The sequence below is a fragment of the Aegilops tauschii genome, chromosome 6 (genome assembly GCF_002575655.3).
Source record: "Aegilops tauschii subsp. strangulata cultivar AL8/78 chromosome 6, Aet v6.0, whole genome shotgun sequence".
Taxonomy (NCBI): domain Eukaryota; kingdom Viridiplantae; phylum Streptophyta; class Magnoliopsida; order Poales; family Poaceae; genus Aegilops; species Aegilops tauschii.
The window spans coordinates 118,429,513-118,501,601 of record NC_053040.3 but is presented as its reverse complement, the minus strand read 5'-3'; the positions used below and the strand labels follow the sequence as shown (position 1 = coordinate 118,501,601).

The window sequence follows — 72,089 nt, the reverse complement described above, 5'->3', positions numbered from 1 at the left end:
CCTCCATATACGGAGCCACCAACGCGGAATTCTGTAGAACTGTGTAGTGTGCTTGAGTGAGAGAATGCCCATCCATACATATTATTTGATCCCCTCCTAGTGTGCCTTTTTCACCCAGTCTGCCCTTATGCCGCGATTCAGGAACACCAATCGGCTTAAGGTCAGGAATAAAGTCAATACAAAACTCAATGACCTCCTCATTTTCATGGCCCTTGGAGATGCTTCCTTCTGGCCTAGCACGGTTATGAAGATATTTCTTTAAAACTCCCATGAACCTCTCAAAGGGGAACATATTGTGTAGAAATACAGGACCCAGGATGTTAATCTCTTCGCATAGGTGAACTAGGACTTGCGTCATGATGTTGAAGAAGGATGGTGGGAACACCAACTCGAAACTGACAAGACATTGCACCAAATCATTCTCTAACCTTGGTATGATTTCTGGATCGATTACCTTCTGAGAGATTGCATTGAGGAATGCACATAGCTTCACAATGGCTAAACGAACGTTTTCCGGTAGAAGCCCCCTCAATGCAACCGGAAGCAGTTGCGTCATAATCACGTGACAGTCATGAGACTTTAGGTTCTGGAACTTTTTCTCTGCCATATTTATTATTCCCTTTATATTCGACGAGAAGCCAGACGATACCTTCATACTGAGTAGGCATTCAAAGAAGATTTCCTTCTCTTCTTTGGTAAGAGCATAGCTGGCATGTGTTGGGGAACGTAGTAATTTCAAAAAAAATCCTATGAACACGCAAGATCATGGTGATGCATAGCAACGAGAGGGGAGAGTGTGTCCACGTACCCTCGTAGACCGAAAGCGGAAGCGTTAGAACAACGCGGTTGATGTAGTCGTATGTCTTGACGATCCGACCGATCCAAGTACCGAACGCATGGCACCTCCAAGTTCAGCACACGTTCAGCTCGATGACGTTCCACGAACTCCAATCCAGCAGAGCTTCGAGGGAGAGTTCCGTCAGCACGACGGCATGATGACGGTGATGATGATGCTACCGACGCAGGGCTTCGCCTAAGCACCACTACGATATGACCGAGGTGGATTATGGTGGAGGGGGGCACCGCACACGGCTAAAAGATCAATGATCAATTGTTGTGTCTATGGGGTGCCCCCTCCCCCGTATATAAAGGAGTGGAGGAGGGGGAGGGTCGGCCCTCTCTATGGCGCACCCTAGGGGAGTCCTACTCCCTCCGGGAGTAGGATTCCCCCTTTCCTAATAGAACTAGGAGCCCTTCCAAGTAGTAGGAGTAGGAGAGAAGGAAAGGGAAAAAAGAAGAGAAGGAAGGAGGGGGCGCCGCCTCCCTCTAGTCCAATTCAGACTAAGCCTTGGGGGCGCGCAGCCTCCCCTCTCTCTTTCCCCTAAAGCCCAATAAGGCCCATATACTCCCCGGCGAATTCCCGTAACTCTCCGGTACTCCGAAAAATACCCGAATCACTCGGAACCTTTCCGATGTCCAAATATAGTCGTCCAATATATCGATATTTATGTTTCGACCATTTCAAGACTCCTCGTCATATCCCCGATCTCATCCGGGACTCCAAACTACCTTCGGTACATTAAAACACATAAACTCATATTATCGATCGTCACCGAACGTTAAGCGTGCGGACCCTATGGGTTCGAGAACTATGTAGACATGACCGAGACACGTCTTCGGTCAATAACCAATAGCGGAACCTGGATGCTCATAGTGGCTTCTACATATTCTACGAAGATCTTTATCGGTCAAACCGCATAACCACATACGTTGTTCCCTTTGTCATCGGTATGTTACTTGCCCGAGATTTGATCGTCGGTATCCTCATACCTAGCTCAATCTCGTTATCGGAAAGTCTCTTTACTCGTTCCATAATACATCATCCCGCAACTAACTCATTAGTTGCATTGCTTGCAAGGCTTATAATGATGTGCATTACCGAGAGGGCCCAGAGATACCTCTCCGACAATCGGAGTGACAAATCCTAATCTTGATCTATGCCAACTCAATATGTACCATCGGAGACACCTGTAGAGCACCTTTATAATCACCCAGTTACGTTGTGACGTTTGGTAGCACACAAAGTGTTCCTCCGGTATTCGGGAGTTGCATAATCTCATAGTCGTAGGAACATGTATAAGTCATGAAGAAAGCAGCAACATACTAAACGATCAAGTGCTAAGCTAACGGAATGGGTCAAGTCAATCACATCATTCTCCTAATGATGTGATCCTGTTAATCAAATGACAACTCATGTCTATGGCTAGGGAACTCAACCATCTTTGATCGACGAGCTAGTCAAGTAGAGGCATACTAGTGACACTATGTTTTTCTATGTATTCACACATGTATTATGTTTCTGGTTAATACAATTCTAGCATGAATAATAAACATTTATCATGAAATAAGGAAATAAATAATAATTTTATTATTGCCTCTAGGGCATATTTCCTTTAGCATGGCCCTAATGTATGCCGTCTTTTCCGTGCATACGTTGCTGGTCCTCCCGTGCCTCCAGTGTATCTTTTGTCTTGCCATACACACCCAAGAAGCCAAGCAGGGTCACGCAAAGATTCTTCATCACGTGCATCACGTCGATTGCAGAGTGGAGCTCTAGGTCTTTCCAATAGGGCAGGTCCCAAAATATAGATTTCTTCTTCCACATGGGTGCGCGTCCGTAATCGTCATTCGGAACAGGTTGTCCGCCAGGACCCTTTCCAAAGATTACCTTCAAATCCTTGACCATATCATGTACATCAGCACCAGTACGGTGGCGAGGCTTCGTCCGGTGATCCGCCTCACCTTTGAAATGCTTGCCTTTCTTTCTTACGGGATGCCTGCTCGGGAGAAATCGACGATGTCCCAGGTACACATTCTTCTTACAATTATTCAAATATATACTATCGGTATCATCCAAATAGTGCGTGCATGCGCGGTATCCCTTGTTTGTCTGTCCTGAAAGGTTACTGAGAGTCGGCCAATCATTGATGGACACGAACAGCAATGCCTTTAGGTTAAATTCTTCCCCCATGTGCTCATCCCACGCACGTACACCTTTTCCATTCCACAGCTGTAAGAGTTCTTCAACTAATGGCCTTAGGTACACATCAATGTCGTTGTCGGGTTGCTTAGGGCCTTGGATGAGCACTGGCATCATAATGAACTTCCTCTTCATGCACAACCAAGGAGGAAGGTTATACATACATAGAGTCACAGGCCAGGTGCTATGGTTGCTGCTCTGCTCCCCAAAAGGATTAATGCCATCTACGCTTAGACCAAACCATACGTTCCTTGCGTCACCTGCAAAGTTCTCCCTGTACTTTCTCTCGATTTTTCTCCACTGCGACCCGTCAGCAGGTACTCTCAACTTCCCGTCTTTTTTACGGTCTTCTCTGTGCCATCTCATCACCTGGGCATGCTCTTTGTTTTAGAACAAACGTTTCAACCGTGGTATTATAGGAGCATACCACATCACCTTGGCAGGAATCTTCTTCCTGGGGCGCTCGCCCTCGACATCACCAGGGTCATCGCGGCTGATCTTATAGCGCAATGCACCGCATACCGGGCACGCATTCAAATCCGCATACTCATCGTGGTAGAGGATGCAGTCATTAGGGCATGCATGTATCTTATGCACCTCTAACCCTAGAGGGTAGCCAGCCTTTTTTGCTTTGTACGTACTCTCGGGCAATTCGTTGTCCTTTGGAAGCATCTTCTTTAACATTACCAGCAACTTTCCAAATCCCTTGTCAGATACACCATTCTCTGTCTTCCATTGCAGCAATTCCATTGTGGTGCCCAGCTTTTTCTTGTCAGCTTCGCAATTCGGGTACAATAACTTCTTGTGATCCTCTAACATGCGCTGCAACTTCTTCTTCTCCTTTTCACTTGCGCAGTTTCTCTCTGCATCGGCAATGGCCCGACCTAGATCATCAGCTGGCTCATCTGATGCCTCTTCTTCAGCTTCTTCCCGCATTGCCGGCTCAGCTTCTTCCCCCATTGTTGTATCATCGTATTCAGGGAACCGATGGCCAGGATAGCTATCGTCGTCTTCTTCTTCTTCATTGTCTTCCATCATAACCCCTCTTTCTCCGTGCTTGGTCCAAACATTATAGTGGGGCATGAAACCGGACTCAAACAGGTGGACGTGAATGGTTCTTGAGTTAGAGTAATTGTGATCATTCTTACAGCCAGCACATGGACAAGGCATAAAACCATCCGCCCGCTTCTTTGCCTCAGCCGCAATCAGAAAAGTATGCACGCCATCAACGAACTGGGGAGAGCATCGGTCATCGTAGATCCATTGTCGGTTCATCTTGATTACACAGCACCGAATAGACCAAATTAATACAAGTTCATACAACACTTATTCTCATAAAACAAACATATAAATAACTCTCGAGCTAAAGCATTTAAATGCAACAACAAATGCGATCAAGATAGCAACTAAGGTAACAATTGATCCAACAGCATAATGATACCAAGCCTCACTATCAATGGCATATTTTCTAATCTTTCTAATCTTCAAGCGCATTTTCTCCATCTTGATCTTGTGATCATCGACGACATCGGCAACATGCAACTCCAATTCCATCTTCTCCCCCTCAATTCTTTTCAATTTTTCTTTCAAATACTCGTTTTCTCTTTCAACTAAATTTAACCTCTCGACAATAGGGTCGGTTGGAATTTTCGGTTCACATACCTCCTAGATAAAAATATCTATGTCAACTTGATGGGCATAATTTTTCATTAACACAAAATGCAACAAATAGTTATAAAAGAGAATATACCACATCTGAATCATAACCCGGACGAGGGCCGACGGGGACGGATATCAAAACCATGGCACTATGAATAACAAACGACGTACGGGTAAGGTAATTATACTAGTAACTATATATCTAAATCACACAAACATGATTTTTTTTATGTAAAAAATATAAGAACAAGAGGCTAACCACAAGGTGGTGCCGGCGGCGGGACGGTGCGGACGATCGACGGTGGTTAGGACGGAGACGGGAAGGCACTAAGTAAACCACACCTACATATGCAAACTAAGAGTTATTTTGAGCTCAAATTGCATATAAATCAAATAAACTACCACATATAATTGCTCCCAAATTACTAAAACCCACAAATTAATCATTATATAAAGCATTGCAAGAGCTAATCTAGCAATGAGAGATGAAAGGACAAAGTTGCTTACCTTTGTGATCACTTGAATGGATGGGGACCTTCAAATCTTGACAAAATTTGGGCAAAATGTGTGATGAGCTCGAGAAAGAGGGGAAGAACAGAGAGGAGAGGGGAAAGGGGAAAACAGAGCGAGCTCGATCGCGGGTGGACGAAGGGTTTATATAGGACGACCTTTAGTACTGGTCCGTGCCATGAACCGGTACTAAAGGTGTTGGAGGGGCCCCGGACTGACAACATCCTGCCACCACTCTCTTTAGCACCGGTTCGTGGCACGAACCGGTACTAATGAGAGCGGCCCGCCTAGCCATTGGAACCGGCACTAATGGTCACATTAGTGCCGGCTCAAATACAAACCGGGACTAATGAGCTCAACATTAGGACCTTTTTATACTAGTGCTACCTTGATAAAAAGAAAGAAACATATTATAGATATAGAGATGCAATTAACAGAGTCCTAATAAGCTCTAGTTGGCTGGCAGAACACCCCTCCTTGTTTTTCTCTCCTCCAAAAAAACTAAGGAGAATAGGGTTTTCTCCTCCCCCCGATAAAACCAATGTGCCCCCACCCCACCCACTCTACAGTTTGTATATAAGAGGGAAGACGGAGAGGGGGCTAGTTGTTCGTCCGATGTGTAGTCTTGTTTCGTGCAGCAGTGTAGGTCTTCATTCTCGTGTCTTAGAGGCGATGTTGAGGTGGGTGGCGTTCTAGGGTTGGAATAAGTACGTTTTGCCTCCTCCCCGTGTGATGGTGTTCACTCCAACATTGGTGGCAGACTAGGGAGAGCACGGTGCCATGGATCTGGGCAGTCATATCTACTGAGCAACGTGTCAAAAGTTTGGTTTCTTCTGGTGCTTTGGCCTCTACTAGGAGTGACAACTGGAGTTTGAATAATCTTCTTCTGGTGGCTTTGTCAGGCTAACGGATTTCATATGTATGTGTAGACGTTCTAGAAGAGTGGCCAGCACCGACAGCTACATCATAGGTCAATGATGATGGGGATGAACATTCATTTCTCTTGGCATGCATGTTGGTTGGTCCGGAGTCATCATGCACACTCTTCAAGAGGGGTGGCGCCAAGCCAGAGCTTTGACAAGCTTGGGGCACGACCCCACGGACGTTCTATCTGCATCGTCCTTGTCCCATTCTTAAAGACAGGTTTCAATTGTGATTGCCAAAAGCTTAGGCGATCAGAGTTTAGGTGCTTAATTTGTACGTTGGTTCTTTTTCCTCTTTTTTCATGTACATACAGTATTTAAAATATATATAAATATGTTGTGGGAAGGAACTCCCATAGTTTCGAGTCAAGAAAAATGAACCTACCTATCATAGTCCTCGCCTATGGCGGGCAGCCTTATTTGATCCGTCCCATCAACAACTGTTATTTACACATGTAATTTTCTGTGGGAGCCACCAAAGGTAATATCCATGGTTGGGCTCTTGTGCAACGACATTTATTACTATTATAGGAGCATGGGAAATGCTTGAATCGTGGACATATTTTGTGCACAAAATAAATGTACATAAATATCGTAGGCATCTATACACAACAAACACAACAATATACATAAAAGGAACTAACCCAATAAACTGACATGAACACATTGTGTACATTGATAATTTACAAGAATGATGATTTTTAGATATTCTGTACAACACGTCTCACTTTCTTTCTTATGTTGTTGCCTTCGCGTGTACTTCGTTACAAGAGTACCGTTCATCATAGCCTTCATGTCTTGCCCGCTTAACATGAATTAGACATAAGTGTTCTCTAAAGACACTCTCATACATCTCTTTTCCAGGTTAAAGACAATCCAAACTTGCCAAATTCTCACCTACGGCGGGTTTGGATTGTCTTTAACATAAAGGAAGGTTTTATATGGTTTTTCCTATTCCGCCAACGATTGATCAAACAAAATTGTTCTATTTAATACCACACATGGCACGTCTTATAAGTATCATTTCTCGTACGAAAATGCTAGACATACAGGTGGTTGGCTTACAGGCTAGATTTGCATGCGTACACGTCCATCTTCCAATTACATATTTCTATTGCGCACCAAGAAAATATATGTTACTTTAGTTTTAGTGGCCACTATTAATGCATGTACATATTACTGTTTGTACTTGATATGGTACCATTCCCTTGAAAAAATGTAAAAGATAGTTCATTGGTTAAGTTTCCCATTGTAGAACCTACCTACCATGGTTCAGGTGCTCCCTTCGTCTAGGTGTGTAAGTCATCTTATGTTGTGCACCGCGACCAAGGCGGAGAGGAAAACGAGAAAACTTAATGTCTTTTTGCTAATTAATAGCATTGCATGCAATGAACTAACCACTGCATGTCATGTTTGTTAGTCTCAAGTCATTGAAAGCATGCATGGCCCACATCTCTTATTGGTTGATATGTCACAGAACAAGAAACGAGGAGGGAGTTAATGTACCGTGCCTAAGTGTTTTGGGATTATTTGGTTTTCGTAAGGTGACTTACACACCTAGACAGAGGGAGTACTACACTTAGCATGAATGTTTGTTTCTTTTGAATTTATTCATACTTTTCCTATTCTTTGAATTGTATGGCATCCACGCCAACTACGAGGTGCATGTGGCGACTCTGGCTCGGTCCCTCGTGTACTCATAAGGGTACATTATGCACATGTGCTTGTGAGTGTCTGTGTCTATATTAAGTTACTTAGAAAGACCACTAAAGCTGGTTGGGCAGGTTAAAGGGAAGCCCCAAAAAATTCTCATGTAGTCCAATCTATTAAGATACCAAGTTCTCTTGATTGGAGCCTCCTAGTGCATCAGGAGCTGTGGGAGTCGCTATTGGCCCCAATTATATGGGTGTATGTTCCTAGTTGACAGTGACACACACCTATGGAGATCGGTTTTTCAGTTTTGAGACGGTTCAAGAAGGTATTCCCTAGTGTTTCTTGTTTTTTTCATTTTCTTTGTTTTATCTAACGGTTTTAATACTTTCTCTTTTGGGTTTTCCCTATTTTTCCTGTTTCTTTTTCTTTCTTCTCTTTTTATTTCTCCCTTTTTATGTTTTAATTCATGAACATTTAATAAGATTTGTGAACTATTTAAAGGAATTATGAACATTTTTTAGAACCCATGAATATTTTTTGATTCATGAATATTTTTTATTTTTTGTTAAGATACTAAGCTCCCTGGATTTGGATCCTCCTGGTGGGTCATGGGCTACAGCGGTTGCTATAGGTTACAGTTGTAAGGGTGTGTGTCCCATCTTAAGAGTGGTGCAAACGGCAAACCAATACATCGCTAATGCATCGGCCAATTTTTCTGATATTAGGAAGGTTCTAGAAGCCTAGAAGGTATTACTTGATTTTTAGTTTTTATTTCTTGAATGTTTTTATCTATCAGTTTTAATATATTTTCTTTTGGTTTATTACTGTTTTCCTTCTCTTTTTTGGTTATTTTTCCCCTTTTTCCTTTCTCCATGCCCCTTCTTTCTTTTTCACATTTTAGTTTACGAACATTTAATAATATTTATGAACTATTTTTAAAAATCATGGACATTTTTAATTCATTATTATTCTTAAAGTTTGTGAACATTTTTTAATTTGTGAACCTCTTTTCAAATTCACGAACACGGTTCGATATCACTAAATATGCCAACAATTTTGTATTTTTTTTAATTCAAAACATTTTTAAATCCAAATTTCAAAAAAGAGTAAATTTATCAAAGCTTTCCAAATAAAAATGATACTTAGTTTTTTCTAAGCTAGAAGTGGAGCGAGCGGAGCTAGGAGACGAGCTAAGCGAGCGAGAGCTTCAAGGGCCGGTCCATGTGAGTTTTATAGTAGTAATTTCTTAATTTTAGCTTAGAATAGGAGCTCCAAAGAGGCTCACACAACCATCACCGGTGAAGCTGCTGGGAGTATGCTCTAGAGGCGGTAATATTGTATTATTATATTTCCATGTTCATGATTAAGAGTTTATGTTATATGTTGTAACTGATATGATCCTGGAATATGCGATTCAGTGAAAAACTCATATGCATGTGTAGAACAATCAACGGTAAAATAAGATTCCTAGTCTCACCTCTAAGACTAGCTCAAGTGTTGTTCATGATCATATTTTCCGGATCTTGAGATATCGTTAAGAGTAACGATAGTCTCAAAACAACATTGAGAGTACGACATTAGAAGAGCGGTCATATTGAATTGACCCAAACTCGTTTGTTATACTTTGAGATAATGTCATCATAACTCAATTGTTATAACACAGAGTGTTAACTTGTGTTTTAGTTTCTTAGGCCATGAGAGTATCGTAGTCACTTCTTACCGTACGATGAGTTTTGGGGTTACTCAAACGTCATCTGTAACACAGTGATCATAACGACAACTTACAGGTTCATCGGAAAGTTTGATAAGGGACACGATAGAAAGAGGGTGGAATTTGCTCCTCCGACGATGGAGAGATATTCTTAGGGCCCTCTCGATGTGACGGCATCCATCATCGTATGGCCAGACACAGGTGACAATGTCACGGGGATGACGGAACATATCAACAAGAAAGAAGAAGAAAACCGGCAACGAGAATACCGGCATAGTGAGCATGTGTATGACTCGAGAGGATACCGATATATCTCACCTCGTGTTTTGTAAAGTATCTCAAAGAAAAGGGAACATCACATGATTGTTGGAAATATGCCCTAGAGGCAATAATAAATTGGTTATTATTATATTTCCTTGTTCATGATAATCGTTTATTATCCATGCTAGAATTGTGTTGATAGGAAACTCAGATACATGTGTGGATACATAGACAACACCATGTCCCTAGTAAGTCTCTAGGAGACTAGCTCGTTGATCAATAGATGGTTACGGTTTCCTGACCATGGACATTGCATGTCGTTGATAACGGGATCACATCATTAGGAGAATGATGTGATGGACAAGACCCAATCCTAAGCCTAGCACAAGATCGTGTAGTTCGTTTGCAAAGAGCTTTTCTAATGTCAAGTATCATTTCCTTAGACCATGAGATTGTGCAAGTCCCGGATACCGTAGGAATGCTTTGGGTGTACCAAACGTCACAACGTAACTGGGTGGCTATAAAGGTGCACTACAGGTATCTCCGAAAGTGTCTATTGGGTTGGCACGAATCGAGACTGGGATTTGTCACTCCGTGTAAACGGAGAGGTATATCTGGGCCCACTCGGTAGGACATCATCATAATGTGCACAATGTGACCAAGGAGTTGATCGCGGGATGATGTGTTACGGAACGAGTAAAGAGACTTGCCGGTAACGAGATTGAACAAGGTATCGGGATACCGACGATCGAATCTCGGGCAAGTAACATACCGATTGACAAAGGGAATTGTATACAGGATTGATTGAATCCCCGACATCGTGGTTCATCCGATGAGATCATCGTGGAACATGTGGGAGCCAACATGGGTATCCAGATCCCGCTGTTGGTTATTGGCCGGAGAACGTCTCGGTCATGTCTGCATGGTTCCCGAACCCGTAGGTGTTGGAAATATGCCCTAGAGGCAATAATAAATTGGTTATTATTATATTTCCTTGTTCATGATAATCGTTTATTATCCATGCTAGAATTGTATTGATAGGAAACTCAGATACATGTGTGGATACATAGACAACACCATGTCCCTAGTAAGCCTCTAGTTGACTAGCTCGTTGATCAATAGATGGTTACGGTTTCCTGACCATGGACATTGGATGTCGTTGATAATGGGATCACATCATTAGGAGAATGATGTGATGGACAAGACCCAATCCTAAGCCTAGCACAAGATCGTGTGGTTCGTTTGCTAAGAGCTTTTCTAATGTCAAGTATCATTTCCTCAGACCATGAGATTGTGCAACTCCCGGATACCATAGGAATGCTTTGGGTGTACCAAACGTCACAACGCAACTGGGTGGCTATAAAGGTGCACTACAGGTATCTCCGAAAGTGTCTGTTGGGTTGGCACGAATCGAGACTGGGATTTGTCACTCCGTGTAAACGGAGAGGTATCTCTGGGCCCACTCGGTAGGACATCATCATAATGTGCACAATGTGACCAAGGAGTTGATCACGGGATGATGTGTTACGGAACGAGTAAAGAGACTTGCCGGTAACGAGATTGCACAAGGTATCGGGATACCGACGATCGAATCTCGGGCAAGTAACATACCGATTGACAAAGGGAATTGTATACGGGATTGATTGAATCCTCGACATCGTGGTTCATCCGATGAGATCATCGAGGAGCATGTGGGAGCCAACATGGGTATCCAGATCCCGCTGTTGGTTATTGACCGGAGAGTCATCTCGTTCATGTCTGCATGGTTCCCGAACCCGTAGGGTCTACACACTTAAGGTTCGGTGACGCTAGGGTTGTAGAGATATTAGTATGCGGTAACCCGAAAGTTGTTCGGAGTCCCGGATGAGATCCCGGACGTCACGAGGAGTTCCGGAATGGTCCGGAGGTAAAGATTTATATATGGGAAGTCTTGTTTTGGTCGCCGGAAAAGTTTCGCGCATTATCGGTATTGTACCGGGAGTGCCGAAAGGGGTCCGGGGGTCCACCAAAGGAGTCCACATGCCCCGGGGGGGCCACATGGGCCGTGGAGTGTGCGCCTTGGCCTATATGGGCCAAGGGAACCAGCCCCAAGAGGCCCATGCGCCAAGAGATAAGATAAAGGGAGAGTCCTAAAGGGGGAAGGCACCTCCGAGGTGCCTTGGGGAGGATGGACTCCTCCCTGGCCGCACCCTTCCTTGGAGGAAGGGCCAAGGCTGCGCCCCCCCTCTCCCTTGGCCCTATATATAGTGGGGGGAGGGAGGGCAGCAACACCTAAGCCCTGGCGCCTCCCTCTCCCTCCCGTGACACATCTCCCTCCTCCCGCAGCGCTTGGCGAAGCCCTGTTGGAATCCCGCTACTTCCACCACCACGTCGTCGTGCTGCTGGATCTCCATCAACCTCTCCTCCCCCCTTGCTGGATCAAGAAGGAGGAGACGTTGCTGCTCCGTACGTGTGTTGAATGCGGAGGTGCCTTCCGTTCGGCGCTAGGATCATCGGTGATTTGGATCACGACGAGTACGACTCCATCAACCCCGTTCTCTCGAACGCTTCCGCTCGCGATCTACAAGGGTATGTAGATGCACTCCTTCCCTCTAGTTGCTAGTAAACTCCATAGATTGATCTTGGTGATGCGTAGAAAATTTTGAATTTCTGCTACGTTCCCCAACAGTGGCATCATGAGCTAGGTCTATGCGTAGTTTCTATGCACGAGTAGAACACAAAGTAGTTGTGGGCGTCGATTTTGTCAATTTACTTGCCGTTACTAGTCTTATCTTGATTCGGCGGCATCGTGGGATGAAGCGGCGCGGACCGACCTTACACGTACTCTTACGTGAGACAGGTTCCACCGACTGACATGCACTAGTTGCATAAGGTGGCTAGCGGGTGTCTGTCTCTCCCACTTTAGTCGGATCGGATTCGATGAAAAGGGTCCTTATGAAGAGTAAATAGAAATTGGCATATCACGTTGTGGCTTTTGCGTAGGTAAGAAACGTTCTTGCTAGAATCCCATAGCAGCCACGTAAAACATGCAACGACAATTAGAGGACGTCTAACTTGTTTTTGCAGGGTATGCTATGTGATGTGATATGGCCAAAAGGATGTGATGAATGATATATGTGATGTATGAGATTGATCATGTTCTTGTAATAGGAATCACGACTTGCATGTCGATGAGTATGACAACCGGCAGGAGCCATAGGAGTTGTCTTAATTTATTGTATGACCTGCGTGTCAATGAAAAACGCCATGTAATTACTTCACTTTATTGCTAATCGTTAGCCATAGTAGTAGAAGTAATAGTTGGCGAGACAACTTCATGAAGACACGATGATGGAGATCATGGTGTCATGCCGGTGACGAAGGTGATCATGTCGCGCCTCGAAGATGGAGATCAAAAGGCGCAAGATGATATTGGCCATATCATGTCACTTTATGATTTGCATGTGATGTTTATCATGTTTACATCTTATTTTCTTAGAACGACGGTAGCATAAATAAGATGATCCCTCACTAAAATCTCAAGAGACGTGTTCCCCCTAACTGTGCACCGTTGCGAAGGTTCGTTGTTTCAAAGCACCACGTGATGATCGGGTGTGATAGATTCTAATGTTCGAATACAACGGGTGTTGACGAGCCTAGCATGTACAGACATGGCCTCGAAACACATGCGAAACACTTAGGTTGACTTGACGAGCCTAGCATGTACAGACATGGCCTCGGAACACAAGAGATCGAAAGGTCGAACATGAGTCGTATAGTACATACGATCAACATGGAGATGTTCACCGATGATGACTAGTCCGTCTCACGTGATGATCGGACACGGCCTAGTTTGACTCGGATCATGTATCACTTAGATGACTAGAGGGATGTCTATCTGAGTGGGAGTTCATTAAATAATCAGATGAACTTAATTATCATGAACATAGTCAAAAGGTCTTTGCAAATTATGTCATAGCTTACGCTTTAGTTTGACTCGGATCATGTATCACTTAGATGACTAGAGGGATGTCTATCTGAGTGGGAGTTCATTAAATAATCAGATGAACTTAATTATCATGAACATAGTCAAAAGGTCTTTGCAAATTATGTCATAGCTTACGCTTTAGTTCTATTTCTGCTACATTCCCCAACAGTGGCATCATGAGCTAGGTCTATGCGTAGTTTCTATGCACGAGTAGAACACAAAGTAGTTGTGGGCGTTGATTTTGTCAATTACTTGCCGTTACTAGTCTTATCTTGATTCGGCGGCATCGTGGGATGAAGCGGCGCGGACCGACCTTACACGTACTCTTACGTGAGACAGGTTCCACCGACTGACATGCACTAGTTGCATAAGGTGGCTAGCGGGTGTCTGTCTCTCCCACTTTAGTCGGATCGGATTCGATGAAAAGGGTCCTTATGAAGAGTAAATAGAAATTGGTATATCACGTTGTGGCTTTTGCGTAGGTAAGAAACATTCTTGCTAGAATCCCATAGCAGCCACGTAAAACATGCAACGACAATTAGAGGACGTCTAACTTGTTTTTGCAGGGTATGTTATGTGATGTGATATGGCCAAAAGGATGTGATGAATGATATACGTGATGTATGAGATTGATCATGTTCTTGTAATAGGAATCACGACTTGCATGTCGATGAGTATGACAACCGACAGGAGCCATAGGAGTTGTCTTAATTTATTGTATGACCTGCGTGTCAATGAAAAACGCCATGTAATTACTTCACTTTATTGCTAATCGTTAGCCATAGTAGTAGAAGTAATAGTTGGCGAGACAACTTCATGAAGACACGATGATGGAGATCATGATGATGGAGATCATGGTGTCATGCCGGTGACGAAGGTGATCATGTCGCGCCTCGAAGATGAAGATCAAAAGGCGCAAGATGATATTGGCCATATCATGTCACTTTATAATTTGCATGTGATGTTTATCATGTTTACATCTTATTTGCTTAGAACAACGGTAGCATAAATAAGATGATCCCTCACTAAAATTTCAAGAGACGTGTTCCCCCTAACTGTGCACCGTTGCGAAGGTTCGTTGTTTCGAAGCACCACGTGATGATCGGGTGTGATAGATTCTAATGTTCGAATACAACGGGTGTTGACGAGCCTAGCATGTACAGACATGGCCTCGAAACACATGCGAAACACTTAGGTTGACTTGACGAGCCTAGCATGTACAGACATGGCCTCGGAACACAAGAGATCGAAAGGTCGAACATGAGTCGTATAGTACATACGATCAACATGGAGATGTTCACCGATGATGACTAGTCCGTCTCACGTGATGATCGGACACGGCCTAGTTTGACTCGGATCATGTATCACTTAGATGACTAGAGGGATGTCTATCTGAGTGGGAGTTCATTAAATAATCAGATGAACTTAATTATCATGAACATAGTCAAAAGGTCTTTGCAAATTATGTCATAGCTTACGCTTTAGTTCTACTGTTTAAGATATGTTCCTAGAGAAAATTTAGTTGAAAGTTGATAGTAGCAATTATGCGGACTGGGTCCGTAAACTGAGGATTGTCCTCATTGCTGCACAGAAGGCTTATGTCCTTAATGCACCGCTCAGTGTGCTGAACCTCAGCGTCGTCTGTAGATGTTGCGAAACATCTGACATACATGTTTTGATGACTACGTGATAGTTCAGTGCGTAATGCTAACGGTTTAGAATTGTGGCACCAAAGACGGTTTTGAAACGTCGCAAAACATATGAGATGTTCCGAAGACTGAAATTGGGATTTCAGACTAGTGCCCACGTCAAGAGGTATGAGACCTCTGACAAGTTTCTTAAGCCTGCAAACTAAGGGAGAAAAGCTCAATCGTTGAGCATGTGCTCAAATTGTCTGAGTACTACAATCGCTTGAATCGAGTGGGAGTTAATCTTCCAGATGAGATAGTGATGGTTCTCCACAGTCACTGCCACCAAGCTATTAGAGCTTCGTGATGAACTATAACATATCAGGGATAGACATGATGATCCTTGAGCAACTCGCGATGTTTGACACCGCGAAAGTAGAAATCAAGAAGGAGCATCAATTGTTGATGGTTAGTAAAACCACTAGTTTCTAGAAGGGCAAGGGCAAAAGGGATACTTCATGAAACAGCAAATCATTTGCTGCTCTAGTGAAGAATCCCAAGGTTGAACCCAAACCCGAGACTAAGTGCTTTTGTAATGAGGGGAATGGTCACTGAAGCAGAACTACCCTAGATACTTGGTAGATGAGAAGGCAGGCAAGGTCGACAGAAGTATATTGGATATACATTATATGAATGTGTACTTTACTAGTACTCCTAGCAGCACCAGGGTATTAGATACCGGTTCGGTTGCTAAGTGTTAGTAACTCGAAATAAAAGTTGCGGAATAAACGGAGACTAGCTAAAGGTGAGATGACGATATGTGTTGGAAGTGTTTCCAAGGTTGATGTGATCAAGCATCGCATGCTCCCTCCACCATCGAGATTTGGTGTTTGCGTTGAGCATGATTGGATTATGTTTATTGCAATACGGTTATTCATTTAAGGAGAATAATGGTTACTCTATTTATTTGAATAATACCTTCAATGGTCTTGCACCTAAAATGAATCTCGATCGCAATGATACACATGTTCGTGCCAAAAGATATAAAATAGTAATGATAGTACCACATACTTGTGGCACTGCCATTTGAGTCATATTGGTATAGAACGCATGAAGAAGCTCCATGTAGATGGATCTTTGGACTCACTCGTTTTTGAAAAGATTGAGACATGCGAACCATGTCTATTGGTATATATGCATGAAGAAACTCCATGCAGATGGATCGTTTGGACTCACTTGATTTTGAATCACTTGAGACATGCAAATCATACCACATGGGAAAGATGACTGAAAGGCCTCGTTTTCAGTAAGATGGAACAAGAAAGCAACTTGTTGGAAGTAATACATTTTGATGTGCGCAGTCCAATGAGTGCTGAGGCATGCAGTGGATATCGTTATGTTCTTACTTCACAGATGATTTGAGTAGATGATGAGTATATTTACTTGATGAAACACAAGTCTGAATTATTGAAAGGTTCAAGTAATTTCAGAGTGAAGTTGAAGATCGTCGTGACAAGAGGATAAAATGTCTGTGATATGATCACAGAGATGAATATCTGAGTTACGAGGTTGGCACACAATTAAGAAATTGTGGAAATTGTTTCACGACTAATACCACCTGGAACACTATAGTGTGATGGTGTGTCCGAACATCATAACTGCACCCTATTGGATATAGTGCATACCATGATGTCTCTTATCGAATTACATTGTCGTTTATGGGTTAGGCATTAGAGACAACCGCATTCACTTTAAATAGGGCACCACACAATTCCGTTGAGACGACACCGTTTAGAGAAACCTAAGTTGTCGTTTCTTAAAAGTTTGGGGCTGCGACGCTTATGTGAAAAAGTTTCAGGCTGATAAGCTCGAACCCAAAGCGGATAAATGCATCTTCATAGAATACCCAAAACAGTTGGGTATACCTCCTATTTCAGATCTGGAAGCAAAAGTAATTGCTTCTAGAAACGGTTCCTTTCTCGAGGAAAAGTTTCTCTCGAAAGAATTGAGTGGGAAGATGGTGGAGACTTGATGAGGTTATCGAACCATGACTTCAACTAGTGTGTAGCAGGGCACAGGAAGTTGTTCCTGTGGCACCTACACCAATTGAAGTGGAAGCTTATGATAGTGATCATGAAACTTCGGATCAAGTCACAACCAAACCTCGTAGGTCGAGACATGTACTACTCCTGAGTGGTACGGTAATCCTGTCTTAGATATCATGTTGTTAGACAATACTGAACCTACGAGCTATGGAGAAGCGATGGTGGGCCCATATTCCGACAAATGGTTAGAAGCCATGAAATCCGAGATAGGATCCATGTATTAGAACAAAGCATGGACTTTGGTGAACTTGCCCGATGATCGGCAAGCCATAGAGATAAATGGATCTTTAAGAAGAAGACGGACATGGACGGTTATGTTACCGTCTATGAAGCTCGACTTGTGGCAAAGAGTATTTTCACAAGTTCAAGGAGTTGACTACGATGAGATTTTCTCATCCGTAGCGATGCTTAAGTCCGTCGGAATCATGTTAGCATTAGCTGCATTTATGAAATCTGGCAGATGGATGTCAAAACAAGTTTCCTTACCAGTTTTCGTAAGGAAAGGTTGTATGTGATACAATCAGAAAGGTTTTGTCGATCCTAAGGATGCTAAAAGGTATGCTAGCTCCAGCGATCCTTCCATGGACTAGAGCAAGCATCTCGGAGTCAGAATATACGCTTTGATGGAGTGATCAAAGTTTTTGGGTTTATACAAAGTTTGTTAGAAACTTGTATTTACAATAAAGTGAGTGGGAGCGCTACAACATTTCTGATAAGTATATGTGAATGACATATTGTTGATCCGAAATGATGTAGAATTTCTGGAAAGCATAAAGGGTTGTTTGAAAGGAGTTTTTCAAAGGAAGACCTGGATAAAGCTGCTTACATATTGGGCATCAAGATCTATAGAGATAGATCAAGACGCCGGATGATACATTCAAAGAACGCACACCTTGACATGATTTTGAAAGAGTTCAAAATAGATCAGTCAAAGAAGGAGTTCTTACCTGAGTTACAAGGTGTGAGTATTGAGTAAGACTCAAGACCTGAACACAGCAGAAGAGAGAGAAAGGACGAAGGTCGTCCCCTATGCTTTAGACATAGGCTCTACAGTATGCTATGTTGTGTACCGCACATGAAGGGTGCCTTGCCATGAGTTGGTCAAGGGGTACAATAGTAATCCGGGAATGGATCACATGACAGCGGTCGAACTTATCCTTAGTATCTAGTGGACTAAGGAATTTTCTCGATTATGGAGGTGAAAAGGAGTTCGTCGTAAAGGGTTACGTCGATGCGAACTTTGACACTAATCCGGATGACTCTGAGTAGTAAACCGGATTCGTATAGTAGAGCAGTTATTTGAAATGGCTCCAAGTAGCGCGTGGTAGCATCCACAAGATGACATAGATATTTGTAAAGCACACACGGATCTGAAAGGTTCAGACCCGTTGACTAATAACCTCTCTCACAAGCATAACATGATCAAATCAGAACTCATTGAGTGTTAATCACATAGTGATGTGAACTAGATTGTTGACTCTAGTAAACTCTTTGGATGTTGGTCACATGGTGATGTGACCTGTGAGTGTTAATCACATGGTGATGTGAACTAGATTATTGACTCTAGTGCAAGTGGGAGACTGTTGGAAATATGCCCTAGAGGCAATAATAAATTGGTTATTATTATATTTCCTTGTTCATGATAATCGTTTATTATCCATGCTAGAATTGTGTTGATAGGAAACTCAGATACATGTGTGGATACATAGACAACACCATGTCCCTAGTAAGCCTCTAGGAGACTAGCTCGTTGATCAATAGATGGTTACGGTTTCCTGGCCATGGACATTGGATGTCGTTGATAACGGGATCACATCATTAGGAGAATGATGTGATGGACAAGATCCAATCCTAAGCCTAGCACAAGATCGTGTAGTTCGTTTGCTAAGAGCTTTTCTAATGTCAAGTATCATTTCCTTAGACCATGAGATTGTGCAAGTCCCGGATACCGTAGGAATGCTTTGGGTGTACCAAACGTCACAACGTAACTGGGTGGCTATAAAGGTGCACTACAGGTATCTCCGAAAGTGTCTGTTGGGTTGGCACAAATCGAGACTGGGATTTGTCACTCCGTGTAAACGGAGAGGTATCTCTGGGCCCACTCGGTAGGACATCATCATAATGTGCACAATGTGACCAAGGAGTTGACGCGGGATGATGTGTTACGGAACGAGTAAAGAGACTTGCTGGTAACGAGATTGAACAAGGTATCGGGATACCGACGATCGAATCTCGGGCAAGTAACATACCGATTGACAAAGGGAATTGTATACAGGATTGATTGAATCCCCGACATCATGGTTCATCCGATGAGATCATCGTGGAACATGTGGGAGCCAACATGGGTATCCAGATCCCGTTGTTGGTTATTGGCCGGAGAACGTCTCGGTCATGTCTGCATGGTTCCCGAACCCGTAGGGTCTACACACTTAAGGTTCGATGACGCTGGGGTTATAGGGAATAGATATACGTGGTTACCGAATGTTGTTCGGAGTCCCGGATGAGATCCCGGACGTCACGAGGAGTTCCGGAATGGTCCGGAGGTAAATATTTATATATGGGAAGTCCTGTTTTGGTCACCGGAAGAGTTTCGGGCGTCACCGGTAATGTACCGGGACCACCGGAGGGTTCCGGGGGTCCACCGGGAGGGGCCACCAGCCCCGGAGGGCCCTATGGGCTGTATGTGGAGAGGGACCAGCCCCTTAGTGGGCTGGGCGCCTTCCCTCCCAGGGCCCATGCGCCTGGGGGTTTGGGGGAACCCTAAGGGGAGGCGCCCCCCTTGCCTTGGGGGGCAAGGCATCCCCCTGGCCGCCGCCCCCTCCTCAGATTGGATCTGAGGGGGCCGGCCCCCCTCTCCCTTGCCTCTATATATATGTGGGGGTGGGAGGGCAGCAGCAACCCAAGTTATGGCGCAGCCCTCCCCCTCTTCCATGTCCTCCTCCTCTCCTGCGGTGCTTGGCGAAGCCCTGCAGGATTGCCACGCTCCTCCATCACCACCACGTCGTCGTGCTGCTGCTGGACGGAGTCCTCCCCAACCTCTCCCTCTCTCCTTGCTGGATCAAGGCGTGGGAGACGTCACCGGGCTGCACGTGTGTTGAACGCGGAGGCGCTGTGGTTCGGCGCTTGGATCGGAATCAACCGCGATCTGAATCGCTACGAGTACGACTCCTTCATCCGCGTTCTTGCAACGCTTCCGCTTAGCGATCTACAATGGTATGTAGATGCACTCCCCTTCCCCTCGGTGCTAGATTACTCCATAGATTGATCTTGGTGATGCGTAGAAAATTTTGAATTTCTGCTACGTTCCCCAACAATGATAACCAAAGGTTCACTCGACTGTCATTCGTGTAATCATAGGGATTATATGGACGTTCACGGTTCCGCTATCGGTCATTGAACGAAGGGGTTTCATTCATGTGTATATTTTACCGAACCTACGGGGTCATAAGCTTACGGTAATCACGATCTGCTGAGTGTTAGTCGGATGAGAGTATCGAAGATTTATTTATGGAATTGTTTCATTGATATTGGGGATAGTTTCGAGAGGATCCAGAAGCCTTTCTGGGTCACCGGATGGGTTTCGGAGTTTATCGGGCAATACCGGGTATTAACAACAAATAATATATAGGTGAAAAATATTTTTGAAGGTGTTAAGTTTATAATAAAAGGCTCTAGTAATTGTTAGTGGACTTTTATATTTAATTTAATGTCAACATGCCTTAAAAGACCAAGTAGTGGAAGACAACTTGGGCCACAAGGGTCCATGTAGAGAGGCCGAATTGGAGGGGGGATGATTCCTCCTCTCCCCTAGGCCGGCGCACCAAGGAGGGAAACCTTCCCTCCTTCTGTGGCGCCCCTTCCTCTCCCTCCAACCTATATATACTAGAGGTTTTTGCACTATTGAGACAAAAGTTTTGGAGCCTCCTCTAGTTCATTTAGTTCTAGTTCTAATTAATCCTAGTATATATAATTAGAGCTAGACCTAGTTCCTTTGATCCTCATAATTAGAAGTCCGGTGTGGTTCTAATCTCCTCCCTATAATTCTCCGTCGACGATTAGCTCTGGACGGCGAAGCGCCGCCGAATCATGAAGACCGTACACTTGCAATCAAATAGATAGGTCGCGATTTTGGTCGTTCGTTCGTGGACGGTTCGCGGGATCATTCATCTATGGTTCGAGGGACTCCAGCTACGATCTACATCGACTCGTCTACTTCAGGTGCACTCCAAAGTTGGTAATGATCGTGATCCAAACCTTCTATGCATCTTCATATTGTTCCTGGGTGATCGTATGGCGAATTGTTTTGTTTTCCACTACGTTTTCCAACAGAAGCAAACGTTTGCCTCTAGTACTCTCTCATACTCCATTGATTTCCTTCAATGCTTTTTACTCCCCACATTAATTTTGTCTTTAGTCAAAAAAATTCAACTTTAATCAAATTTATTTTATACTGAGAATGTTGATATTTTTCTATAATTTTGGTCAAACTTTATAAAATTTGACTTAAGGTAAAGTTAATATGTGAAGTAAAGAGAAATGAAAGGATTCTCACACTCCATTGACTTAAGGTAAAGCTTGTTTTACTTGTACGTAGTCACTGCTTGCATAAACATTACGAGCCTCTTACCTACCAAGAGGTAATAATATTGCTAATTCTTTTGTGTGATGGGTATGATGTTGCCAGTTGTTTGATCATTTCGAATGAATCATACTCAAAGGTAAGAACATCTTATTTACAGTTTAACGCAAGACACCACATGCACAACACGTGCCTTCAACTAGTTAACTATTAGTATAAATTAAAATAATGTACTATCTTCGTCCTGGTTTACTAGTCTCATCGTATTTTGGGTCGTATTTTGACCATGTGATTTACTAATAAATATAAGTTATATGTAGCAAAAATAATATTATCAAAAACTATAGTCAAATACGAATACAACAATATTTTTTTCACATGCATTACACTTTGCTAGTCAAGTACGTATGTGATCAAATTTTGGCTCAAAATACAGTGGAGACTAATAAACTCATATGGAGGTAGTATTCCTTTCATTTACTTATACAAGGTCATTATGAAATATACATTTTGCATCTATATAAGGCCATCAGCAGTAATCGAGGCAAAAAATTAATGATGTTTTCTCGTACTATCAACTTGTTTAATACTTGCATGCATGCAGCCATAATGACCCTTATCTACTTCTTCCATTCCGTTTTTTTTTGCATGCATGCAGTGTATTAATGATCCCAGTAAACGAGAAAAAAGTTAGGTTATAAAACATGTATTAAATTTTACCTTGGTACCTGTAATTTGAATTTGTTGCCTTGTAAAAATGGAGGGGTATCAAGGTGAGTACCTTACGAAAACCAAATAATTCCAAAACACTTAGGCGCGATGCATTAACTCTCACCTCGTCTATTGGTTTTTGGCATGAATAAAGCAATCAACCAATAAGAGATGTGGTGCGTGTGTGCTTTCAATGACTTGAGACTACCAAATACGATATGCAGTGGTCAGTTCATTGCATGCAATGCTATTAATTAACAAATAAACATTAAGTTCTCTCGTTTTTCCCTCCGCCTTGGTTGCGGCGCACATCCTAGACGGAGGGAGTACTTCATATGTATAGATAATTAAATATCAATCCAAAATATTTGTGACTGAAGTGAAAAAGCTTGGCAATCGTACGTTGGCCTTAAATGTGGTGTACATGCGCATACTACAATGACCTCACGGCACATGCATGCTATTCATGTTGTCTTGCTTTAAAATGAGTTGCTGGTGGAGGGTGAGCATGCATGACTTTGGGGTTTGAAGAACACTAACTTGGCACATGGAGCTTTTAAGTTGAAGCTAGCTACCAACCATGCCACAACGCTTGGTCCGCGTTATTACAGCGGAGAAAAGTTGAAGAGGCAAACCAAATCCAACAGTCTTGCCCATACTCTTTCTCTTCAAGTATATATATATTTATTTTTGAAACTGTTCAAGTATATATTTGGATGGAGTACAACAACGACTTTTTTTGTTAGATTTGATTTGATGATCTAAATCTGATCAACCAAATTAGGTAGTCCACAAATGCGTTGTGTCCATTAAGTTGTTGTCTCAAATTGTAGGCAGTACCTTCGCACGTGCCGCTTTGATTAAATTGACCGGCTGTTCAGTACCTTTGCTCCTGAAAAATGAAAGAAAAGGAAATTTTGATGAAAGAAAGATGGAAAACAGGACTGTTTTTTTACAAGGGCGACTAAGATAGCGTAATTATCCGGTTTCACAGATGTGAGAGCCCGCCATCCGATCCACTGTCCGGTATCCCCTTTCCATCGGACGCAATCATGAAGCTAATGGGGGCGAGGAGGCATGGCCCTCTCCATAATCGAGAAAATTTTGTATATATCCTTCAAAAAAACAACAATTAGCCCCCCCCCCTCCGCCCCCCTAATGCTTGGCAATTAGTGCCCCTCCTCCTCCATTCATTCCTAGCTCGGTCCTTGATCAAACGGCCTGCTGCATTAGAAACTGGCTTGGACTATCAAGCACGCCGATAGCTGGTGCTGCAGGATCAAGCTTTCTAGCTAAACTCTGCCTAATTGTTGAACACCCACACCCTATTCGCTCCTAATTCTAAACCTTATAGCTCTTGTATGGCCTTCATCCTTAACTCTGCCTCATCCCCAACGCAGTCCCTTATAATAGCCAGATTGAGGTGACAACGAATTGATTCGTGCACGAAACTTCTTTAGAGCACAGTAGTTTGTATCTTTTTGTGAGGAGCAAGGAACTCATCTGTCGCACCCTTTTTGCATTGTGACGCTGCAAGTTTTCACAAGCTTCCTCATCAGCCCGGGCCACACCTAGCAGCTGTTTTGCTGCCATGTTTGCAGCACCGCAACAACTGCTTGGAACGATCTAGCCTTCCTAGGGTAGGTCAAGTGATGTTGGATTTTCTATGTGCCGAGGCGAAGGCTTCTACCGACTTGTTTGCTGGACTCCGACAACGAAAACGCTTGCGCGGCATCTCCTTCCGGAAGAAGTTGTCGCACGACTGTTGCACCTTTTTGAAGACGTTGTTTTGGTACATTCCACTGCAACATAGGATGATCGATTGAGACGACGCGTGATTGCTGCATCTTTTTGAAGTTGCTTTGGTGTCCAACTGCAACATCGCATGATTAATGGGGGGCTGCTGTAAGATTTGCGGTCGCCATGATGCGCCGGCCAATTAATGAGGAAACACGCTGGCCAGCCCCATATAACTACAAACACACCGATCGAACAGCAACTTTGTGTCCACTGCATTATTATTATTTTTAGGTTAAGATTATTGTATTGTTTTCCCCATCATGAGAGTAGACGTTTTTCCTCCTACTTTCAAAATAACAGCAAAAGACCCATAAAAACTCTGGTCATCGAGAGAGTACAATGCACAGCGCGTGACGAGCATCCAGGAGAGTACAATGCACAGTGCATCAGCCATGCCGAGGGCTATTAATTCACGCCCGGCCATGTAGCCAGCCACACTGCTCCATGTACCAGCTCCGATCGATTGGGCCTCCGATCCGAGCCTAGAGGCTATCAGCTACACGTCGTGCGTCATGGCCGCCTCGTCGCCGCTGCCGCGGTGGGCGCCCACGCCGAGCCCGTCGCGGCCGCTCTGGCGCTGGGGCGGCGGCACGCCCGACGCGCGAACCGGCTCCGGCGGCGGGGGCGGCGCGGGCTGGTCGCTGGGCAGGATATTCCCGTGGGCGAGCGCCTGGCAACGCCGTGCTCCCGCGGGCGTGGACGGCCGCGGGCCGGCGGGTTTCGACGGCGTGGAAGTAGCGCCGAGGACAGCAGCGGTGGCGCCTGCGCCGGCCCGGTGGGCGGGCACGGACGAGGACCCCGGGGTGTTCCTGACGTGGGAGGACGTGTGCGTCATGGTGGCCGGCGCCGCCTACGGGGCCCAGCCGGTGAGCATCCTGAGCGGGATCACTGGGCATGCCGGGCCGGGGGAGGTGCTCGCCATCATGGGGCCGTCCGGCTGCGGCAAGACCACGCTTCTCGATACTCTCGCAGGTTCGTCGTCTCCAGTTCACCACCCATGCATGCAAATTGCAAATGCAACGAAATCCTTCTTCTTTTGCTACGTTGTTTTTGCCAAGCGTGTGGGTGATGTCGCATACTGCATGAGATGTGAACTATTGCATGGGCCACAGAGTGGAGACCGGAGAGGAACTAGAGGCAGCACGTCCATATATGGAAGTAAAGGAAGAAATAAATCCTAAAAAAAAAAGAACTGTAGTAAATCCCAATTTCAGGACTCCTCCACGGTGGTTTATGGTGGGCATTATAGAATCACTTTTGAAGATCTTATAGAGTGTTTTTTCTTTTCTTTTGTGCAAGTAGATTATCCTTCATCTTCCTCCTCCGGTCATCTTCCTTCTCCAACATGCTTCTTCTTCCTCCCCAGTCCCCACCGTACGCCTCGTAGTCCCCGCCTCCGACGAGGGCTAATGTCTAATCCGAGCAGCGTCTAAATAAAAGGGGCTCCCATTTACACCAGTTGACCTTCTTCCCAACTATCAAGATCAACTTGCACCCATAAAAGTTTCAGGAACTTATGAGTAGCCCACTCGTTGAAATATACCATTTCCATCTTGGGAGCACATTTGCACACTTCCTTTTAGAAGATTCAAAACCATGCTTGAAAAATAAAAATAAAATCTAGAAGCAATCTGGTCCGTAGATATTAGAGTGAGTCATATAACATCATGTTTAAAAAAATGGTTTGTAGTGTGGACACAAAAATGAAAATTTGAGTTTCAGTTGTGGACAAAGACTTCTTTTCCAGAGCCGGCAACATAGTTATGATCTCCGTGAAACTTTATTTTAGAGAGGAGGCGCTTGCCCAACCTTAAGAATGAGGCTCTTACAAAGTTAAACATGAGTCACGAGGAAACTTGGAATCTGGGTACGAGTATTAGTTTATTGTGACTCTAGAATCTAGATCAGGGGTCGGGCTTAGAGCAACTCGAACAACTCCCTTAAAATCTCCCCGTAAAAGTGCTTTCTGGACTTCTCCTAAAACTGGGGAAGTTTCTTGAAAGCAACTTTTGTCAGTTCCCTAATCTTCTTTTCCTAAATGCATTTTCATTTCATTTTTAATTAAAAAAAGATAATTACTGGCAACCGCCAGTCAGTGACACCGGTGGGTGGTGCGCTAGATGTCGGCGAGGGCGCTGTGTGGGCGTGTGGCGGCGGGAGCGAGCGGCGGAGGCATCCCGGTGGCACGGGCGCGGCGGCGGCGGGCGCGAGGGGCTTCACGGGCATGTTGGCAAGACGGTGTTCCGACGCGGGCAGCGGCGTGGTGGCATTCCGGCAAAATTCTGGCGAGGCGGCTACGTTCCGGCAGGCCGCGGGTGGAAGTGTCGGGCGGTTACAATCCCGCAAAAAAGATACGAGAAGGCCATGTTCCCATAAATCAGCGGGAGAAAGGACTTTTTTACGGGATCCTCTAAAAATAAAGTCAATTTACAAGATAGGGAAACCGTTGAAGTTGCTATTAGCCCTTAAGGGCATGTACAGTGGGAGTGCTAAGGACGGGCGTCAGGGCATCTGAATCCAGGATTCCGGCTGGCGTGGATGCAAAAAGAGTCCCCAAACGCCTCAGCTTTTTTGCTCACATTCTATCTATTCTTTTCTTTTTTTATTTACTCTGCGTAACGCCTCCAGCATTCGAAGAGGTGACTCTAACACGGACGCTACACTAAACTTCGCACATTTATTTTCCGCTAAGCGCCTATGCAAGCTATTAGCGTTGTCGATGGCCTAAGCGTGTGCCATATGCTCCCTCTGTTTCAGAATATAATTTGCATTCAACCTAAAAAATGTTTACATGTTTGATCAATCGTGTACAATGCGAAGTAAATAAAATATATTTCAAGATCCCTAATAAATATAATGATACTAATTTGGTATTGTAGATATTGACACCTTTCTGCGAACTTGGATCAAACAGAAACAAAATTGAGTTTCTAAAATAAACTGAGCCACCTTATATATTTTTTGTCCATTACATTACACTCTATTATTAATGTAAATACAGACTACAGTGCCATTGAATTGTACCTTGGTGACAGAGAGATTTCTGTCTGCGCACCTGCATCACTGCAGATCTTTTTTGTCGAAATAAAAGCACTATACATAGGGCATAGCCCTCCTCTACAATACAATAATGGACGACGATGCAACATCAAATTTAATGATGACACCAACGCAGCGATCGGACCGCCCTGCGCATAAGAGACGGCCGTACTGTTAGCCCCCATGTTGCTAGTCCATTCCTCTCTTGATGCTATCACTGTGTGTGTCGTCTGCCGCATGAATGAAACGGCCCTACCCGAAGGTTCGAGAGAGGTGGATGTATGGGACTGGGAGCGACGCGACTCGATCGGGTCACGCCACGTCAAAGCTTTCTTTCCAAGATACGTGCTTTATTGCTCTGTCGGTTTGTTTTTCTTCTTTGTCCCGGAGACATGATAAAGCCTCATTCAGCCAAGGAGTTAACGCAATCAACAAACGACTCAGACGTGGAGAGAGTACTATAAAAATTCAGACGTGGTAGTAGTAACATGCGCATGTGCAGCATCGCAGAATGTTTGATTCAGAGTTAACTTCCTGAGCTACCAGTCTACCACATGTACCTGGTTTTAACCACCGAAGCTGATTTCTTTTTTTCCTTCCGTCGCAGGAAGGTTGGGGCCCGGGATCACCGAGACCGGGTCGATCTTGATCAATGGCCGCCGGGAGAAGCTCGCCTTCGGAACCTCGGTACGTAGTAGTACTAGCAGAGCTCCAACGTCAGAAAAATGGCTTTGGTGTTCTCTCTTTTTTTTCGGCAAAAGAGGGGCCGGCCTCCCCTTCCGATTTCCGTTACAAGAAACGACGGTTCAACACGAACCACAACCCAAGAAATGGAAACAATCTAGAGCAACATAATACAGGCCCAAAATAAGTGTCGTGGCTAAGCAGAGGGAGTACGTGATCAGTAGTGCAAATTATAGCAGTGTCTTTTTACTAAACCTGGAGCGTTTTGCACAACACAAGGATGGATTCAACGGGTAACAACACAACACATCATCAATCTGCAGCCTCAGCATCTGGCCAAGAAGAAACCAATGCAGCATCAGCCACTTGTCAGCAGCCTCGGTATCCATCCCAATCCCGGGTTGCCATCCTTTGGGAGAACCCGGTACCCCCAGCGTAACACACTTTGGTTTCCCTACTTCCTATGCGGAATGGACCGAAAACTGGTCCGAAAATAGATCAGATGAAGCAATGCAAATGGGCCATCGATCCTCTTTGTCATCAAAACAGACATCATTTCTGCATCTCCAAACAGCCTAAGAACAAACACAGATGTGATTCCAGCAGTAACTAAAAATGTACGTATGCTTCTTTGAAAAGCTCCTTGGCCAAGCTCCAAAGCAAATGATTCAGATCAACAGGAACACAAGTACTTAATGATCTAAAAGATCTTATAAAACTTTACAAAGGGAGTAAGATTCAAAGCGCACTGCAATAAACTCAAGATAAAAGTCCAGCAATAGAGCAACTAAAGAATAAGTGATCTACACTTCCATCTTGACCACAAAATGTGCAAGCCTTGCTACCTATCCATCCCCTCCTCAGCAGGCTATCTTTGGTCGGAATACTGTTTCTAGCCATCGGCCAAAGGAAAACCTTGATTTTGGGAGGGGCCTTAAGAGATGTTCAATATCATTTTCTGATAAAGAGATTTGACTGTGAATTACCACTAGTGGTAAGCATCCACCTCGCAGTGTCCCTTTGATCATTTAAAACAACATCCTCACAATCATCTATAATACTTCCCCAAAGCATCCAAGAATCACCCGCAAAGAGTTCTTCCAAAATTGACACCATCCCAGCAGCAACAGAGATGTTCTTATCAAAACAGGCATTGTATAACCTTCATTGAGATTTGGCAAAAGGTTTAGAACCTATCCACCAATACTCCCAAAACCTGGTATTTATACCATTCCCCATAATCTTCTTGCAATTTGTATAGAACAAATGTTTAACACTTCTCAGGCTGGACCAGATAGGGAATGCCTAACTGTGTGATGAACTCCAGACACATGCATTCTTGGCATATTTGTCAAGTAGAACAGTTTGCCACAGACATGCATACAAAATTTAAAACACCAAGGCCTCCTTGCTTTTTAGATATACAAACAGTCGCCCGATTAGCTAAGTGGTATTTCTTTTTATTGTCACCATCTTGCCATATACTCCCTCCGTCCCAAAATAAGTGTCTCACGGAGGGAGTACCATTTTAGCTCCAAAGAAGCCACATCTGTTCCTAACACCCACATAAATAGGGTAGAAGGACATCACGTACAGTGGCATGTTACCAAGGCATGCTTGTACCAAGGTCAATCTACCCTACCAGTAATATTAAGCATTTTGCCCTGCCAGCAAGCACATCTGCTTTCTATCTTGTTTCATGCTTCCAATGCTTGTTTTCAATATTAGCAATTTGTTGAGTAGTGGTAGCGTACGATACGATCAATGTGTAGTCCAAGTTAACGACTGGGTGCTGTGAACTGAACTTGAAGGCCTACGTGACCCAAGACAGTGTGCTGATGTCGACAATGTCGGTGCGGGAGGCCATCTACTACTCGGCACAGCTGCAGCTACCGGGGACCATGCCGGCAGCGGAGAAGCGGGCGCACGCGGACGCCGTGATCCGGGAGATGGGGCTGGGGGACGCCATGGACACGCGCATCGGCGGGCGGATGACCAAGGGCATTAGCGGCGGGCAACGGAAGCGGGTCACCATCTGCGTCGAGATGCTCACCCGCCCGCGGCTGCTCTTCCTCGACGAGCCCACCAGCGGGCTCGACAGCGCCGCCTCCTACCACGTCATGAGCCACATCGCCAGGGTCGCCGCGAGGGAGGGCATGACTGTCGTCGCCGCCGTGCACCAGCCCTGCGGCGACGTCTTCGACCTCTTCCACCGCCTCTGCCTCCTCGCCTACGGCAGGACCATCTTCTTCGGACCAGCCTCCGGCGCCACCCAGGTGATCATACTACATTTTAAAAATGACAAATCCCTCTTTTCTCCATGGAAATGTTGAGTTTACGAGTTGTTTTGTTGTCCATTTCCTGTAACAGTTCTTCACTGAAAGTGGTTTCCCATGCCCACCCCTGAGGAATCCCTCTGACCATTTCCTGAGGACAATTAACAAAGATTTTGACGAGGTACCTCCTAATTTTCTTTGTCATTTCTTTATATATATGATATTCCGAATAAAAAGTACGGTATGTGTTTGCTTTAGCTTTATGATCCAATATGCATGCAGGAAATTGTTGAAAGTTCCAAAGCCAGGAGAAAAACGGCAGCTGAAGCAATAGAGATCCTGACAGATGCTTACCAGTCCCCCGCTTATTCAGAGAAAACAATGGACCGGATAGCTGAGATGAAAGGGATAGTAAGTTGCTTACAAGCCCCATTTTAATATATTTTTTCTCAAGAATAAAGATTGTATTGTTTTGGCTGTACCAAAATGTGTGGTTACAAAAAAGGGACCATCCAAATGTGGACTAACCTGTACTCCCTTCATTTCACAATGTAGTGCGCCCGCACTTCCCGAGATCTAAGTTTGACTAGGCCGACTGGTATAATTTTTGCTCCCGCCGCAGTCGGCCTCGTTGGTTGAATGTACGGTCAAACTTAGATCTCAGGAAGTGCGAGCGCACTACATTGTGGAATGGAGGGAGTATATAGTAACTGTTAATTGATTATTAAGATAAATTCAGTAAGTGAAATGCTCCCTCTAGTTCATCAAAAAGTAGCGTTTAGACATTTACACGGCCTTCAAAATGTAACTTTGGCCACTTGTTTCTGTTGTAGTATAATATATACTCCCTCCGATACAAAATAAATTTGAACTAAAACCACGACACTTATTTTGGATCGGAGGGAGTATATAATACCCAGTAAAATTATAGCATGTCGGAAATATTTTTCAACAAATGCATATGAATCCAATCTGAATATTCAAAAGATACTGGTGGTCAAAGTTTTCAAAGTTCAGCTGAAGGGAGTAACATATTAATTCAGAACCTGTATAAGATCATGTCAATTTTCATTTCAATGAACCGGCAACAAACTTCTTGCCATGGAGTATATGGTGCTGACCTAGCAATGTTTACACATTCAAGATCAAATTCGTGTTCTAATATTTGAGCTATATTCCAGGGTGGAGCTCCATTTAGGAAGAGGGAACAAGCCAGCTTCTCAACAAAGCTCTTTGTGCTCACCAGAAGGTCATTTGTGAATATGCACAGGGACATAGGATACTACTGGATGCGTTTGGGTGTTTACCTGGGCATTGGCATTTGTCTTGGCACCATATTCTACCAAGTTGGCCACAGTTACAGTTCCATCCAGGTAAATTCAATAAGACATGATGTATTAGGCAACAGAAATATTTATATATCAACAACATTGGTGTGTCCCCCCTGATTTTTCAGGCTAGATGTGAAGTAATAATGTATACGACAGCACTTCTTACCTTCATGGCGATTGGAGGATTCCCTTCTTTCGTAGAGGACGTAAAGGTTGCTTTCTCCCTGCCTTCAGACTAACATTTTCATAAGAGCACTTATATGTCCATGCATTCACTGTATACTGAAAGTCTGAAATAAATAAAAAAGTCTGGCTGCACACTTTATTTCTAGGTATTCAGAAGGGAGAGGCTGAGTGGCCATTACGGCGTGGCAGAGTTTGTGATCTCAAACACACTGTCGGCCACACCATACCTGGCCGTCATCGCTGTGATCCCCGGCGCAATGCTGTACTACCTTACCGGGCTAACAAAAGGGCCTGACCGCTTCGCCTACTTCGTCGTCAACCTGTGCATGTGCACACTGCTGGTGGAGAGCATGATGATGATCATCGCCGTCATCGTCCCAGACTTCCTGATGGGGATCATTGTTGGGGCCGGGGTGCAAGGGGTGATGATGCTCAATGGCGGCTTCTTCCGCCTCCCCAACGAACTCCCGAAGCCGGTGTGGAAGTACCCTTGCTACTACATCTCCTTCCACAAGTACGCTGTGCAGGGGTTTTACAAGAACGAGTTCATAGGGCAGACGTTCCCAAGCGACCAGCTGGTCGAGAAGAATGTCACCATCAGTGGCCTTCGGGTGCTGCAAGAGAAGCTGCAGGTGGAGATGGGGTACTCCAAGTGGGTCAACATCGCCATCCTTTGTGGGATGATGGTGTTGTACAGGGTCATGTTCTTTGCAATTGTCAAGATTGCTGAGGAAGTCAGGCCAAAACTAAGGGGGATGAGATGCAAATTGTGTAAATAGATGATGGTGGAGATCTCATTTCTCTTCTTTTATTAAACTGTCATTGTGTATAAGAACACAGTATAGTCTATGGCTTGCTTTATGGGTTTACATAGACATACGAGAGGCTATGGCCCTGTTTGTTTGGACTGGAGCTTCCTGGCAAAGAGCTGGAGGCATGAGGAAGATACACTAAGAATTCAACATGCATGTATGCAAGTGGAGAACGAATACAGTTCATAGTACTAGTCTGCAGATAGGAATGTTGCATGTGTTGGTCACACTTTCTTGACTGGATTCTCTTGAGGTGCATGTCTGCCAGTTCTTAGTCAGGAATATAACACACATGCTCTTTATTTGGAAAATAATGTGCCAATTTATATATCCAATAACCAGATGATAGCTTACAGTCTGCTACTGACAATGTCGGACAAATTAGACGGAGACAAAAAAAACTAGATTTTACAATTTCTTTTACTAGAAATCTTCCCTTTTTAAAAAAATTGTGCAAACAAAATAGAGATTAAAAACACATGAGATTATATTACAGGCAAACCTTGCAAAAGTGAACAGGACAGAAATAAATGATCACTGGTCTCATCCTGACAAAAATCTGACGATGCATATCAACCTTCCATCCTATTCTTAAAAGGGGGGATGTGATCATATGTCCTGTTTTGCTTTAGCTATTGATCATATGCCCTACTTATAAAGATGGCATCCCACCCTTCATTTATCACTTCAAAAACAGAAATGTCGAGACTAAGACAGATATCATATAGCATATGAAAGGAGAGATGAGGTTAGTGGTTCTTTCCAGAATATGGTGGTTCCATCCCCGACAATTCTTCTGTTATGCTTATAGAATGAATCTTTCATGTCAGGGAAACCTGACCAAAATTGAGAATCTCCATTTATTTGTTTAATACCAGTGATGCAATGGTTTTGCGCCGTATTTCTCTTATAAAAGTTTCTGCCAGAGGTGATCCTAGGTCTTAAGTTCACAGAGCCATTTTGCTAGTAAGACCTTATTCATCATTTGAAGATCCAAAAACCCCCAAGTCACCTTGTTCTTTGGGTCTACAAATATAGGCCAGCCTACTAAATGATACTTCCTCCGTCCCTTACTACTTGACGCTCAAACAGATATATCTAGACGTAGATACATCCGTTTGAGCATCAAGTAATAAGGGACGGAGGGAGTATTTCCTAATATGTTGGTCTTCGTACCATAGGAACTATGCTCTGAAAAAATCTGTTCCCTTTCTGACCCCTAGATGTAAAAGAGCATGTTGCTAAGGCATGATTTAACCAGAGCAAGTCAACCACGAATTGTCAATATCATCCTTTGCCTCCAGCTAACCTATTTTCTGCCCTATTCTTAGTGGGTTTCAAAACCGAATTTCTTATTTTAATCTTATCAACAGGATTTCAAAGTGTAAACTACTTCATGGGAAGAGTCCCAAATTGGAAGTGAATATTATTTTCAAGTAGATGGATAGGTATCTCATTTCAAATAACCAAGGTGAATGAAAGGGAAAACAACAACAGAGTGATTAGGAGAAAATAAAAAGACCAAGTGGAACCTCTTACAAGCATTTACATATGAACAGTCCAAATTCTGTCCAACGGACAACACAACATAAATATAGGATCAAAATGACAACGATACCGATTAAAAGGTGGAATCTCCGCCTCAAAGGAGACGGAATGCCATATGTGAACCAGTTCAGAAATGCAGCCAGTCATATAAAGTCATAGACTTGCGCTGAATGGCACAGTGGTAAGTGAAGGGACTTAACATTTATACTAGATGAGATCCAGCAGTACTACCAAACTTAGTACTGCTGGACCTTGGCATGATACATACAAATAAGTATCAAATGAAAAATAAAAACATAAGCAAGCATTTGGCGAATGCTACAAAATATATATATTCCAATTTACCCGTGTCTCAAATAAAAATGCCCATTTTTTTATTGTCACCCTGGAGATATCATTACTAGATAATACCATCTGGTGGCCAAACGAAGGAAATGTCAGGGTACCTTGTCCACATTTTGTCAAGCACCTTCGAGTTGAGGGTTCACCTTGTTGTCTATCAAAGAAGGAGGCCATGCCATGATGTAGGGGTAGGCATGGCCGTCAAATCTCCTCCGAAAGAGCGTGCCCAGCTCCCCTGTCTCCATGCATAGAGACAGGAACCAACAAGGATAAATAGCATCACGCAACATATCCATGGTACAGAAGTACACAAATCCACCAATGATGGCCAAAACCTTCAGTTCACAATGTTCCTCAAATGTGCCCTCAGTGACCTCGACAATCGTCTCCAAGGGAAACTTCTTGTCGAATATCCATGTCTCAATTCCATCCTGACCGGCTCGCCAGACCCAAGCATGAAGTTCAAAATCAATCGGGCAGACAATGCAAGGCCTTCCATCCTTGGTCTCACCAACCTTAAACATTAAATCTTGATCCACCAAATTTGGCGGCACATCCATCTGGGAGAATTGCAGTGTCACAGTGTTCAGCACAAGGATGTAGGCTTGATTTTTGTGTATCCAGTAGACGAGCTCATTCACCATTGAGCCAACCTTAAGCCAGTGTTCGTCCTCAGGCAGTGGCGTCACAGGCTCCGACCACGGGAGGATCTGCCACTCCCTGCTTTCTGATGAGAAGACCGCGGCACGCGCCCGCGACTCGACGTGACAGGTGTAGACCAGGCGCAGCGGTTCGCCGCCCTCTTGGGAGGAGAGTATGTAGCACCCAAGACAGGAGGCGTCGCCATTCTGGTCGTCGAAGATCTCGTCGGGCGGCTGGGGGATGAGATCCAGGGCCCGTGTGAGGGGGTTGTAGACGGCGTACTGCTCCAGGCTTCCGTGTTCGAGGAGGATGTAGCCGTCGCGGCAGTCGTATATGACCCACTCCGGTAAGGCGGCGGCGTCGTCGTCGTCGTCGGGGAGGTGGGTGAGGAAGAAATCGGCGCCGCGGACGACGGCGGCGAGGTCAGGGTCGGAGCGGCGGCGGAGGGGTGCGAAGGCGGGGATGGAGGGCCCGTCGGGGTCGAAGAAGAGGCCGAGGAGAGGTGGTGGGCGGGCCTCCCGGAAGCTGCGGCGGAAGGCGGGGGACGACCGGACGGCGTGGAAAAAGGTGCGGCAGCTGAGGGCGGCACGGACAAGGGTCGGTAGGGAGTGGAGGCGGAGGAAGATCTCGCGGAGGAGATCATCGTCGAGGGCGATTACGGTGGTGGGTGCGGGTGGTCGCGGTGACTTCGCCTCCGCCGGCGACGGTGACTGCTGCGAGGTCATGGCTTAGACTAAACTGGAGGTTGGAATGGCGCTCTTGTTTGGAGGATGGAGAATGGAGTAGTAATTTTTTCTAGAAATTGGGAGCTTTACTTTTAAAATTTTCTTTTGCGTGGGAAATTGAGAGCTTTATAACGTAAATGGGATTACGATCGAGCCGTGCTCACTGTCAGATTTTGATGATTTTTTTTTTGGAATCAGATTTTGATGATCAATGACAAGACAATACAATTAAAATGACCAACTCAGACATGTTTTTGAGTTGAAACATCATTGGTGACTAGAAGCTAACGCGTGCTTCGCTGCGCCGATTTTCGCTGAGGCATGTAACTTTTTAGTCATTTTGTATAGTCGGAACATAAAACGCAAGCTAACTCAAAGAGACCACCAGAAATAAACTTAACATTAGTTCCATATATAAGATTAACATTATTGGAGCGATACAATCATAAGTTACAATCAGGAGAAATAAAGGAATTCTTTCTGTTACATCACTATAATAACTATATGAAGATGCAAAGTTTTCTACCTTCACTACTTTGAAGGTCCACCGCCATTGTTCTCATAAAAGAACTGCAACCACATAACTTCTTGTAACGCTGCATTACTCTGAGAACAACCTGCAAGATATAACAGAAAAGATGGAAGCAACCTTCTATTCATCACATTTACTTTTTTTAGGAATTCATCACAATTACTTGGACATATATAGTTACAAAGCAAAATCTTGATGGTTCGTCAGGTCTTCCCAATTGTCATGTGAACAAAAACAGCACACCTCAAAACTCTAGAACTCAATTGGATACACTTTGTAGCAAAAATTTCCTCCACATGCCTGAACGAAAAAAAAAACAAAAGATCCTGAACAGGTAGATGTTTTAAGCATAGGGAGACCCGGAGGATCTCATTGATGTGGAGACATCATGTTGAGATACTGTTTGGTCCATTTTTACCAGAAGGCAACAATAACTATCGGTAAAACTGGGAACAACTATTTCTTGAAAATAATACTCTGCGGAACAATAATCTAGACAAACAATCAAACACTTGATGCAGAAACCCAATACATATATTTACAGAGACGCAAAGGTCCTGAAGATTATGCGAACTGAAGATTGTAAATAAGCTGAGTCACAAGTACTGGGAATTTAATGATTAGCAGTATCTCAATCAGACTGAGTATGCACATGGCTAAAAAGACACGACTGTCACATAAGTAGTGTCATATAAGTAGCGAACAACTAAGAAGAAAAATTTCTTAAAGGGTAGCGGATGGTGTTTCCTAATGCTGAAATTAAAATGCTCCAGTCCAACCCATGTATGATTCAAAGTTAACAGAATTGTGATCTGGCACATGAATTCTCTTACTGTATGAGTGCCGCCCAAATTCCCCACATCGACGTGGTCTCCCTCGCCGCCGCCGCCAGCCTCTCCCTCCCTCCCTACCTCCCTCCAGTGCGCTCCCTGCCCCAACTCCTCCCGACCTCCGCCTCGCAACCGCTTCCTCCTCCGGTTACCAAAACCGGCCTCCCATGTGCCTGCCCTAGTGAGCTTGCCCGCAACCAGCGCCGGCCTCCATCGTGCTTCACCAGGCGGTCTCGCACACGAAAATTGTACCTCCGCATCTGGCGTGACACAGCGGACAAGCAAACGTAAAGGGGGGCGAGGCTGACGACGGTTACAGAATCGATGAGAGGGGCCGAGGGGAACCTGTAAGGGGCGGAATCCAACGGTAGGAGGAGGTGACAATGGGAGGTGGCCGACGGCAAGGGAACTATGTGTCCGAGAGGGAGGGCGGCAGCGGAGATAGGAACCCTAGTCTATCACGCTTGGCACCGGGGCAGTGCGAGGGGAAAGAGAGATGGGAAACGTTTATACGCGGTCGACCGGCTGAGTTTTCGTCCGGTCCGCACCGCTCACGCACGCACGCACTCGTCTGCAGGTGGGCCATACACGGATCGACCCGCACCGCTCAAGCACGACCTTATCTCTTCACGGACAATGAGATCCACTCATTTCTTCCTCATGAACGAACACATCTTCTCTGGTCAACAAGCTCCACTTCCCCCTCTCCCTCCATCCGTAGGTGCTTGCTCTCTCCCATCGGCGACAAGCTGTGCCAGCCAGCCATGGCAACTTGCCGAGTAGCTACTGCTCCTCCGTCATGGCAAGTCGTCAGTCCCAGCGCCACACGCAGGACCCACTCCCTCTTTTTCTGCCCTCGGCGGTTCATCGAGTCATTGCTCCTTCTCGAACCCCGCGGACCGCACCGGTGCTGATGCTGCCAACGACGACTACCCGCTGCTGCTATACACTGTAGTGCAAGCTCCAGACCAAGTGGGCGGACGAGATGCTGGAACTGGCTTCAGCGGGAGTTACAATCGGCGGCAATTTTTGCTACGAGTGGGTTTTTGTTTTGCTGGAACCAGTAACTCTTTCCTAGGATCTGTAATTGAGGGTGTTGTTTGATGGAACCAACTTTAATTTTTGCTACCACCATATATGTTTTTTGCTACTGCCATAGATGTTCTTTGCTACTACCGTCTTTTCAATTTTTACTTTTTTTGCTGGATCCATCTCTTTCTGCTGAAATCAGTTCTAATTTTTTTGCTACCATTGTCTTTGTTTTTTGCTGCCACTGCTTTGATTTTTGCTACCAGCTCCTCTCTTTGATTTTTTGTTGGATCCATCTTTTTGCTGGAACCAGCGAATTATTTTGCTACATCCAGCACTGATTTTTGCTGGAACCAGTCGTCCGTTGGCTACGACCGCCGGCGCGACAGAGCTACAAACAGGATGGAAAAATGCTACAACTGGTATATAAATTTTCTATGGGTGGCATTTTTATTTGCTGGAACTAGTCGACCGTCGGTGTGACGGAGCTGCATCCAGCAACATAATTTGCTACGTCCAGCATCTTTTTTGTTGGAACCAGCACCAACATCAGATGGCCACACGACATCATCGGAGTAACTACCACGGGCAGCTCAGGATGCTGCAACTGGCGGCCGAGGTTGCCCTGACTACGCCGGCGACGCTACAGACGACTACATGATGCTTGGGACGGCGCCGTCTCCGCACTGCATCAGAGGCGACCTGTTAAAGGACGAGAGCGGATGGCCGGTGAGCGCGGGCGGCCGGGGCGACAAGCACGGGCAGCCAAGGACGAGCACCGGCAGCGGCGAGCGCGGAGTCCGTCATGGATGGGAGTTGCTGGTCAACTCAGAGCCAGATGTGAAGGGGAGGAGATGATGCAGGGAAATTAACGGTTGGAGGTGGCCTAATCCCAGGGCTGGGGGCCGACCGGTCGAAACTTTCGGCCGGCGCGCCGGCGCCTAGCAGGCGTCGAGAGAGATTGGGTGGGAGGAAGATGTCGGTGGGCATCGTGCAGTGATAAATATTATGGAGAGCAAATTACTTGCTGGCCCACCCGTTGGTGCACAGGCTGAGGCCCGGCCTTAAAACTGCGAGGCAAAGGACACAAGGACACATGCCCGTCCCAGAAACGGCGTTGACCCAAAAAATGACCGTGGACAACAACATCATATACGCCCCAAAATCGCTGAGAGCGCATGATTTTTTGGGAGCTTAGTATCTGTACAGATACCATCTTTTTTGACAACGCTAACACCAATACGTGTGAGGAGAGCGAAACCCGCTCACACGCCCTATAACACGCAAAATATGCTACGTCATCGCATGTATGTGGGATTTTTTTTGGATTTTCAGTTTTTAAAATGTTTTATCTTTTAAATGAAAAGCCGATTGAAGATCCGTTTTGACCATTAAATCCCTCGCGACGAGATCTTTGAAACTAGGTCTCATATCAATATATTTCGATGGTTTTTTTTGGGTTAAAAATTGCCATGTCTATTGCACATGAATTGCCATGGTGTTTATACTGAAGTTGTCATGATATGTTTCAGCTATTTTCTTCTACATGTAAAAGCAAATTTTGACATTCATAAAATGGGGAATTAAAAAACTAGACTTGCCATGGACCATAAACTAAAATTGTCATGATACATGCACTTAAAATTGCCATGTTTCATACAAAAAATAATTTTCATGGTCAAAGTAATGGAGTTGCCATCATCAAAATACTAAAATTGTCATGCTTTATAAACTGAAATTGCCACATGGCAACTTTAGTTTAAGCACTATGGCAACTACAGTGTAAACATCATGGCAACTTTTGGGAAAAAAATTCGTCGAAACATATCAACATTGGGTCTAGTTTTGAAGATCTCGTCGAGACGGGTTTAATGGTGAAAATGGATTTTTAATTAGAAAATAAAATATTTTTAAGCCAAAACCAAAAAGATTCCTACTGATGTCATGTGTTCACATGTGGCAAGATGAGTGGTAAAGGAGGCGTGTGGGCGATGTGCAAGATGCCACACGTGTGAGCGTTAGTTCTTTTTTCTCTTTTTTAGCATAGATATAGGTCATAACAAGGCGCACAGCGCACAACACACAACACCACATGCACGCACCCACACCACTACACACTTGCTATGTGTCTACCAAGATCTATAATCTATAGACACGACACGTCTTCAGAAACTTCCAAAGCCATCCAACTCCGTGAATGGCTCGTAGACGTGTGATGTACCTGCAAAGGGAAATCCCCCAAGTGAGACACCCACGTCGATCCCATGGATCGATCTTGGGCGGGCTGGGTGGCCACTGCCAACCCCAACCATCGAGCCACGTCTCGTTCTTCAAGCTCATAGTTTGTATTGTTATATTCTTATGGTGAATCCCTAATTCAGATTGTAGAACAATCATATTATCAAAAACATCATATGCAAGTTAATTAGGAATGAACTATATCTCAAAATCTTAAACCAAACCCTCAAGTTTTTTTACTCAAATTTTTGGGGTTTAGCTTTTCTGGTACTTTCAAGTATTTTATTTCTACTCGATACTACTAGTTGTATGTGGAATGAATGTTTTTGATGTTTTCCAAGTTTGCTTCGGAACTGCCAAGAAATTCTCTTGCATACCAACGAACTCCTTTTCAATTGACACCATCTCTATTAGGTCTTGTACCTCCGAGCATAAGATTTTCTAGTAGCAAGCCATGATGGAATAGGTGGCTATGCATTTTGTTAACTGTTTGTGGGTGATGCCACTGTTGGGGTACGTAATAATTTCAAAAAAAATTCTACGCACACGCAAGATCATGGTGATGCATAGCAACAAGAGGGGAGAGTGTCGTCCACGTACCCTCGTAGACCGTAAGCGGAAGCGTTATGACAACGCGGTTGATGTAGTTGTACGTCTTCACGATTGACCGATCCTAGTACCGAACATACGGCACCTCCGCGATCTGCACACGTTCAGCTCGGCGACGTCCCACGAACTCACGATCCAGTAGAGCTTCGAGGGAGAGTTCCGTCAGCACGACGGTGTGATGACGGTGATGATGAAGCTACCGACGCAGGGCTTCGCCTAAGCACCGCTACGATATGACCGAGGTGGATTATGGTGGAAGGGGGCACCGCACACGGCTAAGAGATCAATGATCAACTTGTGTGTCTATGGGGTGCCCCCTCCCCCGTATATAAAGGAGTGGAGAAGGGGGAGGAGGCCGGCCTCCTAAGCGCGCCCCAAGGGGAGTCCTACTCCCACTAGGAGTAGGATTCCACCCCTTCCAAGAGTAGGAGTAGGAGGGAAGGAAGGAGGAGAGAAGGGGAAGGAAAAAGGGGGGCGCCGCCCCCCTTCCTTGTCCAATTCGGACTAGAGGGGGAGGGGCGCGCTGCCTGCCCTGGCCGCCCCTTCCTCTCTCCACCAAGGCCCATGAGGTGTTGGGGAACGTAGTAATTTCAAAAAAATTCCTACACACATGCAAGATCATGGTGATGCATAGCAACGAGAGGGGAGAGTGTCGTCCACGTACCCTCGTAGACCGTTAAGCGGAAGCGTTATGACAACGCGGTTGATGTAGTAGTACGTCTTCACGATCGACCGATCCTCACTACCGAACGTACAACACCTCCGCGTTCAGCACACGTTCAGCTCGGTGACGTCCCGCGAACTCACGATCCAGTAGAGCTCGAGGGAGAGTTTCGTCAGCACGACGGCGTGGTGACGATGTTGATGAATCTACCGTCGCAGGGCTTCGCCTAAGCACCGCTACGATATGACCGAGGTGGATTATGGTGGAGGGAGGCACCGCACACGGCTGGGAGAGATCAATGATCAACTTGTGTCTTCTAGGGTGCCCCCCTGCCCCCGTATATAAAGGAGCTAGGGGGGAGGCGGCCGGCCAAGGAGGAGAGCGCGCCAAGGGGGGAGTCCTACTCCCACCGGGAGTAGGACTCCTCTTTTCCTAGTAGGAGTAGGAGAAGGGGGAAGGAGGAGAGAGGGGAAGGAAAGGGGGGCGCCGCCCCCCCCCCCCCTCCTTGTCCAATTCCTACTAGAGGGGAGGGGGCGCTCAGCCTGCCCTGGCCGCCCCTCCTCTTCTCCACTAAGGCCCATTAGGCCCAATATACTCCCCGGGGGGTTCCGGTAACCCCCCGGTACTCCGGTATATGCCTGAAACCTCCCGAAACACTTCCGGTGTCCGGACATAGTCATCCAATATATCGATCTTTACGTCTCGACCATTTCGAGACTCCTCGTCATGTCCGTGATCATATCCGGGACTCCGAACTACCTTCGGTACATCAAAACATATAAAGTCATAATACCGATCGTCACAGAACTTTAAGCGTGCGGACCCTACGGTTTCGAGAACTATGTAGACATGACCGAGACACGTTGATACGTCTCCGTCGTATCTATAATTTTTTCCATGCCAATATTATACAACTTTCATATACTTTTGGCAACTTTTTATATTATTTTTGGGACTAACATATTGATCTAGTGCCCAGTGCCAGTTCCTGTTTGTTGCATGTTTTATGTTTCGCAGAAAACCCATATCAAACGGAGTCCAAACGGGATAAAAACGGACGGAGAATATTTTTGGAATATTTGGAGAATATGGGAAGAAGAATCAACGCGAAACGGTGCCCGAGGTGGCCACGAGGCAGGGGGCGCGCCTGCCCCCCTGGGCGCGCCCCTGACCCTCGTGGGCCACCTGTAAGGCGGTTACTGCTCTTCTTTGGCCGCAAGAAAGCTAATTTTCGGAGAAAAATCTGGGCGAAGGTTTCAATCCAATCGGAGTTACGGATCTCCATACATATATGAAACGGTGAAAGGGCAGAAGACGAGAACGCAGAAACAGAGAGAGACAGAGAGATAGATCCAATCTTGGAGGGGCTCTCGCCCTTCCCATGCCATGGAGGCCAAGGACCAGAGGGGAAACCCTTCTCCCATCTAGGGAGGAGGTCAAGGAAGAAGAAGAAGAAGGGGCCCCCTATCCCCTTCTCTTCCGGTGGCGCCGGAACGCTGCCGTGGCCACCATCATCATCACCGCGATCTTCACCAACACCTCCGCCATCTTCACCAACATCTCCATCACGTTCCCCCCTCTATCTACAATGGTCCACTCTCCCGCAACCCGCTGTACCCTCTACTTGAACATGGTGCTTTATGCTTCATATTATTATCCAATGATGTGTTGCCATCCTATGATGTCTGAGTAGATTTTCGTTGTCCTTTCGGTGATTGATGAATTGCTATGATTGATTTAATTTGCTTCTGGTTATGTTGCTGTCCTTTGGTGCCCATCATATGAGCACACACGTGGATCACACCATAGGGTTAGTTGTATGTTGATAGGACTATGTATTGGAGGGCAAGAGTGACAGAAGCTTCAACCTAGCATAGAAATTGATGCATACGGGATTGAAGGGGGACCAATATATCTTAATGCTATGGTTGGGTTTTACCTTAATGAACGTTGGTAGTTGCGGATGCTTGCTAATAGTTCCAATCATAAGTGCATAGAATTCCAAGTCAGGGATGACATGCTAGCAGTGGCCTCTCCCACATAAAACTTGCTATCGGTCTAGTAAAGTAGTCAATTGCTTAGGGACAATTTCGCAACTCCTACCACCACTTTTCCACACTCGCTATATTTACTTTATGTAACGCCCACGATGCGGCTATATCTCCCATGTGTCGAGGCACGACTTAGAGGCATAACCACATTGTGGTTTTGTCGCAAGAAGGGTCATCTTCACACAATCCCATGTAATGAACAAGAATGGGATAACGAGAGTTGGCTTACAATCGCCACTTCACACAATACATAAATATAATCCATACATCATCCAAAATACACACATAGACCGACTATGGTCAAAATCCATATGAAAATAAGATAACCCCAAATGCTAGATCCCCGATCGTCCCAACTGGGCTCCACTACTGATCATCAGGAAAAGAAACATAGTAACGACCACGTTCCTCATCGAACTCCCACTTGAGGTCGATTGCATCATCTGCACTGGCATCGTCGACACCTGCAACTGTTTTGGTAGAATCTGTGAGTCACGAGGACTCAACAATCTCACACCCGCGAGATCAAGACTATTTAAGCTTATAGGACAGTATGGTGTAATGAGGTGGAGCTGCAGCAGGCACTAAGCATATATGGTGGCTAACATACGCAAATGAGAGCGAGAAGAGAAGCAACGGAACGGTCGAGAAGCTAGAAATGATCAAGAAGTGATCCTGAAACTACTTACGTTCATGCATAACTCAAACCGTGTTCACTTCCTGGACTCCGCCGAGAAGAGACCATCACGGCTACACACACAGTTGATGTATTTAATTGGGTCAAGTGACAAGTTCTCTACAACCGGACATTAACAAATTCCCATCTGCCTCATAACCGCGGGCACGACTTTCGAAAGATAATACCCTGCAGGGGTGTCCCAACTTAGCCCATTATAAGCTCTCACGGTCAACGAAGGATAAACCTTCTCCCGGAAAGACCCGATCAGTCCCGGAATCCCGGTTTACAAGACATTTCGACAATGGTAAAACAAAACCAGCAAGACCACCCGCTGTGCCGACAAATCCCGATAGGAGCTGCACATATCTCGTTCTCAGGGCACACCGGATAAGCGAAGCGTAGAGGTACCAACATAACCCAAGTTGCCAAGGGACGGTCCCGCACGGTGCTCTAGTTTGGACCAGCACTCAGAGGAACACTGACCCGGGGGTTAAAATAAAGATGACCCTCGGGCTCGCGAAAACCCGGGGGAAAAGGCTTAGGAGGCAAATGGTAAAATCAAGGTTGGGCCTTGCTGGAGGAGTTTTATTCAAGGCGAACTGTCAAGGGGGTCCCATAAATCACCCAACCGCGTAAGGAACGCAAACTCAAGGAACATAATACCGGTATGACGGAAACTAGGGCGGCAAGAGTGGAACAAAACACCAGGCATAAGGCCGAGCCTTCCACCCTGTGACGCCCCCGATTTGACCGTACACTAATCATGCACGCAAATGTGTACGATCAAGATCAGGGATTCACGGGAAGATATCACAACACAACTCTAAAACATAAATAAGTCATACAAGCATCATAATACAAGCCAGGGGCCTCGAGGGCTCGAATACAAGTGCTCGATCATAGACGAGTCAGCAGAAGCAACAATATCTGAGTACAGACATAAGTTAAACAAGTTTGCCTTAAGAAGGCTAGCACAAAAGTAGCAACGATCGAAAAGGCAAGGCCTCCTGCCTGGGACCTCCTAACTACTCCTCGAAGCCGAACTCCATGTAGAATCATCCTCGGGATCTCTAGCTCCTGGACTCCAGCATCTGGTTGCGACAATCTGGTATAGAAAAGGGAAAAGAGGGAGAAAAGCAGCCGTGAGTACTCATCCAAAGTACTCACAAGCAAGGAGCTACACTACAAATGCATGGGTATATGTGTAAAGGACCATATCAGTGGACTGAACTGCAGAATGCCAGAATAAGAGGGGGATAGCTAATCCTGTCGAAGACTACGCTTCTGGCAGCCTCCATCTTGCAGCATGTAGAAGAGAGTAGATTGAAGTCCTCCAAGTAGCATCGCATAGCATAATCCTACCCGGTGATCCCCTCCTCGTCGCCCTGTTAGAGAGCGATCACCGGGTTATATCTGGCACTTGGAAGGGTGTGTTTTATTAAGTATCCAGTTCTAGTTGTCATAAGGTCAAGGTACAACTCCGGGTCGTCCTTTTACCGAGGGACACGGCTATTCGAATAGATAAACTTCCCTGCAGGGGTGCACCACATAACCCAACACGCTCGATCCCATTTGGCCGGACACACTTTTCTGGGTCATGCCCGGCCTCGTAAGATCAACACGTCGCAGCCCCACCTAGGCTCAACAGAGAGGTCAGCACGCCGGTCTAAACCCTATGCGCGCAGGGGTCTGGGCCCATCGCCCTATGCACACCTGCACGTTGCGTACGCGGCCGGAAGCAGACCTAGCCCCCTTAATACAAGCGCGAGCTTACGGTCCAATGTGGCGCACGCCACTCAGTCGCTGACGTCAAGAAGAGCTTCGGCTGATACCACGACGCCAGGATACCCATAACTACTCCCGCGTAGATGGTTAGTGCGTATAGACCAAATGGCCAGACTTAGATCAAATACCAAGATCTTGTTAAGCGTGTTAAGTATCCGCGAACGCCGACCAGGGCCAGGCCCACCTCTCTCCTAGGTGGTCTCAACCTGCCCTGTCGCTCCGCCACAAAGTAACAGTCGGGGGCCGTCAGGAACCCAGGCCCACCTCTACCGGGATGGAGCCACCTGTCCTTTCAGCCCCCTCATCAGAATCACTTGCGGGTACTCCTCGAGCCGACCCGACTTTAGTCACCACATGTGTCATGTATATAATATATATAGTATATACCCGTGATCACCTCCCAAAGTGATCACGGCCCAGTAGTATAGCATGACAGACGGACAAGAGTGTAGGGCCACTGATGGAACACTAGCATCCTATACTAAGCAGTAGGATAGCAGGTAAGGGTAACAACTGTAGCAACAATGATGGGCTATGCATCAGGATAGGATTAACGGAAAGCAGTAACATGCTACACTACTCTAATGCAAGCAGTATAGAGAAGAATAGGCGATATCTGGTGATCAAGGGGGGGCTTGCCTGGTTGCTCAGACAAGGAGGGGTCGTCGGTGACGTAGTCGACCACAGGGGCAGCATCGGTCTCGGGGTCTACCGGAGAGAAGAGGGGGAAGAAACAGTAAATACAATGCAAACATAAGCATGACGATGCGTGGCATGACAATGAGCGGTGCTAGGTGTGCCCTAACGCGGCAGTAGGTGGTACCGGCGAAGGGGGGGAACATCCGGGAAAGTATTCCCGACGTTTCGTGCTTTCGGACAGATGAACCGGAGGTGAAATGTTATAGGTTCACTATGCTAGGGACGTGTGGCGGACGAACGGGCTGCGTATCTGGATTCATCTCGTCGTTCTGAGCAACTTTCATGTACAAAGTATTTTCATCCGAGCTACGGTTTATTTTATATGAATTTTAAAAGATTTAAATTAATTTCTGGAATTTATTTAATTATTTAATATATACATTATCCGAAACAGTGTTGTGATGACATCAGCATGACATCATGCTGACGTCAGCAGTCATCTGACACGTGGGTCCCACATGTCATAGACTGATCAGGGTAATTAGGGTTAACTAATTAATTAACTATTAATTAAATTAACTAATTAATTAGATTAATCTAAACAGGGTTAATTAACTAATTAATTAATTATTTTTATTTTTATTTTTATTTTATTTATTTATTTATTTATTAATTTTTATTAATTAATTTATTATTTTTATTTTTTTAATTCTTTTTTATTAAACGTTCTGGGGTCGGGCCCCACATGTCTGTGGCCCCGGGGGGCCTAGTGGGTTTGCGGGCGCAGGGTGCGGGCGTGCGGGTGTGGTGCCCGTGCCCGAGTCCGACCACCAGGGGGGCGCCGGCGACAGCAGGGCACGGCGAGGCCGGCCGCCGGAGGCGACAGCGGTGAGGCCACGGCGGGGCGGCGCCGGGGCGCGGCAGAGAGGCCTCAGCAGGGGAGGCGCTGGGCGCGGCCAGCGCGCGGGCTACACGCGGCCAGGAGCGGGACGGAGCGGGAGCAACGGTGGGCGCGGCAGGAGCGCGACAGGCGAGGTGAGCGCGGGCCGCGGGCGCGCGTACAAGCACGCGCTGGGCGCGGCAGGGGGGGGAACGGCGCCGGCGACAGAAAGGGGGGTAGGGAGGAAGCTCACGGCGGGGAGTAGGGATCGGGGCAACGGGGGGATGAGGAGGAAGTCGGGGACGACGCCGCGACGGAGAGGAAGCAGGCCGGCGATGGCGTCCGTCGAGGTAGCCCCGGTGACGAGGTGACGGTGACGACAGCGGGGCGGCGTCGGGCGGGTCAGGGGTCGAGCCCTCGATCTCGATCCAGATCGAGGGGGGGAGTGGGCGACGGCGAGCATGGGGCGTGGCACCGGGGTGGCGACGGCGAGGCGCGCTCGGGATCGGGCCCCAATGCCCCGATCCGTTCTGGATCGGGGGAGGAAGGCACGAGGAGGAGTGGGACGAGGGAGAGGGAGTGGGGGCGAGTGGGGAATGGGGATCGGGCTAGGGTTCGGTGCCCCCAGGGGGTTATAGGCCAGGGGAGGGAGTGGGCCGGCCTAGCAGGCCACTGGCAGGGCCGAGGCCCAACTAGCCTGGGGGGTTTTCTTTTTATTTCTGTTTTATTTTCTGTTTCTTTTAGTTCTCTTTTATTTTTGTTTTAGCAAAATAACAAAATGGCACCTAATTTGATGTTACCAAATATGCCATTGCCACACTAACTTGCTAACCAATCTAAATTAGTTTCGTAATTATTTAATATTTAAAAGTATTTAAATAATAGTTTTCGCTACTGTTTGAGGTTGTTTAAGTCACTTATAAAATTTCAATAATGTTGTTCACAATTTTATCATAACTTCTGATTTATCTACTATTTATTGAACATTTTAGTTTTAATATTTGAAACTTTTATTGTTTGCTTGAATTTGAATTTTGAATTATAATCGGTTTCGAACTAACACGAGATTAGAAACAGTAATCGAGGTGACGTGGCATCATTAGCAGAGGGTTACTGTAGGTTAATTATCCAGGCGTCACACACCCTTTACGAAATATATAGATGCATTAATTAAATAAGAGATAATGTGATATCCCAACATCTTCATGTTCCAACATGGGACAAACTTCATCTTCACCTGCAACTAGCAACGCTATAAGAAGGGCTGAGCAAAAGCGGTAACTTAGCCAAACAACGGTTTGCTAGGAAAAGATGGTTAGAGGCTGTCATGGCAATATGGGAGGCATGATATAACAAGTGGTAGGTAGCGCAGCATGGCAAAAGAACGAACAACTAGCAAAGCAAAGATAGAGGTGATTTCGAGGGTATGGTCATCTTGCCTGCAAGGTTCTCAAAGTTGTCGAAAGCTTGATCCTCGTAAGCGTACTCAACAGGTTCCTCGTTCACGAACTCGTCTCCCGGCTCTACCCAAGACAAGAACACAAGCAATGGAACCACAATCAATCACGGGAAATGCACAAGCAACATGATGCAATACATGAATGATATGCAAGATATGATATGCGATGCATATGCGTGCTCCGGAAGGAAAATGATGAACAAGGCAGTAACTTGGCAAACCAAGTATGCCACTGGAAAGATGAGATGATTTCGGTTGAAATTGATATAAAGATCACCGGAAACGGATGCACGGTTTGCAAATGGCAAGTAAAACAAGAATGACACGAATCTGCGATTAACAGCATGATAGCACTTAGAATACATCAAGAAACTATGCTACAGCACTCCAACATAGAAACAAAGCATATGATAGTAATCTACAGGAGATGCTCGACAAAAGATGAACAATGAGCTACGGCTAGATCACACCACAGCATTTTCAAACAAGCATGGCAAAAGTGCAAAAGATAACAGGTTCACAGACTTGGCGAAATTACTGGACATGCCTGAAACAGCATCAGGTAGCAATGTTCAGAGTATGAAATCAACATGCTACAGGAACTTAAAATGGCAAAACAAGGCATGGAATGAATCTACTAAATGCATATGACAAAAGTCCCTTACTGACCATAAGCCAAAAAGGAGCAGAAGATATGATGAAAACCATGTAAACATAGCAAGTTTCGTTAACAGTTTTCAGACTTAGCAGAAAACAGAGCATGGCAGAAACAATAATATGAAGGCATCTTGGTGAGCTTGATGCACTCACCACAAAGCAATGCATGATAAAAAAAGCATACCTACAGCAAGATGGCATGTTTATGAAGCTATCCATGACAAGAGCAAATACATAGCATGGATGAAACAACTACAAAAAGCTTGGCAAAATTGAATAACACGTAAATAATCTGCCAGAAATATTTTATAGCAAAAGTAGATTAAGATTGAGTCATGCTATGGCACTCCATAATTGCAAACAAGGGCATGGATGGATCAATTACAACAATATCTACAAAACAGCCTTACTTGACATCTCCAAAATAAGCATGGATCTCTCTGTAGCCACATGGATACATAGCAACAAAATAACAACAGTCACAGACTTGGAAAAATCACTAAGTCCCTGAAATCAGAAACATCACGAAGCCTAGTTTGCATGCTTGTGCTAGTCATCGAGGAGATCACAAAAATACATGGCATACACCACTGTAAAGATGGCATGGCATACAACAAAACACATGTAGAGCTCATGCCCATAAGATGCACAGATTAAATGCAACAAAAATAACAAATCCTCAAGTTCTGATAAGTAACAGCAGTTAACAGCAACTAGCACTCTTGCACCAGAGATTTGGGCGTCAAGATGGACTCAAATGAATATGGTTCAATGGAATAAAATGAAAAGAATCACGAGACGAACATTTCAATATATTACATGCGCGAAACGGAGCTATATGCAAAGAGTTATGATGCGATGAACATGGGCATGTACTGTCAAAATTTCAGGACTTAGAGGATTTGAGGAGGGAGAGAGGTCAACCACTGGCGGCGGATCTGGATCGGGTCGCCGGAGTGGAGGACGGGGACGCCGGCGACGGGACGGAGAGGAGGGCCGGTGGGGAGGCGGCGACCGGCGACGGGAGGAGGAGGCGGCGCTGGGCGGCGAGGAGGAGCGGGGCGCCGCGGGGACGCGCGGCGGTGAGGTCGCGCGGTGGCGGCGGCGAGACGGCGGCGGGGGAGGCGCACGGGCGCGGAGGCGTGCGGGCTCGGGGGCCAGCCATGGGCCCAGCGGGACGGCAGCGCGCGCGGCGGTGGGGCGCCACGTGGCACGCTCTGACTGGCTGCGGGGCGGCGGTGGAGAAACGTCCGGCGCCGGGCGGACGTGTCCGGCGCGCGGAGGGAGAGGGTTAGGGTTTTGGACTGCGGGAGGATTCGGGAGAGACACATATTTGTAGGTAGAGGGAGCTAGGAGACTCCAAACGGAGTGCGGTTTTCGCCCACACGATCGTGATCGAACGACCTAGAGCATGGAAGTGACTTAGAGGGGTTTTGGGCTATTTAGAGAGGGGTTTTGCTGCAACACACAAAAGGACTTTGCGGTTGCCCGGTTAACCGTTGGAGTACCAAACGACCTCCAAATGGAAGAAACTTGACAGGTGGTCTACCGGTGGTATACCAAGGCCACTTGACAAGCCTTGGCCCATTCCGAGAACGTTCAACACCTGCTCACGAAGAGAAACAAGAAGGGTGCACCGGAGGAGGTGGGAGTGCCGGATTGCAAAACGAACAACGGGGAAAATGCTCGGATGCAAGAGACGAACACGTATGCAAATGAGATGCACATGATGACATGATATGAGATGCATGACATGAACAAAATGCAAAACGAAAAACAAAACCCGACCACGAAGGGAAATATCATAACACATGGCCGAAAATGGCAAAGTTGGAGTTACAAATATGGAAAGTTACATCCGGGGTGTTACACTTTATTGTGTCTTTATCTAAACAGCCCCTACTTTTTATTTACGCTCTTTTTATTATCTTGCAAACCTATCCAACAACACCTACAAAGTACTTCTAGTTTCATACTTGTTTTAGGTAAAGCGAACGTCAAGCGTGCGTAGAGTTGTATCGGTGGTCGATAGAACTTGAGGGAATATTTGTTCTACCTTTAGCTCCTCGTTGGGTTCGACACTCTCACTTATCGAAAGAGGCTACAATTGATCCCCTATACTTGTGGGTTATCAAGACCTTTTTCTGGCGCCGTTGCCGGGGAGCAATAGCGTGGGGTGAATATTCTCGTGTGTGCTTGTTTGCTTTATCACTAAGTAATTTTTATTTGTTGTTCTTAGTTGTTTTCTATCTTTAGTTATGGGTAGGAAACACAAAATACCAAAAAAATTAGTTATACCTACTGAACCAATGATTGAAGAACCACTCAAAATCTATCACACTCCTGAAGCTTATTACTTGGATCATCTTCGATCCCTATGTGCTCGTGCTGAAACCCCAACTAGCTTAGTTGAGGGCAAATCTTTAGATGAGCATGCTTGTTATGTGCGACACCGTATATCTGAAAAAGGGAAACATTTACTGGATCAAATTCATCGTTTGCAATGATATGCTTGGAATTTATGTGAAATATATGATGTTACTTGTTGTTCTGAAAACCATAAGAAACACCTTCCCTACCAATGTGAGTTTATTGATAATGGAATCGTATCTTTGTATGCTAAGGGTGTTTATAATTACTATGATGTTCAACAAATTGAAGAATTTGTTGCTTTTAAGGGTGCTTATGAAATTGCTTCTTTGATTGAAACGTGTGATGCTACTCTTTACAAATCTGAAAATTTTGCCATACTTGAATATTTTTATGATAATTATGCTTCTAATGCCTATGTTAAACCGTATATTGAGGACTCCTCCGCTGTCCAAGAAGAGACTAATATTTTGCAGGAGTCTATGGAAGAAGAAATTGATGAAACTATGAGCTCATTGGATGAAAAAGATGATGAGGAGAGCAAAGAACAAAAGGAGGAAGAGCGGATTAGCTACTCGTGCCCACCTTCTAATGAGAGTAACTCTTAAACTCATACATTGTTTAATTTCCCTTCGTGTTTACCGAAGGATTATTGCTATGATGATTGTTATGATCCTGTTGATTCTCTTGAAATATCCCTTTTTGATGAACTTGATGCTTGTTATGCTTGTGGCCAAGATGCCAATATGAATGATGCTTATGGAGATGAACTTGCTATAGTTCCTTATGTTAAACATGAAATTGTTGCTATTGCACCCACACATGATAGTCCTATTATCTTTTTGAATTCTCCCGACTACACTATATCGAAGAAGTTTGCCTTTATTAGGGATTATATTGATGGGTTGCCTTTTACCATTGCACATGATGATTTCGATAGATATAATATGCATGTTCTTGCTTCTCCTACTTGCAATTATTATGAGAGAGGAACTACATCTCCACCTCTCTATGTTTCCAACACGATAAAATTGCAAGAAACTGTTTATACTATGCATTGGCCTTTACTAGGTGTGCATGAATTGTTCTTTTATGACATGCCGATGCATAGGAAGAGAGTTAGACTTCGTCATTACATGATATATGTTGCTTTGTGCTCACTACTAAATTGCAAATCATAGTTGATTCAAATTGGCTTTGATATACCTTGGGATCCGGGTGGATTCACTACTTGAGCACTATATGCCTAGCTTAATGGCTTTAAAGAAAGCGCTGCCAGGGAGACAACCCGGAAGTTTTAGGGAGTCATTTATTTCTGTTGAGTGCTTTCATATAGTTTAAAAACAAAAAAAATAAAGAGGGGAACCTAAAACTTTTTTCAAAAAGAAAAGCGAAAGTGAGATAGACGAGCATTGTGAAAGTGGGGGACGTCCTTGAACTTTGTTCATGCCCATGGAAACTTTGTGAATCTTAATTACAGAAACTTTTCAATAAAAATAATTGTCCCCTTGTAAAATTCCATTGTATTATAAAAATAATGTGCCAAGATTTGCCTTTAGAATGTTTACAATGCTTGTTGGTTTGTACAGTGCAGGACAGAAACTTTGGCTGTAGTGTGCGATTTTTAATTTTTTATTGGAACATCAAATGGTTCTGATTCTTTTTGCACTGTCTTTATATACAATTTTTTTATTTTTTATAATTTTGGCAGAAGTTTTAAAGTACCATAAGTATGGTTAATGTTCAGATTGTTACAGACTGTTCTGTTTTAGACAGATTCTGTTTTTGATGCATAGTTTGCTTGTTTTGATGAAACTATCAATTTCTATCAGTGGATTAAGCCATGAAAAAGTTATATTAAAGTAGATACAATGCAAAAACAAAATATTAATTGGTTTGCAACAATACTTAGAGTAGTGATTTGCTTTATGATACTAACGGATCTTACCGAGTTTTCTGTTGAAGTTTTGTGTGGATGAAGTGTTCGATGATCGAGAAGGTCTCGATGTGAGAAGAAGGAAGAGAGGCAAGAGCTCAAGATTGGGGATGCCCAAGGAACCCCAATTAAATATTCAAGGAGACTCAAGCATCTAAGCTTGGGGATGCCCCGGAAGGCATCCCCTCTTTCTTCAACAAGTATCGGTATGTTTTCGGATTCATTTCATTCATGTGATATGTGTAGATCTTGGAGCGTCTTTTGCATTTAGTTTTTACTTTTCTTTTATGCACCATGCTGGTATGAGATAGTCCATGGTTGAGTTATAGAATGCTCATTGCACTTCACTTATATCTTTTGAGTATGGCTTTATAGAATGCTTCATGTGCTTCACTTATATCATTTGAAGTTTGGATTACCCGTTTCTCTTCACATAGAAAACCGCTATTTGTAGAATGCTCTTTTGCTTCACTTATATTTGTTAGAGAGTGGGCATATCTTTTGTAGAAATAATTAAACTCTCTTGCTTCACTTATATCTATTTAGAGAGATGACAGGAACTGGTCATTCACATGGTTAGTCATAAAATCCTACGTAAAACTTGTAGATCATTGAATATGATATGTTTGATTCCTTGCAATAGTTTTGCGATATAAAGATGGTGATATTAGAGTCGTGCTAGTGGGTAGTTGTGGATTAGTAGAAATACTTGCGTTGAGGTTTGTGATTCCCGTAGCATGCACGTATGGTGAACCGTTATGTAACGAAGTCGGAGCATGATGTATTTAGTGATTGTCTTCCTTATGAGTGGTGGTCGGGGACGAGCGATGGTCTTTTCCTACCAATCTATCCCCCTAGGGGCATGCATAGTAGTACTTTGCTTCGAGGGCTAATAAACTTTTGCAATAAGTATATGAGTTCTTTATGACTAATGTGAGTCCATGGATTATACGCACTCTCACCCTTCCATCATTGCTAGCCTCTTCGGTACTGTGCATTGCCCTTTCTCACCTCGAGAGTTGGTGCAAACTTCGACGGTGCATCCAAACCCCGTGATACGATACGCTCTATCACACATAAACCTCATTATATCTTCCTCAAAACAGCCATCATACCTACCTATCATGGCATTTCCATAGCCATTCCAAGATATATTGCCATGCAACTTCCATCATCATCATATACATGAGTTGAGCATTTATTGTCATATTGCTTTGCATGATCGTAAGATAGCTAGCATGATGTTTTCATGGCTTGTCTGTTTTTTGATGTCATTGCTATGCTAGATATTTGCACATCCCGTTACACCGCCGGAGGCATTCGTATAGAGTCATATCTTTGTTCTAGATATCGGGTTGTAATACTGAGTTGTAAGTAAATAAAAGTGTGATGATCATCATTATTAGAGCATTGCCCCAGTGAGGAAAGGATGATGGACACTATGATTCTCCCACAAGTCAGGATGAGACTCCGGACGAAAAAAAATAAAAAAGAGAAAGGCCAAAAAAGAGAAGGCCCAAAAAAAAGAAAAAAAAGAGAAAACGAAAAACAAAAAAATGAAATGAGAGAAAAAGAGAGAAGGGGCAATGTTACTATCCTTTTACCACACTTCATGAAGTTGTCACGCCAACGATTACTTCTACTTCTATGGCTAACGCGCTTAGCAATAAAGTAAAGTAATTTACATGGCGTTATTCAATGACACGCATGTCATACAAAAAATAAAGACAACTCCTATGGCTCCTGCCGGTTGTCATACTCATCGACATGCAAGTCGTGATTCCTATTACAAGAATATGATCAATCTCATACATCACATATATCATTCATCACATCTTCTGGCCATATCACATCACATAGCACATGCTGCAAAAACAAGTTAGACGTCCTCTAATTTTTGTTGCAAGTTTTTACGTGGCTTGTATAGGTTTCTAGCAAGAACGTTTCTTACCTACGTAAAACCACAACGTGATATGCCAATTTCTATTTACCCTTCATAAGGACCCTTTTCATCGAATCCGTTCCGACTAAAGTGGGAGAGACAGACACCCGCTAGCCACCTTATGCAACTAGTGCATGTCAGTCGGTGGAACCTGTCTCACGTAAGCGTACTGTGTAAGGTCGGTCCGGGCCGCTTCATCCCACAATACCGCCGAAACAAGATAAGACTAGTAGTGGCAAGAAAAATTGACAACATCTACGCCCACAACTGCTTTGTGTTCTACTCGTGCATAGTAACTACGCATAGGCCTGGCTCATGATGCCACTGTTGGGGATCGTAGCAGAATTTTAAAATTTCCTACGCATCACCAAGATCCATCTATGGAGTATACTAGCAACGAGGGGAAAGGAGTGCATCTACATACCCTTGTAGATCGCGAGCGGAAGCGTTCAAGTGAACGGGTTGATGGAGTCGTACTCGTCGTGATCCAAATCACCGATGACCGAGTGCCGAACGGACGGCACCTCCGCGTTCAACACACGTACGGAGCAGCGACGTCTCCTCCTTCTTGATCCAGCAAGGGGGAAGGAGAGGTTGATGGAGATCCAGCAGCACGACGGCGTGGTGGTGGAAGTAGCGGGGATCTTGGCAGGGCTTCGCCAAGCTTCTGCGAGAGGGAGAGGTGTTGCAGGGGGAGAGGGAGGCGCCAGGGGCTGTGGTGCTGCTGCCCTCCCTCCCCCCACTATATATAGGGACCCCTGGGGGGCGCCGGCCCTGGGAGATCAGATCTCCAAGGGGGGGCGGCCAAGGGGGAAGGGGGGGTGGCTTTCCCCCCAAGCCAAGTGGGGCGCCCCCCACCCCTAGGGTTTCCAACCCTAGGCGCAGGGGGAGGCCCAAGGGGGGGCGCCCCAGCCCACTAAGGGCTGGTTCCCTTCCCACTTCAGCCCATGGGGCCCTCCGGGATAGGTGGCCCCACCCGGTGGACCCCCGGGACCCTTCCGGTGGTCCCGGTACAATACCGATAACCCCCGAAACTTTCCCGGTGGCCGAAACTGGACTTCCCATATATAATTCTTCACCTTCGGACCATTCCGGAACTCCTCGTGACGTCCGGGATCTCATCCGGGACTCCGAACAACTTTCGGGTTTCCGCATACTAATATCTCTACAACCCTAGCGTCACCGAACCTTAAGTGTGTAGACCCTACGGGTTCGGGAGACATGCAGACATGACCGAGACACCTCTCCGGTCAATAACCAACAGCGGGATCTGGATACCCATGTTGGCTCCCACATGTTCCACGATGATCTCATCGGATGAACCACGATGTCGAGGATTCAATCAATCCCGTATACAATTCCCTTTGTCAATCGGTACTTTACTTGCCCGAGATTCGATCGTCGGTATCCCAATACCTTGTTCAATCTCGTTACCGGCAAGTCACTTTACTCGTACCGTAATGCATGATCCCGTGGCTAACTCCTTAGTCACATTGAGCTCATTATGATGATGCATTACCGAGTGGGCCCAGAGATACCTCTCCGTCATACGGAGTGACAAATCCCAGTCTCGATCCGTGCCAACTCAACAGACACTTTCGGAGATACCCGTAGTGTACCTTTATAGTCACCCAGTTACGTTTTGACGTTTGGCACACCCAAAGCACTCCTACGGTATCCGGGAGTTGCACGATCTCATGGTCTAAGGAAATGATACTTGACATTGGAAAAGCTCTAGCAAACGAACTACACGATCTTTTGTGCTATGCTTAGGATTGGGTCTTGTCCATCACATCATTCTCCTAATGATGTGATCCCGTTATCAACGACATCCAATGTCCATGGTCAGGAAACAGTAACCATCTATTGATCAATGAGCTAGTCAACTAGAGGCTTACTAGGGACATGGTGTTGTCTATGTATCCACACATGTATCTGAGTTTCCTATCAATACAATTCTAGCATGGATAATAAACGATTATCATGAACAAGGAAATATAATAATAACCAATTTATTATTGCCTCTAGGGCATATTTCCAACAGTCTCCCACTTGCACTAGAGTCAATAATCTAGTTCACATCACCATGTGATTAACACTCACAGGTCACATCACCATGTGATTAACACTCACAGGTCACATCACCATGTGACCAACATCCAAAGAGTTTACTAGAGTCAAAATCTAGTTCACATCACTATGTGATTAACACTCAATGAGTTCTGGTTTGATCATGTTATGCTTGTGAGAGAGGTTATTAGTCAACGGGTCTGAACCTTTCAGATCGGTGTGTGCTTTACGAATATCTATGTCATCTTGTGGATGCTACCACGCGCTACTTGGAGCCATTTCAAATAACTGCTCTACTATACGAATCCGGTCTACTACTCAGAGTCATCCGGATTAGTGTCAAAGTTCGCATCGACGTAACCCTTTACGACGAACTCCTTTTCACCTCCATAATCGAGATAATTCCTTAGTCCACTAGATACTAGGGATAAGTTCGATCGCTGTCATGTGATCCATTCCCGGATCACTATTGTACCCCTTGACCAACTCATGGCAAGGCACACTTCATGTGCGGTACACAACATAGCATACTGTAGAGCCTACGTCTAAAGCATAGGGGATGACCTTCGTCCTTTCTCTCTCTTCTGCTGTGGTCAGGTCTTGAGTCTTACTCAATACTCACACCTTGTAACACAGCCAAGAACTCCTTCTTTGCTGATCTATTTTGAACTCTTTCAAAATCATGTCAAGGTGTGCGTTCTTTGAAAGTATCATCGGGCGTCTTGATCTATCTCTATAGATCTTGATGCCCAATACGTAAGCAGCTTTATCCAGGTCTTCCTTTGAAAAACTCCTTTCAAACAACCCTTTATGCTTTCCAGAAATTTTACATCATTTCGGATCAACAATATGTCATTCACATATACTTATCAGAAATGTTGTAGCGCTCCCACTCACTTTATTGTAAATACAAGTTTCTAACAAACTTTGTATAAACCCAAAAACTTTGATCACTCCATCAAAGCGTATATTCTGACTCCGAGATGCTGGCTCTAATCCATGGAAGGATCGCTGGAGCTAGCATACCTTTTAGCATCCTTAGGATGGACAAAACCTTTCTGATTGTATCACATACAACCTTTCCTTACGAAAACTGGTAAGGAAACTTGTTTTGACATCCATCTGCCAGATTTCATAAATGCAGCTAATGCTAACATGATTCCGACGGACTTAAGCATCGCTACGGATGAGAAAATCGTAGTCAACTCCTTGAACTTGTGAAAACACTCTTTGCCACAAGTCGAGCTTCATAGACGGTAATCTTACCGTCCACGTCCATCTTCTTCTTAAAGATCCATTTATCTCAATGGCTTGCCGATCATCGGGCAAGTTCACCAAAGTCCATGCTTTGTTCTGATACATGGATTCTATCTCGGATTTCATGGCCTCGAGCCATTCGTCGGAATCCGGGCCCACCATCGCTTCTCCACAGCTCATAGGTTCATCGTTGTCCAACAACATGACTTCCAAGATAGGATTACGCATTACTCTGAAGTAGTACGCATCCTCGTCGACCTACGAGGTTTGGTAGTGACTTGATCCGAAGTTTCATGATCACTATCATAAGCTTCCACTTCAATTGGTGTAGGTGCCACAGGAACAACTTCCTGTGCCCTGCTACACACTAGTTGAAGTGACGGTTCAATAACCTTATCAAGTCTCCACCATCCTCCCACTCAATTCTTTCGAGAGAAACTTTTCCTCGAGAAAGGACTCATTTCTAGAAACAATCACTTTTGCTTCCAGATCTGAAATAGGAGGTATACCCAACTGTTTTGGGTATTCTATGAAGATGCATTTATCCGCTTTGGGTTCGAGCTTATCAGCCTGGAACTTTTTCACATCAGCATCGCAGCCCCAAACTTTTAAGAAACGACAACTTAGGTTTCTCTAAACGGTGTCGTCTCAACGGAATTGCGTGGTTCCCCTTTTAAAGTGAATGCGGTTGTCTCTAATGCCTAACCCATAAACGATAGTGGTAATTCGATAAGAGACATCATGGCATGCACCATATCCAATAGGGTGCAGTTATGATGTTTGGACACACCATCACACTGTGGTGTTCCAGGCGGTATTAATTGTGAAACACTTTCCACAATTTCTTAATTGTGTGCAAAACTCGTAACTCAGATACTCATCTCTATGATTATATCACAGACATTTTATCCTCTTGTCACGACGATCTTCAACTTCACTCTGAAATTACTTGAACCTTTCAATAATTCAGACTTGTGTTTCATCAAGTAAATACACTCAGCATCTACTCAAATCATCTGTGAAGTAAGAACATAACGATATCCACTGCATGCCTCAGCACTAATTGGACTGCACACATCAAAATGTATTACTTCCAACAAGTTGCTCTCTTGTTCCATCTTACTAAAAACGAGGCTTTTCAGTCATCTTGCCCATGTGGTATGATTTGCATGTCTCAAGTGATTCAAAATCAAGTGAGTCCAAACGATCCATCTGCATGGAGTTTCTTCATGCATATATACCAATAGACATGGTTCGCATGTCTCGATCTTTTCAAAAATGAGTGAGTCCAAAGATCCATCTACATGGAGCTTCTTCATGCGTTTTATACCAATATGACTCAAGCGGCAGTGCCACAAGTATGTGGTACTATCATTACTATCTTATATCTTTTGGCATGAACATGTGTATCACTACGATCGAGATTCATTTTAGGTGCAAGACCATTGAAGGTATTATTCAAATAAACAGAGTAACCATTATTCTCCTTAAGTGAATAACCGTATTGCGATAAACATAATCCAATCATGTTTATGCTCAACACCAAATAACAATTTTTTAGGTTTAACACCAATCTCGATGGTAGAGGGAGCATGCGATGCTTGATCACATCAACCTTGGAAACACTTCCAACACATATCGTCATCTCACCTTTAGCTAGTCTCCGTTTATTCCGCAGCTTTTATTTCGAGTTACTAACACTTAGCAACCGAACCGGTATCTAATACCCTGGTGCTGCTCGGAGTACTAGTGAAGTACACATTCATATAATGTATATCCAATATACTTCTGTCGACCTTGCCTGCCTTCTCATCTACCAAGTATCTAGGGTAGTTCCGCTTCAGTGACCGTTCCCCTCATTACAGAAGCACTTAGTCTCGGGTTTGGGTTCAACCTTGGGATTCTTCACTAGAGCATCAAATGATTTGCTGTTTCATGAAGTATCCCTTTTGCCCTTGCCCTTCTAGAAACTAGTGGTTTTACTAACCATCAACAATTGATGCTCCTTCTTGATTTCTACTTTCGCGGTGTCAAACATCGCGAGTTGCTCAAGGATCATCATGTCTATCCCTGATATGTTATAGTTCATTACGAAGCTCTAATAGCTTGGTGGCAGTGACTATGGAGAACCATCACTATCTCATCTGGAAGATTAACTCCCACTCGATTCAAGTGATTGTAGTACTCAGACAATCTGAGCACATGCTCAACGGTTGAGCTTTTCTCCCTTAGTTTGCAGGCTTAAGAAACTTGTCAGAGGTCTCATACCTCTTGACGTGGGCACTAGTCTGAAATCCCAATTTCAGTCTTCGGAACATCTCATATGTTCTGCGACGTTTCAAAACGTCTTTGGTGCCACAATTCTAAACCGTTAGCATTACGCACTGAACTATCACGTAGTCATCAAAACGTGTATGTCAGATGTTTCGCAACATCTACAGACGACGCTGAGGTTCAGCACACCGAGCGGTGCATTAAGGACATAAGCCTTCTGTGCAGCAATGAGGACAATCCTCAATTTACGGACCCAGTCCGCATAATTGCTACTATCAACTTTCAACTAAATTTTCTCGAGGAACATATCTTAAACAGTAGAACTAAAGCGTAAGCCATGACATAATTTGCAAAGACTTTTTGACTATGTTCATGATAATGAAGTTCATCTGATTATTTAATGAACTCCCACTCAGATAGACATCCCTCTAGTCATCTAAGTGATACATGATCCGAGTCAAACTAGGCCGTGTCCGATCATCACGTGAGACGGACTAGTCATCATCGGCGAACATCTCCCTGTTGATCGTATCTTCTATACGACTCATGCTCGACCTTTCGGTCCTCCGTGTTCCGAGGCCATGTCTGTACATGCTAGGATCGTCAAGTCAACCTAAGTGTATTGCGTGTGTTCCGAGGCCATGTCTGTACATGCTAGGCTCGTCAACACCCGTTGTATGCGAACGTTAGAATCTATCACACCCGATCATCACGTGGTGCTTCGAAACAACGAACCTTCGCAACGGTGCACAGTTAGGGGGAACACTTTCTTGAAATTATTATAAGGGATCATCTTACTTACTACTGTTGTTCTAAGCAAATAAGATGCAAAACATGATAAACATCACATGCAATCAAATAGTGACATGATATGGCCAATATCATTTTGCTCCTTTGATCTCCATCTTCGGGGCACCATGATCATCTTCGTCACCGGCATGACACCATGATCTCCATCATCATGATCTCCATCATTGTGTCTTCATGAAGTTGTCACGCCAACGATTACTTCTACTTCTATGGCTAACGCGCTTAGCAATAAAGTAAAGTAATTTACATGGCGTTATTCAATGACACGCAGGTCATACAAAAAATAAAGACAACTCCTATGGCTCCTGCCGGTTGTCATACTCATCGACATGCAAGTCGTGATTCCTATTACAAGAATATGATCAATCTCATACATCACATATATCATTCATCACATCTTCTGGCCATATCACATCACATAGCACATGCTGCAAAAACAAGTTAGACGTCCTCTAATTGTTGTTGCAAGTTTTTACGTGGCTTGTATAGGTTTCTAGCAAGAACGTTTCTTACCTACGTAAAACCACAATGTGATATGCCAATTTCTATTTACCCTTCATAAGGACCCTTTTCATCGAATCCGTTCCGACTAAAGTGGGAGAGACAGACACCCGCTAGCCACCTTATGCAACTAGTGCATGTCAGTCGGTGGAACCTGTCTCACGTAAGCGTACGTGTAAGGTCGGTCCGGGTCGCTTCATCCCACAATACCGCCAAAACAAGATAAGACTAGTAGTGGCAAGAAAAATTGACAACATCGACGCCCACAACTGCTTTGTGTTCTACTCGTGCATAGTAACTACGCATAGGCCTGGCTCATGATGCCACTGTTGGGGATCGTAGCAGAATTTTAAAATTTCCTACGCATCACCAAGATCCATCTATGGAGTATACTAGCAATGAGGGGAAAGGAGTGCATCTACATACCCTTGTAGATCGCAAGTGGAAGCGTTCAAGTGAACGGGTTGATGGAGTCGTACTCGCCGTGATCCAAATCACCGATGACCGAGTGCCGAACGGACGGCACCTCCGCGTTCAACACACGTACGAAGCAGCGACATCTCCTCCTTCTTGATCCAGCAAGGGGGAAGGAGACGTTGATGGAGATCCAGCAGCACGACGGCGTGGTGGTGGAAGTAGCGGGGATCTCGGCAGGGCTTCGCCAAGCTTCTGCGAGAGGGAGAGGTGTTGCAGGGGAAGAGGGAGGCGCCAGGGGCTGTGGTGCTGCTGCCCTCCCTCCCCCCACTATATATAGGGACCCCTGGGGGGGCGCCGGCCCTGGGAGATTAGATCTCCAAGGGGGGCGCCGGCCAAGGGGGAAGGGGGGTGGCTTTCCCCCCAAGCCAAGTGGGGCGCCCCCCACCCCTAGGGTTTCCAACCCTAGGCGCAGGGGGAGGCCAAAGGGGGGCGCCCCAGCCCACTAAGGGCTGGTTCACTTCCCACTTCAGCCCATGGGGCCCTCCGGGATAGGTGGCCCCACCCGATGGACCCCCGGGACCCTTCCGGTGGTCCCGGTACAATACCGATAACCCCCGAAACTTTCCCGGTGGCCGAAACTGGACTTCCCATATATAATTCTTCACCTCCGGACCATTCCGGAACTCCTCGTGACGTCCGGGATCTCATCCGGGACTCCGAACAACTTTCGGGTTTCCGCATACTAATATCTCTACAACCCTAGCGTCACCGAACCTTAAGTGTGTAGACCCTACGGGTTCGGGAGACATGCAGACATGACCGAGACACCTCTCCGGTCAATAACCAACAGCGGGATCTGGATACCCATGTTGGCTCCCACATGTTCCACGATGATCTCATCGGATGAACCACGATGTCGAGGATTCAATCAATCCCGTATACAATTCCCTTTGTCAATCGGTACTTTACTTGCCCGAGATTCGATCGTCGGTATCCCAATACCTTGTTCAATCTCGTTACCGGCAAGTCACTTTACTCGTACCGTAATGCATGATCCCGTGGCTAACTCCTTAGTCACATTGAGCTCATTATGATGATGCATTACCGAGTGGGCCCAGAGATACCTCTCCGTCATACGGAGTGACAAATCCCAGTCTCGATCCGTGCCAACTCAACAGACACTTTCGGAGATACCCGTAGTGTACCTTTATAGTCACCCAGTTACGTTTTGACGTTTGGCACACCCAAAGCACTCCTACGGTATCCGGGAGTTGCACGATCTCATGGTCTAAGGAAATGATACTTGACATTGGAAAAGCTCTAGCAAACGAACTACATGATCTTTTGTGCTATGCTTAGGATTGGGTCTTGTCCATCACATCATTCTCCTAATGATGTGATCCCGTTATCAACGACATCCAATGTCCATGGTCAGGAAACCGTAACCATCTATTGATCAACGAGCTAGTCAACTAGAGGCTTACTAGGGACATGGTGTTGTCTATGTATCCACACATGTATCTGAGTTTCCTATCAATACAACTCTAGCATGGATAATAAACGATTATCATGAACAAGGAAATATAATAATAACCAATTTATTATTGCCTCTAGGGCATATTTCCAACATCATCATATTCTATTCCACCTATAGTGCTATACCCATGGCTTGCGCTCATGTAATGCATGAGGGTTGAAAAGGCTGAAGCGCGTTAAAAAGTATGAACCAATTGCTCGGCTTGTCATCGGGGTTGTGCATGATGTGAATATTTTGTGTGGTGAAGATGGAGCATAGCCAGACTATATGATTTTGTAGGGATAACTTTCTTTGGCCATGTTATTTTGAAAAGACATGATTGCTTTATTAGTATGCTTGAAGTATTATTGTCTTAATGTCAAATGATAGACTATTGCTTTGAATCACTTGTGTCTTAATATTCATGCCATGATTAAATTATGTGATCAAGATTATGCTAGGTAGCATTCCACATCAAAAATTGTATTTTTTATCATTTACCTACTCGAGGACGAGCAGGAATTAAGCTTGGGGATGCTGATACGTCTCCATCGTATCTATAATTTTTTATTGTTCCATGCCAATATTATACAACTTTCATATTCTTTTGGCAACTTTTTATATTATTTTTGGGACTAACATATTGATCCAGTGCCAAGTGCCAGTTCCTGTTTGTTGCATGTTTTATGTTTCACAGAAAACCCATATCAAACGGAGTCCAAACGGGATAAAAACGGACGGAGAATATTTTTGGAATATTTGGAGAATATGGGAAGAAGAATCAACGCGAAACGGTGCCCGAGGTGGCCACGAAGCAGGGGGGCGCGCCTGCCCCCCTGGGCGCGCCCCTGACCCTCGTGGGCCACCCGTAAGGCGGTTGCTACTCTTCTTTGGCCGCAAGAAAGCTAATTTTCAGAGAAAAATCTGGGCGAAGGTTTCAATCCAATCGGAGTTACGGATCTCCATATATATACGAAACGGTGAAAGGGCAGAAGACGAGAACACAGAAACAGAGAGAGACAGAGAGATAGATCCAATCTCGGAGGGGCTCTCGTCCCTCCCATGCCATGGAGGCCAAGGACCAGAGGGGAAACCCTTCTCCCATCTAGGGAGGAGGTCAAGGAAGAAGAAGAAGAAGGGGCCCCCTCTCCCCTTCTCTTCCGGTGGCGCCGGAACGCTGCCGTGGCCACCATCATCATCACCGCGATCTTCACCAACACCTCCGCCATCTTCACCAACATCTCCATCACGTTCCCCCCTCTATCGACAGCGGTTCACTCTCCCGCAACCTGCTGTACCCTCTACTTGAACATGGTGCTTTATGCTTCATATTATTATCCAATGATGTGTTGTCATCCTATGATGTCTGAGTAGATTTTCGTTGTCCTTTCGGTGATTGATGAATTGCTATGATTGATTTAATTTTCTTGTGGTTATGTTGCTGTCCTTTCGTGCCCATCATATGAGCACGCGCGTGGATCACACCATAGGGTTAGTTGTATGTTGATAGGACTATGTATTGGAGGGCAAGAGTGACAGAAGCTTCAACCTAGCATAGAAATTGATGCATACGGGATTGAAGGGGGACCAATATATCTTAATGCTATGGTTGGGTTTTACCTTAATGAACGTTGGTAGTTGCGGATGCTTGATAATAGTTCCAATCATAAGTGCATAGAATTCCAAGTCAGGGATGACATACTAGCAGTGGCCTCTCCCACATAAAACTTGCTATCGGTCTAGTAAAGTAGTCAATTGCTTAGGGACAATTTCGCAACTCCTACCACCACTTTTCCACACTCGCTATATTTACTTTATTGTGTCTTTATCTAAACAGCCCCTACTTTTTATTTATTCTCTCTTTATTATCTTGCAAACCTATCCAACAACACCTACAAAGTACTTCTAGTTTCATACTTGTTTTAGGTAAAGCGAACGTCAAGCGTGCGTAGAGTTGTATCGGTGGTCGATAGAACTTGAGGGAATATTTGTTCTACCTTCAGCTCCTTGTTGGGTTCTACACTCCCACTTATCGAAAGAGGCTACAATTGATCCCCTATACTTGTGGGTTATCACACGTCTTCGGTCAATAACCAATAGCGGAACTTGGATGCTCATATTGGTTCCTCCATATTCTACGAAGATCTTTATCGGTCAAACCGCATAACAACATACGTTATTCCCTTTGTCATCGGTATGTTACTTGACCGAGAATCGATTGTCGGTATCTCAATACCTAGCTCAATCTTGTTACCGGCAAGTCTCTTTACTCGTTCCGTAATGCATCATCCCACAACTAACTCATTAGTCACATTGCTTGCAAGGCTTATAGTGATGTGCATCACCGAGAGGGCCCAGAGATACCTCTCCGACAATCGGAGTGACAAATCCTAATCTCGATCTATGCCAACTCAACAAATACCATCGGAGACACCTGTAGAGCACCTTTATGATCACCCAGTTACGTTGTGACGTTTGGTAGCACACAAAGTGTTCCTCACGTATTCAGGAGTTGCATAATCTCATAGTCATAGGAACATGTATAAGTCATGAAGAAAGCAATAGCAGTAAACTAAACGATCAAGTGCTAAGCTAACGGAATGGGTCAAGTCAATCACATCATTCTTCTAATGATGTGATCCCATTAATCAAATGACAACTCATCTCTATGGCTAGGAAACTCAACCATCTTTGATTAACGAGCTAGTCAAGTAGAGGCATACTAGTGACACTATGTTTGTCTATGTATTCACACATGTATTATGTTTCCGGTTAATACAATTCTAGCATGAATAATAAACATTTATCATGATATGAGGAAATAAATAATAACTTTATTATTGCCTCTAGGGCATATTTCCTTCAGTCTCCCACTTGCACTAGAGTCAATAATCTAGATTATAAAGTAATGATTCTAACACCCATGGAGTCTTGGTGCTGATCATGTTTTGCTCGTGGGCTTAGTCAACGGGTCTGCAACATTCAGATCTGTATGTATTTTGCAAATCTCTATGTCTCCCACCTGGACTTGATCCCGGATGGAATTGAAGCGTCTCTTGATGTGCTTGGTTCTCTTGTGAAATCTCGATTCCTTTGCCAAAGCAATTGCACCAGTATTGTCACAAAAGATTTTCATTGGACCCGTATGACACCTAGATCGGATATGAACTCCTTCATCCAGACTCCTTCATTTGCTGCTTCCGAAGCAGCTATGTACTCCGCTTCACACGTAGATCCTGCCACGACGCTTTGTTTAGAACTGCACCAACTAATAGCTCCACCATTCAATGTAAACACGTATCCGGTTTGCGATTTAGAATCGTCCGGATCAGTGTCAAAGCTTGCATCGACGTAACCATTTACGACGAGCTCTTTGTCACCTCCATAAACGAGAAACATATCCTTAGTCCTTTTCAGGTATTTCAGGATGTTCTTGACCGCTGTCCACTGATCCATTCCTGGATTACTTTGGTACCTCTCTGCTAAGCTAATAGCAAGGCACACATCAGGTCTGGTACACAACATTGCATACATGATAGAGCCTATGGCTGAAGCATAGGGAACACTTTTCATTTTCTCTCTATCTTCTGCAGTGGTCGGGCATTGAGTCTGACTCAACTTCACACCTTGTAACACAGGCAAGAACCCTTTCTTTGCTTGATCCATTTTGAACTTCTTCAAAACTTTGTCAAGGTATGTGCTTTGTGAAAGTCCAATTAAGCGTCTTGATCTATCTCTATAGATCTTGATGCCCAATATATACACAGCTTCACCGAGGTCTTTCATTGAAAAACACTTATTCAAGTATCCCTTTATGCTATTCAGAAATTCTATATCATTTCCAATCACCGCGATCTTCACCAACACCTCCGCCATCTTCACCAATATTTCCATTTTGCGGAATCTGGGCTCACCATCGCTTCTTCATAGTTTGTAGGTTCGCCTTGGTCAAGTAACATGACCTCCAGAATAGGATTACCGTACCACTCTGGTGCGGATCTCACTCTGGTTGACCTACGAGGTTCGGTAGTAACTTGATCTGAAGTTTCATGATCAATATCATTAGCTTCTCCACTGATTGGTGTAGGTGTCACACAAACCGGTTTCTGTGATGAACTACTTTCCAATAAGGGAGCAGGTACAGTTACCTCATCAAGTTCTACTTTCCTCCCACTCACTTCTTTTGAGAGAAACTCCTTCTCTAGAAAGGATCCATTCTTAGCAATAAATGTCTTGCCTTCGGATCTGTGATAGAAGGTGTACCCAACAGTTTCCTTTGGGTATCCTATGAAGACACATTTCTTCGATTTGGGTTCGAGCTTATCAGGTTGAAGCTTTTTCACATAAGCATCGCAGCCCCAAACTTTAAGAAACGACAACTTTGGTTTCTTGCCAAACCACAGTTCATAAGGCGTCGTCTCAACGGATTTTGATGGTGCCCTATTTAACGTGAATGCAGCCGTCTCTAAAGCATAACCCCAAAACGATAGCGGTAAATCAGTAAGAGACATCATAGATCGCACCATATCTAGTAAAGTACGATTACGACGTTCGGACACACCATTACGCTGTGGTGTTCCGGGTGGCGTGAGTTGCGAAACTATTCCACATTGTTTCAAATGTAGACCAAACTCGTAACTCAAATATTCTCCTCCACGATCAGATCGTAGAAACTTTATTTTCTTGTTATGATGATTTTCCACTTCACTCTGAAATTCTTTGAACTTTTCAAATGTTTCAGACTTATGTTTCATTAAGTAGATATACCCATATCTGCTCAAATCATCTGTGAAGGTGAGAAAATAACGATACCCGCCGCGAGCCTCAACATTCATCGGACCACATACATCAGTATGTATGATCTCCAACAAATCTGTTGCTCGCTCCATTGTTCCGGAGAACGGCGTTTTAGTCATCTTGCCCATGAGGCATGGTTTGCAAGTACCAAGTGATTCATAATCAAGTGATTCCAAAAGTCCATCAGTATGGAGTTTCTTCATGCGCTTTACACCAATATGACCTAAACGGCAGTGCCACAAATAAGCTGCACTATCATTATCAACTCTGCATATTTTGGCTTCAATATTATGAATATGTGTATCACTACTATCGAGATTTAATATAAATAGACCACTCTTCAAGGGTGCATGACCATAAAAGATATTACTCATATAAATAGAACAACCATTATTCTCTGATTTAAATGAATAACCATCTCGCATCAAACAAGATCCAGATATAATGTTCATGCTCAACGCTGGCACCAAATAACAATTATTCAGGTCTAAAACTAATCCCGAAGGTAGATGTAGAGATAGTGTGCCGACCGCCATCACATCGACTTTGGAACCATTTCCCACGCGCATCGTCACCTCGTCCTTAGCCAATCTTCGCTTAATCCGTAGTCCCTGTTTCGAGTCACAAATATTAGCAACTGAACCAGTATCAAATACCCAGGTGCTACTGCGAGTATTAGTAAGGTACACATCAATAACATGTATATGACATATACCTTTGTTCACCTTGCCATCCTTCTTATCCGCCAAATACTTGGGGCAGTTCCGCTTCCAGTGACCAGTCTGTTTGCAGTAGTAGCACTCAGTCTCAGGCTTAGGTCCAGACTTGGGTTTCTTCTCCTGAGCAACAACTTGTTTGCTGTTCTTCTTGAAGTTGCCCTTCTTCTTCCCTTTACCCTTTTTCTTGAAACTGGTGGTCTTGTTGACCATCAACACTTGATGATCCTTCTTGATTTCTACCTCCGCAGCCTTTAGCATTGCGAAGAGCTCGGGTATTGTCTTATCCATCCCTTGCATATTATAGTTCATCACAAAGCTCTTGTAGCTTGGTGGCAGTGATTGAAGAATTCTGTCAATGACACTATCATCCGAAAGATTAACTCCCAGTTGAATCAAGTGATTGCAGTACCCAGACATTCTGAGTATATGTTCACTGACAGAACTATTCTCCTCCATCTTGCAGCTGTAGAACTTATTGGAGATTTCATATCTCTCAATCCGGGCATTTGCTTGAAATATTAACTTCAAATCCTGGAACATCTCATATGCTCCATGACATTCAAAACGTCGTTGAAGTCCCGGTTCTAAGCCGTAAAGCATGGCACACTGAACTATCAAGTAGTCATCAACTTTGCTCTGCCAGACGTTCTTAACGTCGTCAGTTGCATCTGCAGCAGGCCTGGCACCCAGCGGTGCTTCCAGGACGTAATTCTTCTGTGCAGCAATGAGGATAATCCTCAAGTTATGGACCCAGTCCGTGTAATTGCTACCATCATCTTTCAACTTTGCTTTCTCAAGGAACACATTAAAATTCAATAGAACAACAGCACGGGCCATCTATCTACAACAACATAGACAAGCAAAATACTATCAGGTACTAAGTTCATGATAAATTAAAGTTCAATTAATCATATTACTTAAGAACTCCCACTTAGATAGACATCCCTCGAATCATCTAAGTGATCACGTGATCCATTTCAACTAAACCATGTCCGATCATCACGTGAGATGGACTAGTTTTCAATGGTGAACATCACTATGTTGATCATATCTACTATACGATTCACGCTTGACCTTTCGGTCTCAGTGTTCCGAGGCCATATCTGCATATGCTAGGCCCGTCAAGTTTAACCCGAGTATTCTGCGTGTGCAAAACTGGCTTACACCCGTTGTATTTGAACGTAGAGCTTATCACACCGGATCATCACGTGGTGTCTTGGCACGACGAACTTTCGCAACGGTGCATACTCAGGGAGAACACTTATACCTTGAAATTTAGTGAGAGATCATCTTATA

At 44.8% G+C, this 72,089-nt stretch overlaps 2 protein-coding genes across 2 annotated transcripts; one reads left to right on the top strand and one right to left on the bottom strand.

The window, feature by feature from the left end:
• The first annotated feature begins 24,845 nt into the window (after window positions 1-24,845).
• Window positions 24,846-33,078, top strand: LOC109787372 (ABC transporter G family member 1). The gene is made up of 8 exons (XM_020345932.4): window positions 24,846-25,519; window positions 28,194-28,273; window positions 30,082-30,546; window positions 30,641-30,727; window positions 30,829-30,957; window positions 31,728-31,919; window positions 32,003-32,089; window positions 32,210-33,078. Exons 1-8 carry the CDS (start codon window positions 25,060-25,062, stop codon window positions 32,840-32,842), a joined length of 2,133 nt encoding a protein of 710 aa, XP_020201521.1. The 5' UTR covers window positions 24,846-25,059; the 3' UTR covers window positions 32,843-33,078.
• Window positions 33,079-34,496: 1,418 nt separating this feature from the next.
• On the bottom strand, window positions 34,497-37,970 carry LOC109787371 (uncharacterized). The gene has a single exon (XM_073501159.1). The coding sequence runs from the start codon at window positions 36,130-36,132 to the stop codon at window positions 34,885-34,887; it is 1,248 nt and encodes a 415-aa protein (XP_073357260.1). The 5' UTR covers window positions 36,133-37,970; the 3' UTR covers window positions 34,497-34,884.
• Window positions 37,971-72,089: the final 34,119 nt, after the last annotated feature.

Coding starts and splice junctions, on each gene's coding strand:
- LOC109787372 (XM_020345932.4), top strand. CDS start 25,060: ATGGCCGCCTCGTCGCCGCTGCCGCGGTGGGCGCCCACGCCGAGCCCG. Junction 30,547..30,640: donor CAGCCTCCGGCGCCACCCAG/GTGATCATACTA, acceptor TTCCTGTAACAG/TTCTTCACTGAAAGTGGTTT. Junction 30,958..31,727: donor TAGCTGAGATGAAAGGGATA/GTAAGTTGCTTA, acceptor GCTATATTCCAG/GGTGGAGCTCCATTTAGGAA.
- LOC109787371 (XM_073501159.1), bottom strand. CDS start 36,132: ATGACCTCGCAGCAGTCACCGTCGCCGGCGGAGGCGAAGTCACCGCGA.